We start from the raw sequence: 60,948 nt of genomic DNA, 5'->3' as shown, positions 1-60,948 counted from the left end.
TTTTCTATGTAGTCACGTACTTGACAGCGTAACGGGTATTTGAAAAATCATCAGAAGTGAAGTAAATAGACAATAGTAGTGCATTGACTTGACATATAAACGATACAAGGATTAGGCCCGAAACGGGAAAAAAGCTCTGCTATAAAAAAATAAATATTTTCAATTATTGTTATTTTGTTATTGTTATTTATTTTATTTAAATTTTGGGTAACTACCCCTTTTAAAAGGCCTCATATCTGGCGGAGAAATATACGTCACAATGAACATGATGAAATGTACATCACCAGTTGAAACCCATCGATGGTGAACGAATGCGTTTAATATCAACAATAAGCATATAACACACAATGATTTATAGGTTTTAAAGTAAAAATATTAACAAGTGAAATACGTTTTTCCAACAATTGTAAAAGAAATAAGTTTGAGTCGTTCCACGCTTCGTTGTATAGTAAATTAGAACTTTAAGCATTGTCTATAAAATAACTTGATGTAGATTCAATTCATTGTCGTTTAAACTGCCGATTTTTTATTGGTCTAGCCGAGAGGGTGACATTCCAAAAAATTGTCACCCGCTCAGCCATGTGATAGAGTAAATTAACACCTTCGTATTAGGCAATCAAAATATGGCATTTTAACATGATGTATAATAATACTTTAATATTACACTTTTTTATATCAGTTTTCAATATTCATGGCCTAAATTCATTGTTCATGTCAGTGTTTCCGTATATATTATGTTTCATTGCTCATGTGTTGTTTCCGTATATTTTAGTCACTCGTCTTGAGCCTACCCATTTGATCCGATAACACCCCATACAGCAATAAAATTATACTTGTATTGCCATTCATAACTCTTAACAGACCAATTAACAGACCGGGTTTTATACATCCGACCCATTAACAGACCAGGTTTTAAATAAAGATTGATTTATGTCACCAAAATACAGATTTTTGTGTAGATTTTTCACACAATGATATCAATTTGGTTGACAAACATAATGCCTGTCTTTGTTCGATGTTCAAAATATCGCATGCAAGTAAATTCAACCAGCGTGTCTTTTTGTGTACATTTTGTGTGTGTAAAATGTGTATAAATTTATTGATGAGTAACACGCCTTTTCATTTTATAGATCGTACATCGAAGCTAGAAAAATAATAATTACACCACTGGATTCAGTACATTGAATAGTTTTGTTAGACATGAATAATTTTTATGATAAACATATATTTAAAAAGTTATACAATGAAACATGCAGAATTTCCAATGATTTCCTCGATAACACCTGATTAACAGACTTTAGCCAACCCGATTAACAGACCCACCGCCGATATAGCCACATACTCAATATAGATTAACCGACCAATCTCTCGGTTAGCCGAGTGTCGGCCGTGTAGATGGGTGCATTAAAGTCGTTAACTAAGCGTCTTTTTGAAATAAGTCACTCGCCTATTTTCCAGCCAAAAAGGTTCAATTTTGTCAAATTACGCTAAGAAACATTGATAATTTGTTATTCACTTGCAAGTGAATGAGTCGACCTCTTTAAATTCGTACTCATGTGGACTTCAATTTAACCCCTAGCTAGAGATTGACAACGCATGCATTGTACGTGTACTGGTTATTTAAAGAAAAAGAATGTCAACAATGAAAGTGAAACTACGGTAAATCATTTGATTACTAATTCGATGCACATAAAATCATTCTTATAAGGTTAAAAGCAATAAGAAACACATATTTTTAAGCTATAAAATAAAATTAAACAGACCTATAAAAATCCAATTGCACGTGTTGGTTTAATCTATTCATATCTTTATTTATGTTTATATCGCTTATATGGTCATCTGAGGTCAAATCGATAGTCAATTAGATGGCGTCTAGACTAAAATACACACGAAACGAACCTAAATATTATCTACCCCATGCTCTGTAAACTGTTTATTTTAGACTTTTGATAGTTTGGATAAATGTTTTACATTGTTATAAATCAAATATGAGAATTTGAGTCAAATCGGTGATCATGAATTTGACAGCTAGTGCCCCTTTTATAACTTGTCGCGGCAAGAAACATAATATCTGTCCAATAATTTAATTCGGATATGTAAATATAATAGTTCTGATGCACAATTACTTCAAAAAGATTTATCTAGTTTAGTACAATGGGGAGAGGACTGGCAAATAGAACTTGAAAAACTGCACACGTAAATTGATTTTTAATTTTTAGGGGGGGGGGTAGGATGAAATTTGAAAAAAATAGGCAGGACAGGAGTTTTGAGTAAAAAAAAAAACCAGGATGAGACACTTTGCAAAAAAAAAGGCAGGATGACAATTTAGGTAAAAAAAGGTCAGGATAAACTAATAAAAAAAAGGCAGGACCGAATAGAGTGAGTGAAAACTCGGGGGGGGGGGGGGGGGGGGCACTTGCTATAAAATTAGTGGTAGGGATGAGCCGCTGGAATAGGTCACTTTTTCATGCTGTATGATATATGAAAAGGGTGAGAAATTCAGATTAAATATATCAATAGGTTGATATTATCACTTGCTTGATTATAATTTTTTTATCATATAAAGTATCTGAAACTAATCAGATGTCCGTATTTATTTTTGATGCGGTTAAACCACAATCATAAATGCATGTGAAAAATAAAAAGGCAGGACAGAGATTACAACTAAAAAAATGCAGGACAAAATTTTTCAACCTAGCCCCCATAAAAATCAAATGGTAGCTCCCTAAGGTTAAACGTTCACATCACTGACCTGCCCGTCAAGTCGTCGAATACTCTCCTCCTGTCTGGCATTCATCATTGACAAAAAGCAACACATATCTCAGGTTGAGCAGGTACTGCGTAAGGCAGTCTTATTTGTCTTTGACGATTATAAAGACAGATCACCTGCAGCACCGGTTTCAAACTTAAAAAAATCTTAAGAATGGGGAAGTTTAGGCTATTAAAGAAGAAAAAACGGCTATAGTTAACCGGTATGCTTTAATATTGGAGTTAGTTGAAGTTCCAAAAGACAATTTAACAATATCTGATAGACATACTAGGGGAAAACATAAATTTAGTCAAATAGCAACAAATAAATTTTTCTACAAATGCCACTATAAATCGATCTCTAACTGAAATTCGTGACTAACTGAAGCAATAGCCTAAGGTATGTCTAACACCCTCGGGAATTCTTCATAAGTGGCATATCCACTCTAACATGTGAAGGACCACAACATGCACAACGACCTATTGAACTATCATTATATTTAAGTTTGAGAAAACGTTCTTTTTTAATGACCGAGTTAGTGGTCCTTCCTTAGTTGTGGGACGAGATTGTACAGGTACGTATGTACGCTTTGTTGTTTATGGTTAAGAGTTATCTTTCGGTACTTGGATCTATATTTTAAATCCATTCGGAAATTTGTTGTCAAAAAATGAAAATTCGGAAGATTTATTGTAGCTGACGTGCAGATGATTTGCAATCAATCAAACCTTTTCATACAACGTTGAAAAGCAATGACGACAATATGTTTGTTTTCCTTTGGATTTTACTCACTTTAAAATGTACAATATGTTTAGGAGACGAAGGACTTTATAAATCCAGCGATAATGTCGTTATTTTAACTAACGACTCATTCTACCCGGCGGTGCTTGGTTCAGAAAACGCATGGATAATTGAATTTTACAACAGCTGGTGTGGCCATTGTATAAATTTTGCTCCTAAGTGGAAAGAATTTGCCACTAATACAAAAGGTTTGATTACCATTGTCTACTGATGTTAAGATTGAGCGTAATTTTTTTTCATTATCAACTAAGAAAAAGGGACCCATTTTGGGTATCGTGTCTGTTTGCCCTGATTAATTTTCTTCTGGGCTTCTTGGTCTGTCCACCCAATGTTCATTCGCCCATCATATCCAACTATTGTGGTCGACACATGACTTTTTACAATATACCTTATCGCTATTCCCAGCTGACCAGGCCACTTGAACTTTGACGTCATACAATAATCACTTTTCCAATGTGGCATCAGATATTTAGTTTTATGATGTCAAAAATTTTTCGGGAACCTGTGTGATTTCCAGTAATGGTGGACAAATAGCGATAAGGTGTATTCAATTGTTTAAATGTATATTATAAATTGCCTCTTGCAATAAACAAAATTTACGTTCTTGGTGTTTAGCTATACATACATGTCAAGTGACACGATATTCGCGTGTAATACACGCTTTTTCAACGGTTTACACGAGAGGATTTTGTTACATGGCATGTACACGCTTTTCACCACTTTACACGCAATTACACGCTTTTCCGTTCTTTTCATTTTTTGGTCGTTAGTGATATCGCTATTCTCAGGTTTTTTCCTTATTCGGCGATAAAGATCGAAAATTCGAAGTAATTGTTTGGCTGCCACATTGTTTATTTTTCTATATGGACAAACAGTAAAAGGTAAGTAGTTTGTGATTAGTTTTAACGATTTTGTGACTTTCTTTCAAATTCACTTTAATGGGGAAATGTGCACAGAAAGAGGTCACTTTCAGGGCCTGTACCGTCGTCTAAAGTGCCAATTGTTAAGCCAAAACGATGTGTACGGCAAGATTCAAGATTTATAAATTATATTTTGGAGTTCGAGTTTAAATGATTGAGTGACAAGTAACGCATAATTTGTACATTATATGTTGCAATGATAAAAAACAATACATGTAAGTGGAGAAATACAATGTAGCTATTTGAATAAGCATTTAACATGTTTATCTAATGGAAATCAAATTTAGAAAACATTTTTCTTTTTCAATTTCAGTTTCAAATCTAGCCAACACAGCAACAGATTTCTACAGGCAATGGGGATACAAATATCACAGAACTGTTGGATCAGCTCTCATAGTTCCAGCTTTCTTCTGATGAATTACCCAGTTTTAACCAGGCAATAGCAATGGGAGCAATGACATTTTTCAATTGCCAAAAAAACCAACATTATGACATTCTTTCAAATCTTGATGAAGCTAATTCAGTCAAATATCAAATCCTACTGTGGGAGAGCCTTTTCAATTAGAAAGAAATTGACACTGAATTCTGATCAGAACTTGACTATGTTACATTTGTATTGTGTACTGTTATCAAATAAATGTAAATTTAACTAAACTTGAAACTGGCAGTTGTTTTGAATATATGCCTATAGTGGTGGTGCTTTAAAAGCAACATAACAGACCACTGTTTAATACAATAAAAGTACACAGTAGAATATATATTGTTTTTTTATATTCACAAATGTGTATGAAATTATGAACATTACCACATTCATATTAACAAGTCCGCACCTATGTCACGCGTTTTCACACGCTTATTGACATATCATGTCATGTCATGACATGATTTCCCATTGTCAGAGGTTGACATGTATGTAGCTATATTTTGCCTCTGAATGACCTTAGATCTACTCCAATCACCTTTTCAGGTCAAGCAACAATCACTTTTTAAATGTGACCTCAAATGTTTTGAATTATGATGTCAACGTTCACGCAAACCTGTGTGATTTTACGTAATTTGCAAGTGTAAATACGTCCATTGATGATCAATGGAAATAGGCGTGCTACATTTTTTACATGTATGTAGTCTGTCGTTTTGTTTATTTTCTTTGGTTACATCTTCTGACATCAGACTCACCCTTCTCTTGAACTGAATTTTAATGTGCGTATTGTTATGCGTTTACTTTTCTACATTGGTTAGAAGTATAGGGGGAGGGTTGAGATCTCACAAACATGTTTAACCCCGCCGCATTTTTGCGCCTGTCCCAAGTCAGGAGCCTCTGGCCTTTGTTAGTCTTGTATTATTTTAATTTTAGTTTCTTGTGTACAATTTGGAAATTAGTATGGCGTTCATTATCACTGGACTAGTATATATATGTTTAGGGGCCAGCTGAAGGACGCCTGCGGGTGCGGGAATTTCTCGCTACGTTGAAGACCTGTTGGTGACCCTCTGCTGTTGTTTTTTATTTGGTCGGGTTGTTGTCTCTTTGACACATTCCCCATTTCCATTCTCAATTTTACATCTGTAATAAAGCAAATAAAACAATTGGATTCCTTATTAAAAAGAAATCCAAATATAGAATCAACCACAGTCATGACAGTAAATTTAAACAATGGTAAAGGGGAATGCATACAAAACGCTAGTCACATGGTAGTACGACCAATTGTGGGATACACCAGCCCAGTATGGAATTCATGATACCTTAAAACAGAAATCAAATTAACAGAATTGAGATGGTTAAAAGAAGAGGAGCTGGTTATGTATCAAACAAACACCATAACCACCCCAGTGTTATAGCATATCATGATCACTGTCATTGATGCACCAACACCTGAAATGGACATCTCTAGAACATAGAAGGAAAGAAGCAAGACTCACTATGCTCTATAAAATAGAAAACAACAAATTTAAGTGGCCATATTAAAGGAAGATCTTCTATTACCACTGTCTAGAAACATGAATGCCAAATGCTTCCAACTGCAAATGTACTATTGACCTCCAGACTCATTCTTCAGAAGAACCATCCCAGATTGGAACGCTTTCCCTCCCGGGTTGTATTAGCATTGTCAGTTGAGGCTTTTAAAGCTTTGACGACAAAGATGATTTAAAGGGGGTGGTTCTGTATGGGCACCAAACCATGGCAGTTTAATCAGTTTGTTGATTGTGACCATTATCTGGCAGAAGCAGAAGTACAATGTAGATAAATTAAAAGGTATTAGGTCCATTAACCCTAATTATATCTTTGTCCTGGCCTTCTCACTGATTGTTGTAATCATCGTAATACTTGTCTTTGATGGATTAATAATAAAAACAACACATGTTATAGTAGTCTAAGTTACAATATATATACTACATGTACATAAATTGCCTGAAAAGAATTAGTTTGTTACCAAATATCAATAAAGATAAATACATTGTATTCCACTATATATATATATATATATATTCTACTATCATGACTATGCAAATGGAAGAGAATATATATTACAAAATGTAGTTGCGGCAATACAAATACCAGAGACCACCTAGGCCTGTGGCTGTCAACTGTCATTGACCGTTAAAATTTTGATTTCGAAGGAAAGAATTTGGTATGAATAAGTTAAAAGATTGTTGAAAGATTTGTGGCCAAAGGGTGGCACCCCTCAATAAGTAAAAAAACCTAACAAATACCATCCTGACAATGTAAGCCAATTAATATGCAAAGAAAAATGGTCTAAACAATTTTCACCTTTATTTATTTTGTTCCAAATACCTAATCATACTAATGATGCAGTTTGAGTTTCTCACTGGAAACCTTGAACAGGGTGCTCACTAGGAATTTTTCATAGTGAGTCCTGGGACTCATCACTTTATAAATGGTGAGTCCAGAATGCATGTATTTGTTTGTGTCTAAATATAATGAAAGAAATAAAACAAAAACGATTCATGTTGGATTGGTAGATTTTGGCTGCCTTTTAATTTAGTTTAATGACAGTACAGAAGTACATGTACATGCACAATGGATTTCACAAACATGTAAATCATGAATCAATAATCATAATTTTTATTGTTGAAAAAAGATGCAGTCAGCTTAATTAAAACAATGATTAACATGATTAATATGCAAATAATGTAGTAACACATTTTTCTTTGTGTATGTAATTTAGAGTACGGAAGTAAAATTATGCAAATATATGCAAATGCATACATGATACATGTACATGTACATGTATGTTCATGATATTTAACATTTTTGAATGGCTAAAATTCATACTACTGCATACCAGTTGAAATTATTATAACATGTACAAATGTACATGTATATGTACAAAACTGGATATGTTTTATGGGTGTAACAATAATTTTACGGATGGCAAACTATTTTTATGCAGTTAAGCTGCATTATGCGAGCACTCTAGATTTGTGTTCTACCCAATAAATCCTGAAATACTTGCCATTGTTATTATCTAGCTTGTTACTATGTTATATATAACTAATTGAACACTTTTTTAATACTTTTTATTCTGGATTACAAAAAAAATGACCAGAAAAACCTTAAATGATCGTCGATTTATCCAAAAGTTTTAAAGTTACACATAGGAAGTAGTGCTTATTAAAAATCCTTGTGTAGTTCATTATGACTTGTGCTTTTAGCTAAGATGTCAAAGAACAATTGTATGAAATATTTAATCGCCGAAAATCTCTGAAGACAAGCAGTTTAGATTTCCCAAATGACAAAAGTCGTAGGAATATTGTTTGTCATCAATACGTAGTACAACTACGTCAGTAGTCTTATATAATTCAACTGTTCATGCTGTTGGCGGCAATTTCAAATTAGAAAAAGAAATTTTCGTAGCTTTTCAATTTGGAGGCAGGTGTACAAATTAGCGGTGATCCGAGACCTTCCACTTTTGCAAGCGGAATTTCGACTAGGATAGTTGGTTTCTAGCTACGCCCGACGTAGTCGCCTTACATTTGAAAGAAAATAAGAAATTACTTTGCAAACCTTTTCACCATGTTCACCAAAGTCTCCAATTAAACGAGCTAAAAACTTATTTTTATCATTATTATTCATGACGGCGATGTTCATTTTGTTCAACCGCTAGCTTTATACAGAAAATCGCCGACAAATATTGTATAAATTCGAGTAAAATCGTATCTGATTGACAAAAACAACATTGTAAACACATAACAATGGCGGCCGTGAAGACAAAATTTTACTAAATCGGATCCGATTCCGGAAGCGGATAAGGGTAATTCCGGGTTTGACGATCATTTACAAAATAAATCCAAGCAGGTGAAAAAATACATCTATGCATGGTAAATGAATATAAACACTAGTATTGTAAACCAAAAGATATATGTAAAAGAAAGAAAAAGCAGAAAAAATATTTTATTCAGAAACTAAAAATTACTTTTTGATAAATTTTAATTTAAAAATCCAATACAACATGACAGCTGGGAACAGTATATCTAACCTAACAATATACATGTTCATGGTCACAGTCTAAATTTTCTTTATAAATGATAAATGATGATAATGCATGTGAGATGCTTTTAAAGTGTAAACATATTACTGCAATTTCGAGGGGTTATTTGTTTTTTCTCAATTTTGAAGGGTCAATTAAAGTAGCTGAAAGTTTCATTCTTTATTTTCACAAATAATGCAACTATATTATATATACCTTAATGTAAGTAAATCATATGATATATAGGTGGCATTCTTTGGGCCACTCTACCCCCTCCTGTTTGATAACTTGGAAACGGTCGAGCTCCCCACCCCTAAACCATATGAGGTGCAGATCCAGGATTTTAGGTTAGGAGGGGCGCAAACTTAAATTTTCGCCGAGCAGAGCGAGGCTAAAAAAAAATTGAGGTAAAATTATGGTAATTTTCTTTATTAAGCTGAGAACAACCCATGCTTTGCAAATTTAAGGGGGTGCAAGCCCGCAACCCTCCCCCGTCTGAATCCGCCCCTACATATATTCAAGTATAGGACAATATAATAAATAAAAAATGAAATATAGGGGAGTCCCTGGAGTTACCCCACCCCTTCCTGTTTGAGAACTTGGAAACGGTCGAGATCCACACCCCTTAACCATATATATTCATGTTTGTGACAATATATATGAAAAATCAAATGAAATATAGGAAGAGTCGCTAGGGGTCACCCCACCCCTCCTGTTTTAGAATTTAAATGGTTGAGATCCCCATCCCTAAACCATATATATTCATGTATGGGACAATATAACAAATCGGATGAAAGATAGGGGAGTCCCTGAGGTCACTGTTCACCCTCCTGTTTGAGAACTTGGAAATGGTCAAGATCCTTACCCCTAAACCATATATACTCGTGTATGGGACAATATAACAAATCAAATGAAATATAAGGGAAGTCCCTGTGGTCATCCCAACCCTCCTGTTTGAGAACTTGGAAACGGTCGAGATCCCCACACCAAAACAATATATATTCATGTATGGATCAATATAACTAATTAAATGAAATATAGGGGGAGTCCCTTGGGTCACCCTACCCTTCCTGTTTGAGAACTTGGAAACCAATGAGATCCCCCACCCTAAACCATATATATTCATGTATGGGACAATATAACAAATAAAATGAAATGTAGGGGAAGTCCCTAGGGTCACCTTACCCCCAGTGGCGGATCCAGAAATTTTCATAAGTGGGGCCCACTGACTGACCTAAGAGGGGCCCGCTCCAGTGATTCCCTATATAAGCAACCAAATTTTTTCTCAAAAAGGGGGGCCGGGCCCCCTGCCCCCTAAATCCTCTGCCTACCCCTACCTGTTTGAGAACTTGAAAACCGTTGAGATCCCCACCCCTAAATTATATATATTCATATGAATGGGACAAAATAACAAATCATTTACATTTACTATGGGCAAGTCAGTCAGACCTCATCTTTGATCCCTGTTGTAGTGAACATTTGTCTGATTCGTGTCTCATAACTTTTGTACTATAGAACACAAACTCAGTTTTCTTTCCAGGGAAACCAGTCCATTCATACTATAACATATTCATACTACGTCAAATTGAACTTCTAGCAGTCAAATAAAACCAAGGTTAACTACCAAGTAGAACAACTGCAATCATTGGGAACTTGTACCACTGCAGACTCACCATAAAAAATATAAATTGATATATGCATTGCTTTTGAAACCTTGATAACATATAAATTATTTGCCTTAATAAATAAATCATTAGATAAACATGAATGTACTATATATGAATGTTTAATGTTGAGGCAACATTGCCACAGTTTTCATAATTACGGTTGCCTTGGTTTTTGGTTAACTGCCTTCAGCGCTTACAGCGCTTTGATTTTTATCATGTGTATACATACATGACATGTACAAAATAATGTATATATATCATGTATATATGTATTTGAAAAAAATATTTTAAAGATATATTTTTTTCTTTTATTCATTATTAAATACATACTGTAAATTCAAAATAATTGCAATATTTGAAGGATGGAAATAAATGTGAGATTGATTATATCAATTTCAGTAAAAACTGTATGTCTGAAACTAAAACGGAAAATCTTAGTACTGGGATCATCACCCAGCCACATAACATGTATCTTTATTTAAATATATGCAAATAATAAAAACCTCACAATAGTCAACTCATGTTTTATTCTGAATTCACAATATTATAATGGATCAGTATAAAGAATACAATATTGTCAATCATTATTTATTTATGCATGAACCATGATCTTTTTATAGAAATAAGGTTAACTGTTGGACAACATGTTTTGTTGTACTACTTTCTCATACTTTTCCCTTGACATTTGCTTGATGTCTAATGAGAATGATAGTCATATAAAGTACAAACATAAAACTTCTCATATATATATATATACAATCATATGTAACACTCTAAACACATTATGTTATTGGCACTCATTGCTTATATACGCAGACATGTAGATAAAAGAAGGTGTGGTATGAGTGCCAATGAGACAACTCTCAATCAATGTCATTATTTGTGAAAGTAAACTTCAATAGGTCAAATGACTGTTTTCAACACAAAACCTTGGCTCACACTGAACAACCTGAAGCTATAACTGGCTCCCAAAATGACTAGTGTACATGTAAAACCATTCACACAGGAAAACCAATAGTCTAATTACCTATACATGTACAAATGTATCTATATACAAAAAGCATGAAACAAGAAACACTTATATAATTATGAACAACATCGAAAATGACAACCACCAAACAACAGGTTCCTGACTTTCATGTACATGTACAAAATGTAGGACAGGTGCTAACATGTAGGGTATATACCTTGAAAAAGAGTTGCTATGTCCCTTTAAAGAGGGGACATGGATCGACATGACACCAAAATGATGTGAATTTCCTGCATTCATCATCATGACAGGAAATAGGAAGAAAATTATTCAATGCTAGTTTGAAATTTAAGCCTATAACAGTTTCATGGTAATGCAGTTATCATGGCTATTGTGTTGTGGTAACACATGTAACAGCTTGAATATTATGAAAATAAGACCTGTAAAAGCTAAACATTGGTAATTTTTCTTCCATCAAGAATTTTATTCACCCTATAAAAATGGTATATATTAATTTCAGGATGGCAGAAAGTGATTTCAATTGGAGCAGTTGATTGTTCACAGAACAATAACATACCACTATGTAGAAATTATGACATACAAGGTTACCCAGCAATAATTGTAAGTACATTATGACATAAAAGGTTACCCAGCAATCATTGTAAGTACATTATGACATACAAGGTTACCCAGCAATAATTGTAAGTACATTATGACATACAAGGTTACCCAGCAATAATTGTATGTACACATTATGACATACCAGGTTACCCAGCAATCATTGTAAGTACATTATGACATACAAGGTTACCCAGCAATAATTGTAAGTACATTATGACATACAAGGTTACCCAGCAATAATTGTAAGTACATTATGACATACAAGGTTACCCAGCAATAATTGTAAGTACATTATGACATACAAGGTTACCCAACAATAATTGTAAGTACATTATGACATACAAGGTTACCCAGGAATAATTGTAAGTACAATATGACATATAAGGTTACCAGCAATAATTGTAAGTACATTATGACATACAAGGTTACCCAGCAATAATTGTAAGTACATTATGACATACAAAGTTACCCAGCAATAATTGTAAGTACATTATGACATACAAGGTTACCCAGCAATAATTGTAAGTACATGTATTTATGTTGTCCTGTAAAACTTATGACATACAAATGACTTTATCAATTTCTTGGAATAAAAGAAAACATGAAGAAATGACATAGGACAACCCCTAACATTGTTCCTGTCTCGGGTCAGTCACCTGAAAAGTGTACATTTTGTTTTAACATACATGTATCAAATACTGATAGTGAAAGATTTGTAGCATACATGTGGGATGGATATGGCTGTTGTATGAACTGTTACTAGTGTAAGTTTTTATCTAACTTTTTTTTTAATGAACGAGTGTGAGGTCATGGAGTATCCAATGATCAATCACCTGTCATTATTACCTGTTGACTAGCCAAATTTTAATTGATGGAAATGTATGCAAATCAATTAAAACTTGGTACGTGATAAAAAAAAATTGCAACATCTGTTCTTTGTGTTCAGTTGTTGTACTTGTCATGAAGTTAGAAATATGAATTACTTATCGAATATTCTGGCCAAAAATAAATGTATATTGTATACTGTTAATAAAAAGTGGAAAACATAAAAAGCATACATTGGGTTGTTGTCTCTTTGGCACATTCCCCATTTCCATTCTCAATTTTATGTAGTAAATTTATAACACATTGCACACTGATTGAGTATGTTCTGATAACTTTACTTTAAAAAAAAATATGATTAATACTAACATTGTAAAGGGCTTTGATTTTGAAAATGTTCTGTCTCATTCCAGAGTGATTAAGTATTAACCTTCAGTGTTTAGAATTATGTTTTAACTATGATGGAAATTTCAAACTATAAGTGGCTTTGGTAAAAGAATGAACATTTTCAATTTGATAGAAATCTTTACAATCTGGCATTCTGGACCCAAAGACACTTAAATTATAGACTGTCAGTCTATTTTTCACATAGTGTCAATAAGCTGTGGATCGATTTACTTCCAGCTTTATTTTGTTTGTCATGGTTGTTGGGATTTATAAATTTTAAGTATGATCATGATGGTCCCTTTTAATTTTGTAGTTTTTGTCATACAATGTACATGATATAGCACTTTAACTGTCAAAATAAGTCAGACAGGACAGTATAGTATAGTATAGTATACATGTAAGGCTATTCATCTGTCTCATCGATGAACATGATGAGAGAAAGCTCAATTTAAATTTTATTCAATATTTAGAATGGTGCTCCAGGTTTTTCTGTTAGACAATTTTTAAAAGGTCTTGATTTTTGGTCTGTTCCAGTTTTTTTTTATAATTTTCACCAATCTCCATGAAAACTTCATACCTCTGACAGATGAATAGGCCAACATAAATTTATAAAAAGATTGATACGATTTTATATAATTTTATATTATTTTCTTGTTCTTGAAATCAGCTCTTATATATAGAAATCAATACAGAACTAAGTAAAGAATGTCAATGATACCATTGTTTACTTTCTGATTCTACAAAATCAATGTCAACACTTGGATTTTAAAGGCTTTTGTTTCATGCTAAACCTTTTGGAATGTTATTCTTGAAATTGACCTGTGATTTTATAATTTTTTTGGAAATTATAAATTCTGAAATAAATTTGATATTATTTAGGCTTTCTTATTTATTAATGGGTTGTTACTATTATGGCAATAAGGATGAACAAGGGAATGTGTGGAAGTTAATATTTATTTGTAACAGTACAACTCAACAATACAAAACAAAAACAAAAGATACAGATAACAAAAAATCTGAAATCCATACAACCTTTTTTTTAAATGTTGAATATATACAGGTACTGTAAATTAAGTAATTTTGCAATATTTTATTATTACTAAGATTGTGTTAGCATATATCATGTATATAGGTGTAAAATTAGAAAGTTGCATTTAAAAAATTTTGATAGCATCTGCAGGTACACATACACTATGATAAGTCTTGCATTTATAAGTCTTAATTGTTCAACAAAAGCAAAAATAAATAAACCCAAACATGATAACTCAATTTACAGTACCGGATATACAAGGAACAGTTTTATTTTCTATGATTTCTGTGTAAGCCCTTAAAACTGCTGTCATTCTTTTTATCATTATTACAATTAACATTGTTGTAGTTTGACATCAGTCACAAATGGCAATGTCTAGATTCTCTTTGTGAAAAAGAAACACAGAGATATTTTTAAAAAGAACTTCTCTAAGCAAAACCATTGACAAAATATTGATGCTATTCAATTTGTATTGTTTCAGTTTTTTCCACCGCATGCTGATGAAGCATACAGAGGAGAGCCAATCCACGATCAGGATACTGATTCCATTGGTAGGAGGGTTATAAACTATATAGGTCAGTTTGTAGGGGACAGTAAACCTCAGTCATGGCCAGCATTACAGCCTCTCAGGTAAGAGAGTCAACTAAAAAAAGACAAAAGATACCAAGGGGTCATGGAAAATTTGTAATTCAAGAAACAACCCATGGCAAAAAGCAAAAGACAATGAAAAAAACATACACTAACAATAACCAGAAAATTAGACAACCACACTAAAAACTGGCAATTATATCACATGATCTTAAAGAGTTGACAAATCCTGCTCCATGAGTGACAACACTTGTGATTCTTCTATGAAGTAGGTGTTGATCATGATACTTAAATGGGAATAAATAAATTTCAGTAGTTCATAAATATTCTTTGCATTCTTTCTTTGTTTCAAGAATATATGTGCACTTTATTATTGGTTTTTTTTCTGCACAATTTCAGTTGATTTACAGAGAAACTATTAAACAAGTAAGATGTTTGCTGCCATTAAACCTGGTTTTATCCCAACATACTACCTGAGATACAAATCTATTCCATATCTTTCTTCTCTGTTTTAAAACCCTCATACAAGTACAATAAACATTGATAAACACATACCAATACAATAAACATTGATAAATACATACCAATACAATAAACATTGATAAATACATACTAATACACTGCAGTAGAATGCAATGGAATTCCAATATCTACAGTTATCAATTTTCCTCGTTAATCATAAGACAGAAGTAAAACAATATGAGTTTAATGAAATAGGCATTTAAAATTTAGGGACTGGATGTAAAGCAAATAACAATCAATCTTTGTATCACCATATATTATTTATAAGTTTAGTGTATGTAATCTTAAAACTTTTAAAAGGATTTAAAAAAAAGGCTGCATATAGCTTTACATGATTTTCTTACTTATTGTAATTTGTTCTTTATATCCATGATATGAACAAAAAAATAAAGCATTGATTGTTTTTCCAAAAGAGGTTGCATTAGATTTTAGTACATGTATGTCATTTTGAGGGCATGTATGGATCCTGAGTTTACATTTCTCTATAATAAGGATAATCTGTTATTTTCTATTTATGGAAATGTCTGAGAAAACTTGAAAGAAATAGCCCATGATATAAATTAAATATTTTTCAGTGCTGTAGAGCAGATTTGGGAAGAATCCAAAGATATACATAAACATGTCATTCTACTGTTTGAACATGAAGAGTCTTATATTGGCAGACAGGTAACAATTCTAAAGCTTTAAGGTATCAAAGCATACAACTTTATCTTTTTTTTTAATCTTATACACAATGCTTATTACATGTACCATAAAACACAGATCAATTTTCAATTTTGGTGGCATCACTTTTATAGTCATCTAGTTATGTCCCTTCATAAAGTTATATGCAGGTGTATCTGTACCATGGACACATTCTCTATTTATTTTCTTATAATAAAAGAAATATTTCTTAATAGGAAGTAAGAGTCATGTTTAAAAAACAATGATATCATTTGTTGTAGCACACATTTTTTAAAGGAGTTGTTGCTTAAAATGGATTAAATTTGTTATCTTTTCATTTGGACAACTTCATGCCAGTTAGATTTTATAGTCAAAAACCACATTTAAGCATACTGTTTCTGCTGTTTAATTAGGACTGTTCAATGTTTACCAGTTTTACCCAGAATAACCGTACTAATCTTACTAACATGACTTATGCTTATCCAAGAAAGGGAATACAATTTGTTTAAATTACATTGTTTACAGGTGATACTAGATTTATGCCAGTATAAACATTTGTTGATAAGGACGGTAACCAATCAAAACATAGTAAAGTTTGGAGTGACACATTTACCCTCCTTATTCTTACTCCATGGTGATGGAAGGTTTGAACATATAGCCAAGTAAGTCAATAATGATAACAGTGCCAACAGCCCAGTTATGATGCTATTAGTATTCTTCAACTAAAATGTGTATAGACTATAGACCCAGTTCTAGTTCAAAGTTCAATCAGTTTAAATGATGTCATTAAACACTTGCCTCTTACTGTGACACAATAACATATTAGAATTAATTGTGACATCGGAACTGTGCAGGAAAAGGAACAATGTAAGAGTCATTAATTCACCAATTTTTAAAAGATTTAATGGTTAATGAGCATAATGAGTATGTGAATTTCAATACCAAAACAAAATGCATATAATCTGTTGATTTATACTGTGCAAAGGAAAAAAAACATGCACAATTATCTTTGTTTCCAAAAAGAACAAAACTTGAATCTACCAAACTATATATGGAAGTGGCATATCATTGAAAGTCTGTCCACCTGGTAAAAGGAACTTTAATACTATTATATTGTTATTTATTTTCACACATGCGAAACAAAATATGTATTATATATAAACTGTTATTTTTCTCTGTAGCTATGTACTAGTTTATGAGAATAAAATCATTCATTCATTTATTCATTGAATATTTTAAGTAAACATTAGAAAATACAGCTAACCTTAATCTTTTATTTGTTAACAGCTAATTTTAAAATAAAAAGAAAGGTAATGAAAACCTTAAAGTTAATATCAAAACAACTTTTCAAATTGATTGATTTATTTAAAATTTGCATTCATGGATATCTGTTCTAGAACTGATCAATCAAAGCATGCATGTACATATATGTAGATATAGACCAGGCTAAGACTTGCCTAAACATTGTAATTGGTAAGTTCTCAATAATGTGAGGCAGTTGCAAGATCTGATACATAAATGAGAATCTACAGTTTTGATATAAAGATATTTTTCTATTTTAACAGAGGAGTTGATGACCGTGAAACCATTGTAGCTATTATTAAAAAGCTTATAGGTGCTGATCAGGATAATAATGAAGAGAAACTAGAAGGTCCTAAGATGGCAGAACAAACTGTTAAGAATAAGATGCACACAAAGGCTATCACTAATGGGTAAGACTTCACTTATGAATACCATTCCACAATACTGGTTATTCTAATTTTGCCTACATTTATGATTGTGATTGTTGAACAATGGAGTAAAAAATAAAAGATTTATTATTGCAGTTTCAGCTGTATGCATACAAGTAATTGATGATGCAATTTGAAATGTGAGCTTTAATTTTGTGAAACCTTTCCCACCTTGCAAAAATTTATGATTTTACAAAAGTTGTTAACTATTGATTGCCACTTTGTGTGGGTTTTTCCCCCAGCTCCATTTGGATTGGAAAATAAGCTGGAATGACAAATTCCAATTATTCTCTTTATCCTGGCATTTGACAGTGTTGAAAAAGGAAATGACCATTTCAGATTACATTATTTATAGTTTCTTTAACAGCACTCACAATTAAAATTAGAAATGATTATTTTAGATTACATCACACATAATAGCAAGCACAATTTGTTTTTGTAATAAAAGACTTGTTAGGTGGAAGTCAATGAGACAACATCTTAAATACCGGGTATATATTGTTAAAAATCAATGTGATAGTAAAATATACCTCAATATCTTTTTCTTTTCTACAGTAAATTTTCAAATAGAATACTGCAATAATAAACAATATCAAGAACTTAAAATTATATCATTTTTACAGACATCTTTATTTGTGTATGACACAAATTGCCTTTTTCAACAGTTGTGAATTTTAAGATAAAAAAATGTTGAAGAAATATGTTATTTATATTTTAGGACAGTTGTATACATGTCAGATTTAGAGTCAGCTTTATCCTACAGCTTCAGACAAGAAATAGCTATACAGAAATCTATTGACGGAAAAGCTTTACAGGCCCTTAAAGATTTCATTAGAGTTCTTACAAAGGTATTCTTAATTGTATAGAAATTATCTGAGTTTGTTAGATAAATGGAAAAGATATTATAAAATACCAACTATATCTAAACAAGTAGTTCTTTTGCAGTATACAACTTTTTAAGCCCCTGCCAAGTAGCACAGACATTAAAGTTGCTGTATGTCCTAAAATTGGTTTCTGTTCTCTAACTTTAGTTTACCTGAACCAAATGTCAACAATCACAAATAAATTGTAATTTGGGTGGTGTCACTTTTATTACGAGTTATGTCCCTTTATGAATTGAAAATGTAGGAAATTTGTTGACTCTACACTCTAACTTTACATTGCCACAGCCAAACGAACTGAAACTTATACATAATGCTTATTACTACCAAACACAAATCAATACAAATTTGGATGACATTACTTTTTTTCGGTTCTTGAGTGATGTCTCTTTATAAATGAAAAAATGGTGAATTTTCCGTTTCCACATTGTAACTTAACTTTGCATAAACCAATGATATGAAACTTATAGGCAATGCTTATTACCACCAATCACAGATCGATATTAACATAACTGTTTGTTATTGAACAGTAAGAGTACTCAAACACCCAATATCTATTGACAACATGCATATTACAAGAGGGGGGCATCTAAGTCTCATGGAAACATTCCTCATTTATTTTAAATTTAAATTTCTTTCAAATTTACTTGTAATCTATTTACTTTTCTGTATCAGTAAACTGTATATGTTGTATTTTTATAGTATTTCCCAGGTGAAGATTATCTAAAGAAATTTTTACTGAGAATAAAGACATGGATTGATACTGTATCGTCAGGACTTACAGGAGAAGTCTGGGTGTATTATATAGACAGTTTACAGGTAGATAGAAGTTTGATTTTATTCATTGCTATATGATCACTGCTGAAAAGTGTTTAATTCAAAACTTGTAAATTGGATTGAAACTTTATAATTCTGTGAGACAACACTTCAAATTTTTGTTATCCCTACTGAAAACATGGAATGTTTAGTCAAGTTTAAAAAAGAAGGGGATTTACTTTGCCCGATATGCATGCAATTTCTTGATACATATTTACCAAACTAAAACAGTGGTGTAGGCTGTAAGGGGAGAAAACTACTGACTGTTTTATTTATTTGTAGTCTGTAAGAGGAGATAATTATTGATTGTTTATTTATTTGTAGTCTGTAGATACCTATGTATCAGGAAAAATCAGCAAGATTGGATGTAAGGGGAGAAAACTACTGATCATTTTGTTTATTTGTAGTCTGTAAGTTGAGATTATTACTGATTGTTTATAAATTTGTAGTCTGTAAGGGGAGATAACTACTGACTGTTTTATTTATTTGCAGTCATAGGGGAGATAATTACTGATTGTTTATTTTGTAGTCTGTAGATACATATTTACCAGAAAAGATCAGCTGGATTGGCTGTAAAGGGAGTGAATCTAGATACAGAGGTTACCCTTGTTCAATGTGGACATTGTTTCATACACTGACAGCTAATGCTTACATCATTGGGAAAAACAGTAAGTTAGTTGTGTTACTATAAAATTTGAATTCTTTTCACTAATTAAAATAAGTTTAATTGTATTTAGATTTGGTACATGGTTGAAATTACAAACATGATGCTCTCTTATAAGCTGTATGAAGTTAACATTGTGCAGAAGAAATTTTTCTCTTTTCGAAAATTAAGCTCTTCAAAATGTCTGTCTGTTGTAGGTAAACTTTTTTACCTCCAAATATAATGATTTAGGGGGAAACTGGCTATTTATTATCCATAACTCTTATATAATGCATGGTTTTATACTTAACACATCATCAACCTTAAGAGTTTCTGGGGTCTGGGGAGGTGGGAGGATTTTCTCTATGCTAGATATTTAAGATCATTTCTCTGTATTCAAACAGCAATAATATATTGTAATTGAAAGATAATATCTTCAATACTTCTGATTTTAATCCTGTATGATATATATCAATTATGTTCGCCCTATTCTTCCACTAAGACGGTCAGTTAATTTGACATCCCAAAGTGAACCATTAATTTAAGAACTTATACAACTATTCTTGCAGGGGCCTCTGACTTTTTATTAACACTGTAAAGAATTAACATCTATTTATTGTTAACCTATAACAATGTACAATAAAACTATACATTATCTTTTTAAAACCTTCACAAATCATTTAAATAAGCATTATCAAACTTTTATTTTTATAATAATGAACTGCTATATTTTAATTTTTTAGGTCCAAAATTTCTCTATGCAGAAGTTATCAATGCAATTACAGATTATATGAAATATTTCTTTGGCTGCAAAGAATGTGTCAACAATTTTCTTAAAATGGCAGATAAAAGACAGATTTCCTCAGCTTCTGACCAAGTCTTGTGGCTGTGGAACGCTCATAACAAAGCAAATAAAAGACTCCATGGTGACCAATCAGAGGATCCGTTACATCCAAAGATTATGTTTCCATCGGAAAGAGTTTGTCCCAAGTGCAGAAAAGGGATTGAAAAAGATGACAGTAATCGAGAGTGGGATAAAAATGAAGTTTTAAAATTTATAGTTAAAATGTACGATAAAGAAAACATTGTGAAAAATTCTTCTGCTTTCAACACCAAGAGTGATGTAAAAAAATCTCGAGTTGATTTAGATTGGTGGGAAAGGATGCAGAGAAGTAAAGACTTAGAAAAAATCAAAGATATACGACAGATGAAAAGACAGAAGCTGGAAGACAAAATTAAGATGTCTGGCAATCATTTACCTGTCTCTAAAAAATTAGCAAATAGTAAATATCAGGTGGAGGAGAAACTGAAATATCCATCGGGTTTAAGTAGAGGTGATATGAACATGTGTGTAATGTTTTATGGCTTGTGTATTGCTATTATAGGTGTGTTGTATTACCATTTTGTAAGAAGGAGGAAAATGAATCCATGTAATGGCTGCTCTAATCCTTAACCTTGTGTTCAATTAGAAAAAAATAATTTGTTTAAATTTAAGTATTTAGGGGAAAAGTGTGTCCCAGTGTTCCCCAAAAAAGTGAGAGAAAGTTAAGGAGGAAAAGGGGTGGGATGTCATAACATTGTTTTCCAAACAACAAGCATTATAATTTGTGTTTTTTTTTTTTATTTTGGCAATCAGCACTAAGAAAACCAGAGGAAGCTATTGCTTAAACAGATTTGAAAGTTTTTATGAATACAATGTAAAAGCTTTAAAACCCTTTTTATATGTTAAATGTTTTCTGTTTCTTCAACAAAAAAAATATTGGGACACACAGCAAGAATAAGTTAAAGTGCTAGATTATGATTTAAAATAATTTATTAATTATGTTAATTGATACCTTAAGATAAAGTCTTATTAAGTATAATTTTTTATTGGATTATTAATCTTAAGATGGAGTGAAAAAACATATTATGCATTTGAGAATAGTTTGGGGTGTTTTTTATTGGCTGGGGAGAGGCTTTGATTTTGTAATAGGATTAGCGCTGATAATTGTTTAAAAAAAATGAAAAGAAATGAGTGTATACTGCTGATTCATATATTATATATGCTTTCATGAATTAAGGAAAAAAATCGATTTTATGGAAGATGATTTGGTTTTTTAAAATTTTGTGTACAGACCCTATAGTAAATTTGTCCTTTGTTAAACACATAATTTTGAAGTTAGCCTTTTACCCAAAAAATTCTAAAAAAGTATTCCCTCTGGAAAAATATTGAATCTACTGTCACTCCAGGATTAAGTGCAATATATTTATTGATTTTAATGGTACCTCTAAGAAGAAATTATGTTTGACTGTGGATTCCATTATTTTTCATGAGGAACAGTTTTTCATGGATTAAAAAAATAAATTTTGCAGGTGTTTGAAATTTTATGGTTTTTCCAATGTTAGCTAACAAACTTATTGAAAGTTTGTACAGTCGATTCCACTTAATTGCATACCGCTTAATAGCATAATTCGGTTAATTGCATAGTTTTCTCCTGCACAAAACCATTTCCCATTCATCTAATGTTAAATTGTCCGGTTATATGCATAGCTCTACAAGTGGCCTTTCGGTTTATTGCATAGAAAATTATTGCCGTCTAGATATGCTTAGTTAAACTGACGAGATTTTTGACCGGAAACGGTCATTTGGTAAGTATATTTTTCTTGAATGCATCCTTATTTTCGTTATTATTTCATATTTACTTTTGTGTTATTGAAATAAAGTTTTAAAACAATTTCTTTTGTGTTTATATTATGGAATTTGATTTAAAAATAAACCTCGATGTCTACACAGGTAAAGTTTCCCATGTTCTATTTTAAGCCTCGAGGTCATAAAAATGTCAAACAGATAATTGTTGTAAAAACACTGACCATTCTACTTCAAAGGGTGTTAATAATTGATTGGATTTAAACAATTGTCCATAGATTACATTTGGGGTTAATTTTTAAAACAAAAACTCCTGCTAATTATCGATCATAACCAATGTGAACTCTATTGGGCTTGGGGTGATCTGTATTAATGTTAATATTATAGGGCATTTACATATGGTTAAAGAATTTTATACATCAATCATTTGTTTTTAATATTTTATGAAAAGAGCATTTACTTTTAATTATTATATTTTCTCACTTTCAACACTTGTGTCAAGCAATTAACCCGTACAGGGCCCCACCATTACTGCTTTGCATATACGAAACTAACAAGTTGTTACTTCAGTGCCCAACTGCATATCAACAGCAATTCATTACACATCTATTGTTAAAATAATTATAAACTGTGAAGTATTGTTTAAAAGTTTATTTTAATCAAAGCCTAACAATGTACATTGTACATATGGGTCATAGAAACAAATCTATTTTTAGAACAGTTTATTTTCGTATCCCAGGTAAAGGAAAGTCTGAATGCAAATAAACTAAAAATAAATGTGTTTATAATTTTTATTTAAAGAAACAAAATAAAATAACACATATGACACTAGAGTAGACATAAAAAATTTATTAGAATAAATCAACATTCAGTATATTGTATGTGGATTACAGACGTTCATCTTTCTTCAGGGATTTCTTTTACTGATCTGTTCTATCGATGTTATTTGACTCTGTCATTTGGCATTTCGGATATAAGCATACTCCGCTTTATTGCATAATTTTGTCTGACAAATAGGCTATGCAAATAACCGGAATCTACTGTACTTCTTTGGACATTAATATTTTCAGTTTATCTATTTACAAGAAATCCATGAAAATTGGCATGTATACCCCATAAATAATATAGAATCAACAGTATCCCATTTTGAAAATTAAAGGACCACATCTGAGGGGGGGCGGGGGGGTGTAAGTCAAAAATTACTTGGAAAAATAAGTTTTTTTACATGGCTTTAATCAGTATAACATTCCAAAAACTTCAGTATTTCCATTTGAATGTTTGATTTTTATAAGAATAGATGACTTTTGAATGAAGATTGAATCTTTTACAATTTGTCTTAATTTATTTAAGGCCTATTTTACATTCAAATTTTAATGTTTAAAAATAGACTGACTTTGCATACAGACAGTAGTCAATAAATATTCATAAAATGAAGGAATTTATTAAAAGATATCATTATGAAACATTTTAGTGTAAATTTTTATCCTGTTTTCAGTAAATTTACATCATAAATTTAAGTACATGTATTATTTTTTGGTGTGTTAAAATGATCCTCTTTTATTGATGAATGCATATACTGTATATTTGTTTTTATGAATGGGGCAAGCAGGATTGCTGATTCAACATGTTCAATAAAAGTCTACATGAAATTATTTTGAAATTTAGATGTTTTTTCTGAAATTTTAATGTTTGAATGAAAAGTAAAGATTATGAATATTTATAAGGTACTGTGTTTACATCAACCGAAAACCTACTCGATAAAATGATATGTATATAGTTCTTTTAGTGCTTTAACGTTAACTTGCCATAGTGAGAAAAAAATGACTGTTTTGAGTCCCAACATTCAGAAAATGTCCAAATTATATACCATTATCTTCAAATCTGTATTTTTAAGGTATCTGTCAATTTCATATCTTAGAAAATAAATCAGCCTGAGAAATAATTTGAAATGCATAATTTAAAACCATTGTGATTGGTTGAATACATCTTAATCCAAAGATATTCAACCAATGGCATGATGCTGTTTAATGTCCATGTTAGTGTAAACTGTGTTCCATTAAACCAATATTGTGTATGCCATACATGTAAATATGATTTTTATGCCCCATTTATGGGCATTATGTTTTCTGGTCTGTGCGTCCGTTCGTCCGTCGGTCCGTTCGTTCGTCCGTCTGTCCCACTTCAGGTTAAAGCTTTTGGTCGATCAACTTGAAACTAAGTACACATGTTCCCTATAATATGATCTTTCTAATTTTAATGCCAAATTAGAGTTGTTACTCCATTTTCACGGTCCACTAAACATAGAAAATGATAATGCGGATGGGGCATCCGTGTACTGGGGACACATCCTTGTTTTTGTCAATTTTGCCAAAATAACACAATTGTAATAATGATCAGCAAAGAAACAAAATTTATCAAAACGATTTGCTCCAGTTCACCAAGAAATCTATTTCCGTAAAACAAATTGTTTTATGAAGAGAACTAAATTGGCTTTCAAAAGAGTCTCAAACACAAAATATTAATATATTACTTATACAGAAAAGCTTATTTATTAGTAAACAACATCGCAAGGATGCTTGTTATTTTTTCATCTATGATAGGACTTTTAACAAATGTGTTAATTAAAACCTTAACAATAATCGTTGCCAAAAAATCTACTACAAATAGAAACCTATGCCTTGTATAATTGTTTGAGTTGTAATTGAACCAATATTGTGTATGTCTATGCCATGTTGGTATGAATATTTTTGTCATGTGTAAATTTGTTGTAAATGTCTAAAATGCTCACTAGAAATGTTCATTTAATTGAGAATACATTTTTTTAATTTTTAATTTAAATTGAATGTGCAACATTGAAATTAACATTGAAAGGATTTATTAGGTACTTATATGTTATATAAGTTATGTTTATACATAATTTGATTTTAATTACTCAATAGTCATTATTTTAGGATTTTCCCAGGATGTGTATTTTCTTTGCTGTTGAGATGAAACAGATTTATTATCATATGTCAATCAGTTAGATATGAAGTTTATCACATGTTCTTAGCAGGAGGTCTAATTTCATCAGTTCCAATACAAATATACATGTCTTGTTAATTAGTGACCACTTGTGGCATTTGGCTTCCTTTGTCCTTTGTTTCTTGATACATTAATCTGGGTGCAGTTTTAACTCCTCCCACTTAGGAGTATCCCATTAAGAAGTTGTGTATTAAAAACCTGTGTATGCTGCCTTGAGTATTCATTTATCTAAATGCAGATTAAGCAGTTATAGAATAATCTTGGCTAATAGTGCTAATAGTGTTTTAGCTAAAAACTTGAACTTTCAGTGTTTGGATTACTTTACAAAAGCTATATGACAGTTTTTAAACAACTAAATATAATTCAAACTATATAACCTGAAACAATAAACATTATTTTGGATTAACTGACAACAAAATGTCTGGCAGAGGAAAAGGTGTTCGAAGGAAAACTAGGAGTTCTCCGTATGAGACCCAATGGGATTTTAATAACCCTTCTAATTGGACAATAAACAAACTAAAAGAAGAACTTAACAAAAAGGGGATAAGAACACCTTCTGGTATGTCAAAACAAGTGTTAAAACAACTTTATTTAGAGAATTGTTTTGATGGAGTAACATCTTTAGAGACACAACAGACAGACACCGTTAGTGATGAGATTAACACAGATTCCTCACCAGAGAGCACTCTTCCAATTACCTTAGCAGAATCAGTGCATCAACACAGAAGCAGTGTTTCAAATGGTGGAACAGACAGGAACATAGCTCAGTGTTTTGAAGGACTTCAAGAGACCTTTAAACAGCTAATTTACAGAGACAATTGTACTCATGACACAGGTAGAGATCGCGAATTCAACCTTCAACAGTGGTACAACCATGCAGGGATTGGGAATAGGAGTGAAATTTCTAACAGAGGAAATAATACTGTTTTACATGGAAATACACAAGAGCATGCATCTTTCATCTCAGGACCACAAGTTGGAAATGTTTCATGTGGAGTGCGTTCGGATGAATATTCTAATGTGGACATTATATCTCCTTCTATTCAAAAGCAAATCATTGACGGTAAGGATGTTAATTTGGCATCTATGCTTATCCCAAACTATGAAACTCCCCAAATTCACTCTGTTGCAGCTAATGGGTTAGAGTTAAATATTTCTGGGAAGCCAGATCCCCGTCTTAATAGAAAACTCACAATTCAAGAATTCATTAAGGCATTTGGCAAGTTTAAGAGGGTCATGTCATCAGTTTACCCTGACCATAGAGCAGAGCTAGATGCTTATGAAGATGAGATTATAGATATTAGTAATTTTTATGGTGACAGATTTTATGATTACCATAAATTGTTTTCTGCAAAATCAGCAGCTCTTTTAAGGGAGAGAAGGATTAAGGTTGACTGGAGCAAAAGAGATAGGGATCTTCTTTCATTAATAGTTGCTGGTGGGAATGTAAATGTTTGCAAAATTTGTAATTTGGTTGATCACACTACTGCTTTTTGTCCTATGCAAACCTCCATGGCGTATCAAGACTACCCAGATAAAGTATCAAGGCAGGTAGACACTACTGATAAGTTAGGTAGAAAGGAAATTTATCATTCTGGGCGGGAGGTGTGCAATAATTTTAATACCAGTAGGGGTTGTACCAGGAGTTTTTGTCATTTTTCACATATCTGTAGCAGATGTAAAGTCGCTGGTCATACCCTATTATCTTGTCAAAAAGTTTTCCCCTCTCAAGGTAGGACTGAAGTACAATCTAAGCCACATACAGTAAACTCTTCACAAAAGTTTGAGAAAATAACAACAAATAAGCAAGGTCAATGACTACATGATTTCCCATATCTGGCTACTACTCCAATTAATGTTATTATACTTGCAAAAGAATTAATTTCTCATCCTGACAAAAAATTTGTTAACTATTTATGCAATGGCTTAGAGAAAGGATTTGATACTATGGTATCTACAACAGATTTACCTACAAAAGAATGTAGGAATAGTTTATCTGCTAGGACACAACCAGATGTGGTTTCTGATTTGATAGAGAAAGAAGTTTTTAAAGGTTTCTTGTATGGGCCTTTTAAGGATCCCCCTTTTCAAAATTATAGGGTAAGCCCAATTGGTATTGCAGAAGGGAAATATTCTGGTAAAAAGCGTTTAATATTGGACTTATCTTCACCACATAATGATGATAAACATCTAAGTATTAATGATCTTATTGACAAACAGGATTGCTCAATGTCTTATGTTAGAATAGATGACGCCATTGATGTTATTTTGAAATTTGGAAGAAATTCCTGGCTTTGCAAGTTCGACATATCCGACGCGTTCAAAAATTGTCCAATTGTACCAAGTCAGTGGCCTCTTTTCTGCATAAAATGGGAAAAAATGTATTATTTTTATGTCCGTTTAACTTTTGGATGTCGTTCAGGCATCCAAATTTTTGACCATTTATCCCAAGCTTTGTGTCATATTGCAGAAAACAATTACAAAGTTAATAGCATTTTGCATTTATTGGATGATTTCCTAACCATAGATCCACCAGATGCTGATGGTGAGAGGACTATGGCTATAATGATGATGATTTTCAAAAAACTGAACATTCCTATAGCAAAACATAAGACAATAGGTCCTGTAAAATGTTTAGAATATTTGGGTATTATTCTAGATTCTGAAAAAATGGAAGCTCGACTACCTCTTAATAAAGTTGATCGCATTTGTGAATTCATCAACAAATTATGCAGGAAAAAATCTTGTACAAAAAGGGAATTGTTGCAGCTTTTGGGTCACTTAAACTTTGCTTCACGTGTCATTTTACCTGGTAGATCCTTTGTTTCATACCTCATAGGGCTGTCCACTACTGTCAATGATTTGCATCATTATGTTAAATTAGATAAGGAATGCCGTGTTGACCTAGAATTTTGGTTACTTTTTCTGAGCAGCTGGAATGGTGTGAACATGTTTTACAGTAGACAATTTTACTCAAGTTATGATATGGAACTTTTTACTGATGCCTCATCAACAAAAGGATTTGGTGGATATTTCAAGGGAGAATGGTTTTATTCATCATGGCCATCAAACATTGCTTATCCTGACAAAACATTTTCAATGGCTTTTCTTGAATTATACCCCATTGTAGTATCCGCAATACTGTGGGGCTCACAGTGGACAACAAAACGCATTCTTTTCTGGTGTGACAATGAAGCTACAGTGGCTATAGTAAAAAAGGGCCGTTCAAAGTGTTTACAAATAATGAAATTAATGAGGAAACTTACATGGTGTGCTTGTAAATACAACTTTCATTTTAGTGCCAAACATGTTCCAGGATATCAGAATGATATAAGTGATGCTCTATCTCGTTTACAGATAGACAGATTCCGCAAACTAGCTCCCAGTGCAGCACAACATCCAATGAAGTGCCCAAGCAGCTCAGATGTAATGTGGTCCTAAATCAAGCAGTGAATGAACTTTGGAACAGTGCTATTGCTAATACTACAAGAACTGTTTATGATACTGGGTTCAGAAAATTTGAGACTTTTATGTTATTGAATGGTTTTCAATTTTCTAATTTACCTCCTATTTCTGAGGATATTTTAATTTATTTCATAGCCCACTGCTTTAAAATTCTGAGTTTACAATACTCTACCATTAAATTATATTTATGTGGAATTAGGTATAAATATGTACAGGGTAATCAAAATGATCCCTTACAATCTGCTCATAATACACCTTTAATCAGACTTGATTATGTTTTAAATTCTGTAAAAAGACTGCAAAAAACAAAAAATCACATAAGATTACCAATAACTTTCGAAATTTTGGAAAAAATTGTAAATTGTTTGAGAAAAGGTTTTTGTTCCAAGTTTACTGATTTAATGTTAAGAACTGCATGCATTGTCGCATTTTATGGATTTTTGAGATGTGGCGAGTTTACAGTGTCAAAGGCCTCACAGTTTGATCCACATATTAATTTATGTATTAAAGATGTTGTATTTCACTCAGACTTAGTAGTTTTGAAATTAAAACAATCAAAAACAGATCCTTTTAGAAAAGGCATAAATATACAGCTACATAAATTAGGTCAGCTTATCTGCCCTTACGCAATTTTGTTAGAATATATACAAATAAGGAAAGAATTTTCTCCTACAAACAAACTGATCCACTTTTCATAACCATTGATAAGAAACCTTTGGAGAGACAATATTTCATCACTTGTATCAAAAAAGTACTGGATATATGTGGTTTCAACTCAAGTCATTATAATGGTCATAGTTTTAGAATTGGGGCAGCTACAAGTGCTGGTAAGGCAAAAATAGAAGATCACTTGATAAAAACATTAGGGCGCTGGACTTCAGATAGTTACATCAGATACATTAGGGTAACGCCAGCATCTATTAAAACAGCTCAAAGTAGGTTAGGTAGAATTTAAGGGCATGCTCATTTTCAAATATTCCATACGCATGTTTTTTACAGAGATTCTAGATGATATTGTTTTTGTTTGACAATTGATTTTGATATTGTGTATTATTATGTGATAACATTTATTATTTTTATTATTTTTTTATTTTTTTTTTTTTCATGGCTTTATTGAAGGTACCCCCTCCCTAACCTCACAAATCCTTGGGGACACTCAGCTGTTACCATCTGTGTTATGGCCATTTATGAAATTTTATCACTGGTTGTTTCAAAAATTTCACTCATCCCCCAAGAATTTCTGGGGATAAACTGTCAAATTTCATACAAATTCATTCCAACACCAATTCAACATCAACACTACTAGGCTTCCTCATAGCCTCCTTACAGGCTTCCTCATTGTCTCATTATAGGCTTCCTCATAGCCTCATAGGCATGATAGCCTCTAGGAATGATAGCCTCATAGGCTTCCTGATAGCCTCATGCATTTATTTTGAACCATCGTTCCAATTGGATTGGTGTGATGTCAAGCCAGGGGTCTATACTTTGCTACTTTTCAGTATGCACATAGCTAGGCTCTTGGTTTAGGCATGGAGCAAAAAATTAAATTTTTTAGCTGAGTAGTTTCCCCAAGGGCCAAATTATAATCGTGATGTATATATATAAAATAAAAGTTGCAATTAAATTATGATTTATGTTTAATTCAAACATGAATACCAATGGCATTGCTACACAGTATTTCCCAGGAGTTTATTTACAAGATAGGTGATAGCAGGGAAAATTAGGTTGATAATAATGTGAGCACTAAATCCTTAATTTTACATATCATGAGTTCAAACAGTGTGTTCTGAAAGAAATCAGGGGTAATTAAATTATTTAAATTACTATGAAATTAATATGAACTCATTATGTGTGACTTTGAGGATTTTGTTCACTGACACATTTATTAGCAAAATTAAAATATAGGGCCGAAAGTTAGATCAGGATGGTTTAATTGTCAGGTCAAAGAATTTGCAAGAAGATATGAGGTTGGATGTTTGCTCAGGTGTTAACACACATTTCCCTATTACATAACAGATTACCACAGAAAAGATACAGTATAAACAAAAGACAATTAAAATAAGATTAGAACAGCATCACATCAAACAGAAATAAATTTACCCTAAAAAATATTTACAAAGAATCAGAACACATTGCAAACATGGAACAAATGACAATTAAACATATTCAGGATCATTTCTGAGAATTTTGTATAAATAGGTACTTATATGTTATATAAGTTATGTTTATACATAATTTGATTTTAATTACTCAATAGTCATTATTTTAGGATTTTCCCAGGATGTGTATTTTCTTTGCTGTTGAGATGAAACAGATTTATTATCATATGTCAATCAGTTAGATATGAAGTTTATCACATGTTCTTAGCAGGAGGTCTAATTTCATCAGTTCCAATACAAATATACATGTCTTGTTAATTAGTGACCACTTGTGGCATTTGGCTTCCTTTGTCCTTTGTTTCTTGATACATTAATCTGGGTGCAGTTTTAACTCCTCCCACTTAGGAGTATCCCATTAAGAAGTTGTGTATTAAAAACCTGTGTATGCTGCCTTGAGTATTCATTTATCTAAATGCAGATTAAGCAGTTATAGAATAATCTTGGCTAATAGTGCTAATAGTGTTTTAGCTAAAAACTTGCCTCCCACCGACCCCTCCTTTCACCTTCAATATTGCCATGACAGGGGAAGCAATCTCAGCATTATGTTTATTGGTAAGCAAAATGGCAATGCTTCATCTTACTGACCAAAACAACAATCAGACCATTAATATATGTGTTAAGGGGAAAGCATTACCCGTTAACCTGAAAACTTGTTTAATTCAATTTTTTGTAGTCAGTATTTAGTCAATGCTAAATGATGTTTTGTGGTCATTTTGGCACAAAATATGATTTCAAATATATGATCTAAATTGGAAAAATTGTCTGACCTGCAGCATTATTGACCAATTTGTCTGACAGTCTGGCAAAATAATAAGAAGTCAGCGATCATTAGTATCATTCAGGTATGCAATATTCCTCTGAAAGAAGAAGTTTTTAAAGAGGAAGCTTTAATAACAAATCTGAAAAAATATTTTATTGAGAATTTATAACCAAAATATTTGTTTAGTGGGAGAACTTCATTTGGATGACTGCCTTCTATAATTATGTCATATTTAAAATATTTATTTGGAGTTTTGTTGAGGAACATATTTTTTGCACTAGTTAAAATTCACCCGTCAGAATGCCTGCAGAATGGATTTATGAATATGACAGGGATTGTGTATTAATATTTTTTTAATAGATTTTTAAAACATTTGCTGGTTGACTCCCACTGAATTTTATGTATACTATGTTACTACTTAATTGGTTAAAAGATCAATTCTAATTGTATTTTATCATCAAGCAATAAGTTTGATTAACATCAAAATAAATAATGGCAGTCTATCAGATGTGTAGTGCTAAGTATTTCTTTAATTTTTGTCTTGTTAAAAAAACCAACATAAAATGGTCATCTGTTTAAAGATGCATGTCAGGGATATTTTAAAGGAATATGTATTAATCAAAATCAAATCCATAAATATATGGCTTCTGAATAAATAATTTTGAAAGGTAAACATTTTTGTTAAAGCACGTTGTTCTTCATACATTCTTTTGAAAAAAATCTTTTTGTAAAGAAGTACAGAAAGTTAAAATATTTCACTGAATGAGTTTTAGATAGATTCTATAATATTATTTGAAAAACTTGAAAACTTCATTGAAAATTTTGAAAAAAAAAAATTTCAGTTTGATGTGTTGAATTACAAAGGCATTGAGTACGGTGTGTTCAGGAACTGATCATCATTCTTGAGAATGATTTATAGTTTACACTATAAAAACATGGCAGTAAATTAAACACTGTGCAGTTACACAAAATTCATTATTTATAGATATTGTCCATCTGATTGCTGTTGCTTACATGTTACATCTACAATCTTTACATATTTAATTGAATGTTAAGTTCATGTTTTTTGTTATAGTATTTTATCAGCAATAATCAAATGCATTGTACACATATCACCTCCTTGTTATTTATTTTTGGGAAAGGGTTTTTAGTCATAGTAGCTCTTTCACTATCACCTGGTGTTTGTCATTCAATAACTTATTAGTTAGTCTTCATCTGGAGATTTTTGAGTTAATCAACGAGTCTAACATTTTGAAAATTGGTACACAATGTAGTAAAGTATGATAAGTCAATTTATGGGTTAATTTAAATTTCTGAAAATATGAGCCTTGAAGTGTGTATTTAATTTGGTTGAAGGGTCCAACTCTGTCTAAAGTTTGTTCCTGGAAATCTCTTATGTGTTACTTTATACACCAAGCCCTTATATTTGAAGAACATATTTCTACAAAATAAGAAATGGTTTAATTAATAATTTTTTATCGACTTTAGGTTACATTTTTTATATCCTCAAGAAGTAAGGTTTCGGTGGTCCTTTTTTACCCAAACACTATCTTCTACACATTATGTGAACTTATCTGATAAGACACATTTCAGAACTAGTACTTACAGAAAAGCATTAATAGCTATGTCTAATATTACATCAGTTGTTAAGCATCTTTATGATGCCCCCTTCTCTCAGCCATGCTCTATGTACTCCAAAAGTTAAATGTAAAGTTTTCTGATTACTTTTGTTTAGGAAGATGTATTCATAAAGTATCATTGCAGTATGGCTGTTGTATTAGAAATGTGAATTAGTCTTATCATCTGCTGATTTAGAAAGGCAGATCCAAAATATCTCTGTATTTAGAGCTTTATTTGTTAATGTACACATGTATATAAAAAATAGTATGTCATTTTATTTGACATATTTTTTGCAGGATTGTAAGCAAATAGAAATAAGTCTTGGCTGGAGTAGCTCTGGCTTACTAGAAACAAATTTAGCTTTTTATATTATGAAAATGTTTTAAATTATTTCACTGTTCTTTTATTTTACACAATTATTTCACTGTTACAGAACTTTTATACAATGTTTTTTTTTAACAGATTGGAGTTGTGAAATGCTCTTTTTTTTCACTAATATATCTTTTAGCATTACTACATGCACCAGCATTAATGCAGGTATCAATTTGAAAAAATTGTCAAGAAAAGGTATTGAAGAATAACAGATGTTCATTTTCTTCAGCATCTATCTTGTGGACCATTCTTATTTTGAAAAAAACAAATATTTTGTCAATTTATACCTGCCTGATATAAACCTAAAGTTTGTTTTTTTTGCACAAATATGTTTTTATTGGTACAAAAGCAGCGGATATATACTATTTTTTTTTGAAATTGGCCAGAGAAGATACACATCTATTTTATATGTCTTCAAACATAAAATGTCAAAATTTAGGACAAGAGAATTACGTACCTAGAAACAAAAACAAAGTACAAATCCATGTGTAAAAACCTTTTTTATTTTGTAATTGTTAGTAATAAGTTATCATTGAAATATACTTGTTGATCTGTTACTTGTTTATTGTTTTATTAAATATTACATCATGTGGAAGACTTAGTTAAAGGTTCACCAGGAAACCAAACAAAAGAAAAGAAAACACAGCATAAGCAAGGTACAGAATAAGATTGAGAAAAGAAATGGGGAATGTGTCAAAGAGACAACAACCCGACCATAGAGCAGAAAACAGCTGAAAGCCACCAATGGGACTTCAACATATCAAGAACATCACACACCCACAGGTGGTTCTCAGCTTTCCCCTCAATAATCATGTGTACTAGTTCAGTGAAAATCGACCTCATACTAATCTCCAAAACATATAAATGAACTAAAAAAAATTTAAAAGTATGAAACTCACAGAGGCTAATTCTGGTTAATAGATAATGAAAGCTGTCTTAAGTCACAAAGAAATCTGATTATTGTAACTTCAAAATTAAAAAGGAAAAAAACAACAAACATTGCAGTGCTGACATTTTATGAAAAATAAAGATATTGAGGTCACTGTACCAACCTCAAAAATGAGCAAATCTGATACAGTATAGTATGATGAAGAGATGCTTAGAATGACAATATATACAATCTTCTAAAGGGAGAACCAACATCCTGATTTAGTATTCCTTGTATTAAGATTTGTATGCCCGCACTGTAGCAGAAGGGGCATTAAGTTTTACCCTTCGTAAGTTTTACCATTGTAAGATTTACGGTTGCCATTATGAGTTGGTTTACAGTAATGGATTATCTTTTTCACAGATGACAATGGATATGTCCCTAGTGTCGTAACTACAACCCTGGCCCCTTTTCTAAATGTGACCTACCTCATATGACGTATACTTGAGTTAGTACTAGCTAACACGTGACACGACGGGTGCCACATGTGGAGCAGGAACTGCTTACCTTTTTTAACCAACTGAGATCACCTCCAATTTTGGCCGAGTTCGTGTTTCTCAGTCTTTACTTTTCTATGTTTAGTTTTGTGTACTTCAGTTTTCTATGTTTAGTTTTGTGTACTTTAGTTTGTTGGTATTTTTTTCATTTTATGGCCCATTTATGGGCATTATGTTTTCTGGTCTGTGCGTCTGTTCATCCGTCCGTTCGTCTGTCCCGCTTCAGGTTCAAGTTTTTGGTCGAGGTAGTTTTTGGAAGAAGGAAAAATCGCCCCACTGGCAAATCGCCCCACACCTTATCGCCCCACTTTTTCACCAACTCGACCCACCTTTGAAAAAAATGGCCCCGTTATAAATGGGTTAAATCACGTTATATTACTCCTGCCAACTCGCCCCACTTAATGAAAAACGGTAATATCTAGATTAATATTTTCTTGTCTGCCAACTGGCCCCACTTAGGGTGCTATAAACAGTTTCGTATAAAAAACTAGGGGTTATTCCCCAACTAAAAATAGACATGGAGGGAAGTCCCTTTTTATCAACATAATTGGTGAAAAAGTATCATGTTTTTTGTATTTGGTTGTAAAGATATGTTAATTAACTTCAATTAAAACAGGTTAGATGATTAAAATAATTTAAAAAATTAGATTAAATATTCATGTTTTGAGGGGAGACAACACTGTAAACAGTCTGTTTTTTTTTTTTTTGCAGTGAAAATTCAAAACTTATTTGCAGCCACTGTAGCTCTTTTTCGGAGCAGGCGAACGTACACTGAAGCATGAATTTTTTGAAAGACCAGGTAAAAATCTATGAAATTCATACAACTTTGATAATGAAAAATGTGCAGGTATCATGTCTTCAGGGGTGTGCACATGACCTGATTTCAGGTTTTTTAAGCTTAAATTAGGCAATGTTTTCCCCAGTTTCTCTGGATAAAACTTTTTTATACTATTAAAAGTACACTTTTTTTATTCCATTATAAACTAGAGAACATTCTGATTCCAGTGATATCTAGTTTTATACAGGTATCTTTATTAATCAGTCCACCACTAAGGGTCACTTATACATGGTCCCTCAAAATATGACGTCATAGAAAAAAAACTGTTGATTGCACCCTTAAATGAAAACGGTAATATCTAGATTAATATTTAATTTTCTTGTCTGCCAACTCGCCCCACTTTATGAAAAACAGTAATTTCTAGATTAATATTTCCCTTTCTTGTCTGCCAACTCGCCCCACTTAATGAAAAACGGTAATATATAGATTAATATTTAATTTTCTTGTCTGCCAACTCGCCCCACTTAAATGAAAACTAAGTGGGGCGATTTTTAAAAAAGTGGGGCGATTAGGTGAACCTGTTTGGGTTGGGTTTTTTTTTTTTTTTATAAAGTGGGTCGAGTTGGTGAAAAAGTGAGGCAATTTGTAATGGTTTCGTAGTTTTTGATGAAGTTGAAGTCCAATCAAATTGAAACTTAGTAAACATGTTCCCTATGATATGATCTTTCTAATTTTAATGCCAAATTAGAGATTTTATTCCAATTTCACGGTGCACTGAACATAGAAAATGATAGTGCGCATGGGGCATTCGTGTACTTGGAACATATTCTTGTTTAGCCATGGCGTAGTCAGTTCATTTTCGACGTATAAGTTTTATTGTCCTTCTGGTATCTTTTGCTTCTCTTTAACAAAGGAAGATAATCATTTAAGGACATGCCAGCTCCGACTTCAATCATGCTGATATATAGGTTATTTCTTCATCATGTGACAATCAAATAAAATCACTTTGAGAGAGGATTAGTATCAATAAACTCATCATAGATACCAGGACTAAATTTAGTATATACGCCAGACGCGCGTTGCGTCCACAAAAGTCTCATCAGTGACGCTCGAATCCAAAAAAGTTTAAAAGGCTAAATAAAGTACGAAGTTGAAGAGCATTGAGGACCAAAATTCCTTAAAGTTTTGCCAAATACAGCTAAGGTAATCTATGCCTGAGGTAGAAAAGCCTTAGTATTTCAAAAAATTCCAAAATTTGTAAACAGTAAATTTATAAATATAACCATATCAATGACAATTCAATCAAGCCCAGTAGTCAGCACTTTTTGTACTGACATGAATAATTCATGTCAGCACAAAAAGTGCTGACTACTGGGCTTGTGATACCCTCGGGGAAATAAATCTCCAACAGCAGTGGCATCGACCCAGTGGTTGTAAATAAACTCATCATAGATACCAGGACTAAATTTAGTATATACGCCAGACGCGCGTTTCGTCTACAAAAGACATATCAGTGACGCTCGAATCCAAAAAAGTTAAAAAGGCCAAATAAAGTACGAAGTTGAAGAGCATTGAGGACCAAAATTCCTAAAATTTTTGCCAAATACAGCTAAGGTAATCTATGCCTGAGGTAGAAAAGCCTTAGTATTTCAAAAAATTCTAAAATTTGTTAACAGTGAATTCAAGCCCTCATAAATCATACGAGAAGAAATTTACCTGTATAATGCAAACAACTGGTTTTAAAAAAAGACCCTATAAGTGAATCAATTTCATTTTTTTTCTTATTTGACAACTGTATCGTTCCTATATTCCGTGTGAATACTCCTGATGAAAAGTTTCATTGGCTCTTAGGGTGAAAGACAATATTTTTTAATTTGAATAGAATATTACCATAACAGTTTGGATGTAAAATATATGAACGACAAAGATACATGCGCATGTGTTTATTTTTACGAATTTTGTCATTGTAGCTATAATCAAATTGGGTAAATATTAATAATTTTACTAATGAAATTAACTGAAAAAGTCACATAATCCGTGAAATAAAACCCACGTTAGTTTTTTTTTTTTATAGAAATTGCCAATAATTAAAATACATAAAAAAAATGCCAACACTAGTTGACATATATACACATGCAGTTGAATTTAGATACAAAGCCCTTATATCCAAAAATGCATAACTTAGACAACAAAAGACATATGTGTGTGTGTTTTCTAAAGAAATCAGTCTACAACCCTTAGAATTACTAATCTAGACAAAACATTTGATTAGATTTGTTTTATTGTTTTTATTGAACTTTCATTAATACTACCACGATGATTTATCACTTAATTAGACAATGTTTTTAGTTGAGAAAAGGCCTAAGTTACATTAAAGGATGTCTAATAACTAGTAGGTACATTTGTCTGCAATTACAACTTGCATGAAAGGATTGCGATGTTGTCATGTACACATTTTTTTCCGTTTTCAAAAGCTTAATTGACTGTGTATTTTCCCGACAATAGCTTCCATTTTCTTGATTGGAAAAATATTGGTGGTATATTTCGAAGGCAGTTTTGTCACAGTCGATTTCTGATATACCATGTAGGTTTACATTCGTAAAACATTCAAAGGGACCAAGTTACCCATATTAAGATAACCCTATTTCAATAGTTTTCTCTACGAAGGAAATCTTGAATACACATACAAAATCTTGTTTATATTGTTCTATTACAGTAAAGTTCTCAACCGATTCTTATTGTAAATCATATTGTTTTTCTGTTTGTCTTTTTCATTTTTAGCCATGGCGTTGTCAGTTTATTTTGGATTTGTGAGTTTGACTGTCCCTTTGGTATCTTTCGTCCCTCTTTTCTAGATGTGAGATAAACTGAACTATCTAGGCGTCATGCATAAAACTCAATCAATCGCATTTGTAACAGTTGCCCTACTCAGACAGAGCATAGTGCTTTTGATGATGTTGTTTTTAAACCTATCAAATAAATTAACCAAAATGAACTTTTGGTGCATGATAATATTTAGTCCAAATGTACTTGAGCATGCTCCTTCATAAAAGTTGTAAAACATTGGCGTATAGAAAGTTGGTACACCTTAGGTTAAATATTTAAAGATGCTTTAAAAATTGGAAACATTTGATTAGACATTAACATATAAGGACTTTGAATTGTTGGACTGACACTTACATGTATATGTGGTATCCTTTATCTATACAGTTCGTCAGAATGTATGCACTGTTAAAATGGTATTGTCTATAAAGAGTGAGGTTAAAGGATGGCTTTTTAACATTCTTCTTTGGAATTAGTAAACTTAAAATAGGCATACTTAGGAAACAAAGTTGGACTATTTATTCTATCTGTTTTGTCGAGTTTGAATTCACATTGTTATGTGACGTGTTTCTGTATCTTCATAACCAATACTCATGTGTTTGTTATCTTATAGTTCGTTTCTGTGTGTGTTACATTTTAATGTTGTGTTTCTGTTGTGTCGTAGTTCTCCTCTTTTATTTGATGCGTTTCCCTCAGTTTTAGTCTGTAACCCGGATTTGTTTTTTTCTCAATCGATTTATGAATCTCGAACAGCGGTATACTACTGTTGCCTTTATTTATGACATTTCCTTTGATTAGTTGGATAATTGCGCCATGTCTTATCGTTTGTGAATTAGATTCTATTTTGAATTTTCTATAGGTATGTAAAAGTGAAAATATTTAATCAGCAAATGTATGCATAATATTTGTTATACTTATAAATAGTTATCAAAAGTACAAGGATTATAATTTAGTACGCCAGACGCGCGTTTCATCTACATAAGACTCATCAGTGACGCTCATATCAAAATATTAATAAAGCCAAACAAGTACAAAGTTGAAGAGCAATGAGGATCCAAAATTCCAAAAAGTTGTGCCAAATACGGCTATAAAAAAGACCACATTATTGATATTCATGTCAACACCGAAGTGTTGACTACTAGGCTGGTGATACCCTCGGGGACGAAACGTCCACCAGCAGTGGCATCGACCTAGTGGTGTAAATAGTTATCAAAAGTACCAGGATTATAATTTAGTACGCCAGACGCGTGTTTCGTCTACATAAGACTCATCAGTGACGCTCATATCAAAATATTTATAAAGCCAAACAAGTACAAAGTTGAAGAGCATTGAGGATCCAAAATTCCAAAAAGTTGTGCCAAATACGGCTAAGGTAATCTATGCCTGGGATAAGAAAATCCTTAGTTTTACGAATAATTCAAAGTTTTGTAAACAGGAAATTTATAAAAAAGACCACATTATTGATATTCATGTCAACACCGAAGTGTTAACTACTAGGCTGGTGATACCCTCGGGGACGAAACGTCCACCAGCAGTGGCATCGACCTAGTGGTGTAAATAGTTATCAAAAGTATAAACAGTTTTAATTTTGAAGAAAAACCGAAATGGTTAGAAACACAAATAATTACACAATTTTGATATTCTTTTTATGGTTAGAAAATACATAAAATTGCTTAATTATAAACTCAATCCATATTTCATATTCGAAATTTAGAAATTTGCCTGTGATAAAATAAACTATACAAACATACGTCACTTTTTGTGGCGTTGATACTTTTGTGTGGCGCACATATAAAATTCTTAAGTGGTATCCGTTATTATTCTGTGGTTTAAATGGTATGATGTACTATCATATTATCATTTATGCATTTCTCTGTTCTTTATGTTCGTGTTCGTGCGTTTATTTGTACTGTATGCCTGTCACGGTATGTTGTCATTTAAGCGATATTTTCAACATTGTCATATAAGCGAAAGGTTTGGCTAGCCATAAAACAAGATTCAATCCACTATTATTTTTTTTAATTTTGTTATTCTTAATTTTTGTTTTACTACTTTCCCGTCAAGTAGTGTTGTTATTTTAGTGGTTATTTTATCCTTGCCATAAAAACTACAGATGAAAATTACTGCAAATGTCTTCGGTGACAGATAAATACAAGAATAGGATGGGAACTACTATTTCCAGTGACTGATGGTTCATGATGTATGAAGGTTTGAAAAGAGTGTAATATGTTGAGCAGGATTCGAGAACCATTACCTGTAATTATTCCTGATTATCGATATGTTACGTGGTTTTTATGTAATGTTTTGTAAAATTTTGTATGTCTCTTCGTCGTTTAAAGTGTGTTCGCCATGACTTTGCTGGTCTCCTTACGAATTGTGAATGATGATTCTCAAATTGGTATATTCTGCCTCTTTTATCTAATCTATTAAAATTTTCACCTGATAAAAATTTGGTAAACCTTTTCAGTGTTGATAAATAGATTATACAGTTAGCAAGTAATAGTGATTATTTTCAAAACACGTCGGAGCTATATATTATACATTGGTCAACCAACTCTTGAACAGTATGGTATCAACAGATACACATTAATGACTTACAGATGCAATGTTCAGCATTCAGAAGTACTGATGACTTAATATATTGTTTTAAGGAAAGGTTTTGATCATCCCGACATCCGTACTACAGTTATTTTGAAAATATAAGTCAGCAACATATGTCTTTACCAATAAAAATCATTTATTTTCACAATTCTTTTATTCTGTTGCTCTAATAAGATAGAACATTCAATAGTAGCACAATAATTTTAATATTATGAATATAGAATTTTTATCTTCAAAATTATTGTATTATCACAATGAATCAGGTCGCATATGCTTAAATATACAAAATTGAATAATTTTTAATTTCAAGACACAGACGACCTATCAATGTTTATTATTTTTCATGTAGAACATTTAAAGTTACATAAACCAGATATGGAATACATATAAGCGATAAACAAGAGAATCCCTTTATGGAAATCGGTTTGGAAGCCCAGGAAGTCCGGGTAGACCATCAAGTTGGATATCGCCAAGAATTCGCCTTCTGGCACCATAAAAACCATGACCATTAAAAAGGTCAACTTTCCTAATGAAAGGTCTTGCTTCAGTCGGCCCACCATGCAAATTAACTCTAACAAAAGAATCATCTGTACCGATAAGTGATCTGGGTCGGTCTCTGTCGGTTTGTCCTCTTGAAGATTGACTGCCTTGTGCACTTTGAGTTCGACGACCATCATTACCAGTTGTATCTGGTGCGACACTAGGATTGCCATTTCCGGAACCTCCGGGTGCGCCTGGTCCATTAGCTGGAGCACCAGGTCTTCCATCATTTCTAAGAATATCCTGTCGAGGCTCATCTGACATAGGACCATTTCTTCGCCCACCACCATTTTCATCCATTCTTGCGTCGTTTCCATTTGCACCATCCTGAATAGGTCTACCGTTATTTCCTGCTATTCTGACACCGTTTAAATCTACTACCGGTGCTCTACTACCAGGTTGACCAGATATTTCCACAGTAAGTCTGCCTCCGTTCAGATTGCGTCTGATGCTGGTAATTGACCGGTCCTCTGGTTCTCCAGGCCGTCTAATGGGCAATCTTGATCGGTCCTCTGATTCCACAGGAAGCCTTACAACTTCATTATCAGATCGTCTATCACCATTCAGTCTTATTGATGCACTGAGACTGTTCAATTGTTGTCTTCGGCGGCGTTCTAAGGAATCTCTCCAACTGACTCTCTGTTGTCGTCGGAAGCCCTGTGGGTCAAAGAAGTCGGATCTGGCTACGACAACACTTCTGCCTCCTCTATTTGCAGTCCTAGTATCGACAGCTCCATTGTTTCCAACAGGATTCCCATTTGTGTTTCCATCATTCCCTGCAACGTTGTTTGTGTTTCCAGAAGCTCCATTGGCGCCATTATTCATAAGAGCTGATTCTGTAACTGCTTGGACAACAACTGGAGTTGATGGTGGGTTGGCATTTCCACCTGAACCAGAAAATGGCGGCATATGGCAGTAACTTTTTGCATAACTATGACAGCATACCATAGGTTCTCGACAGCCTCCATCGTCAAAACATTCTACAGTATATGGAGGGCCTGCATTTGTAAATGGATCGGGGCATACTCTGTTCCTTGGAAAGGGGATTTGTAAACACGTGGCCCTCTGTCCGCAGTCTCCAAAAGGGGTACAGACTACTTGTAAATCACATGTCTCCTCAAAGTTACAGGTCACACTCTGAAACAGAATACATGAGGTTAATAAATTATTTTTTAATTTGAACTCTTGACCATGAAATACGTTTTTTCATCAACATGATTTCTGTCTTGTATCAATTCCTTTTCGGTAATATTTTGTTTGAATATTGCACTCACTACATTCATAACATTCACATTTGTCATAACTGATCATAACCTTAATGAAGAGTAATAGATGTTCTTGAATTTAGCAATCAACAGTTTGGAAAAAATACAGTGGCAGATATATTTTATAATATATCAAGGTTTTCTCATGGCATTATGGCTTCATCCATCAATAATACTGACCACCAGATAAAGACAATAGTGCTGACAGTGATGTTAAGTACAAAAATCAATCAAGGACACAATTTTAAAAAGATTTGTTTCTATTTTGCGAAATTGTAAATAATCTAGTTACCCTACATGCAATCTGTCGAACCAGTTCTACCCATGGATTTCTGTACCTTGTCGTTTGTTGTGAGAAGGTAGCTTTCCAGACAGACAGAAGCTGAAAATTAAATAAGGTATGTTTTTGTCAGGATATGTATAATTATACTATATTCAGCCCGATGAAATCAAACACATCAACATATGGAACTTATCCCTTGAGACAACAGATATTAGTTTATCCGACAATCTTTTTCTTAACATTCCATTTCATGTGTTTCTTTTGGCGTTAATCTTTCCTTATTAACTACAAAATGTTCAAATTTTGTTTCGAGCACAACCGACGAGTATAATAAATTTTCGAAACAAACATATGGTAATAAAATATAAACCAATAGCTCGTTTATTGTTATTATTTCATAATACTTATTATTTGTTATATTGTACCGCCTGTATTTCAAATGTTGCTATGTTCAATCTTGATCAAAGTACGTATACGGATATCCCTTCTTGTCCTATGAATTTTATGTCACTTCCTTTTCTGTATTCTATAAAATGATATCGAGTTTCAAGCTTATCCTTTGTGTGACTATCTCGGGTCTCGTTTTACTCCATGATAATTATACTATAAATGAATCGACATTCTGATTGATATTTACTTCAGACAGAATCGTTAATATGTTCGTCTTCTGGTTGCGATTTGTTTTTTTTTTTGGTAACTGGTATCATTTTGTCTTTTAAATAAAAGAGATGGAAAATCTTTTTAAAACCAAGTTGCAAACTAATATTACCAACTAAAACTGTCCTGTGAACTAAATATTAACCGATACTAACCTTAACTAATATTGATATGTGTTCTTGAATCAAAAATCAGATTCGTTGGCAATTAAAGGTTATGAGGGGGGATTGTAGTGACAGAGATATATTTTTAGACATACACTTGAATATCAAGGGTTCTATCTGTCTTTCCAGCCATAACAAACTGACTGTAACGATATAGCCAATATTGCTGAGTGAACGTGACGTTAAAAACTAACAATCACGCAATAAATAAAGTTAAAATTGAGTGGTGGTCTTAGACCGCGACAGCTTGGAGTAATGTTCTGAATAAAAAATGCTTTTTTGTTTCTTTTTCTTCCAATTTTGCCATCTTTGTAAAGATACTGGTTTAGGATTGTAAATAAAATTTTATATTGCTCACAAGTAAATCATCAAATGAAACAAAAATAGATAAGTATCATACAAAAGTACAATCAGTGAATATGTGATAATTTTCAATAATTGTGTTAATATCAAGCTTTCCTTACCACCAACAGTGTATGCAGTCCCTTCATCTTCACAAGAATGGATTTCAAACATGAATTAGCTTACATCTATAAATTATAATATAAGTTACATCATATAAAAAATGCTTTTTGATTGACAATATAAACATTCACGGTCATGTCATTCTTTGATAATGTGTTGTTATTTTATCTTAATATATAAAATCTTGTAGATTCAATTTTGGGATTTATTGCTAGTCATCGTCATCGGAGGTGTCATTAAGGATACTTCAATAAAAAAATCTTTGGAAATTGGAAAACAGTAATGGACATACTGAAATGAGTAACTGCATCTTTATATTTTATAAAAACAGATTCAAATCAATATGTATTTCTTTACATATATGTTTTAACTTGACAACATTCTACATTTATCTATAATTTATCAATTGGTTGCCCCTCTTGGATGGATTTAAGTATCTTATTTTTCGAAACAAGACATTGTGGTTAGTTTGTTCTCGGAAACACATACTGCAAACTTTTAAAAACCCAGTAATATGTAAAAACGACATCGGTGACATCCAAAAGTCCCCTTATTGATTTAATCATCTGTTTTCTTTTGTGTGGAAACATTTGTCACTAGACGCCGTGTTTCACTTTGATGTATACATCCAATTTAAGAATTCTGTTTTCAGCTGTGTTTCTATTGTATGTTTTTCTTCTTTAATATCTGATTTTGTTACACAGTATGAGAAATAAATCAACAAATAATACGAGATTTTCAGCTATATGACATGAGGAAGCCTGTCCCAAGTCAGGAACGTTTTTACAATTTTGGTTCACATGGATGTTTCGGAGTTAAGCGTGACGTCCATTTATGCTGAACTAGTATACATGATTGTTTATGGGCCAGCTAAAGCCGGCCTCTTAGTGTATCTCAATTGTTAATACATTTTTACAAATTTTGAACCAATTCTGTGACATGTCATTTCCACATGATTTTGATGCTTACAGAGAATGACTCTAAACATCTCACAAATCCAAATACTAGTAGGACTCGTGTAAAAGTTCAAAGTCTGGACTAAGACTGATGTTATAGTCCTAGGTCTGGTTTAGAACTAGTGTTATAGCCCCCATGTCCAGATTAGGACTAGTGTTATAGTCCCCTGATCCAGACTAGGACTATTGTAATAGCCGTGATCCAGACTAGGATTGGTGTAATAAAAAATGTCCAATATTAGGACTTGTTTTTATTATCTAAGGTCTGAACAAGGACTAGCGTAATAGTTCAAGCCTTAAAGGTAAGATCAAGAACTAGTGTTACAGCCCATGATCAAGACTAAGGCTAGTGTAATAGACGATGGGGCAAGTGCAATACACACTGGTCCAGACTCAGACTGGGGTTATATATTCAAGTTCAAACTTAGACTTGTGCAATTCTTAGGTCCAAACTAGAACTAGTGTAATAGTCCAAGGTCTCGACTAAGACTTGTGCAATAGCCTCTTACCTAGACTAGCACTAGTGTAATAGCCCCTTATTCAGACTAAGATTAGTGTAATTAACCCAAATCTGAACTAGAACCAGTGTAATAGTCCGAGGTCTTGATAGGTTTAGTGTATTAGTCCAAGGTTTAGTCTAGGAGTAGTGTAGTAATCCCTGGTCTGGACTATGACTAGTGTAATAACCCCTGATCCAGACTAGGACTAGTGTAATAGCCATGTATTCAGACTAGGACAAGTGTAATTAACACAGATCTGAACTAGAACTAGAATGAGGTCTTGATAGGTCTAGTGTAATAATTCAAGATCTGGTCTAGGACAAGTGTAAAATACCCTAATTCAGACACCGACTAGTTTATCAGACTTAGGCCCAAACTAGGACTAGTGTAATAGTCCAAGATCTGGACTATGACTAGTGCTATAGCTCCTGATTCAGACTAGGACTTGTGTAACAGGCTTATGTCAAAATTAGGACTTGTTTGATAGGCCAGGGTATGGACTAGGACTAGTGTTATAGCTACTGATCCAGACCAGAACAAATGTTATAGCTACTGGTCCAGACTAGGACAAGTCAGTGGCGTAGCCAGGGTTGAAATGAAGTGGATGACTTCGCCGAGCGGAGCAAGGCGAATTTTTTTTTGGACTATTTTATGCAGAATTTTTGTTCCTGTAAGCACATGTACTCCCCTAGAATCCGACACTGGTTAGATTTTTGTTTAATTTCAAAATACCCACCAATTCATATAATTATATTTCAAACAAAATTTTAATGTTTTCTCAAAATTCTCCAAATTGAATGTATTCATAATTTATTTATTTGATGTAAAAGTTTCCCACCAATCTTATACTTGACATCTCATAAACGGCCCCATCACATCGGCACTTCTGTATAAAGGAACTGAAGTAATCCCCTTTCCTAGCATTTCTCAATCAAAGAGCTGAAGAGCTCTGAGGGAAAAGACGGCCATTGTTTCAATTTTAGGGGGGTATCTTTTGATAGTCTACATACAAAGAATGAGCAAAAGAACAGCTAGAACATATAGAAAGGCTAACAATAATGAAACTAATTGTTGTTTATTGTTATTTCATTTCCTTAGTCAAGAATTCATCATAGAGACAATTTGGACCAATGAGATCTGCACCTTCTTAATCAAAACATTTGATTAAAGTTGGGAGTTAATTATCTAAAATTCAATTGAATTTAACAACTACTACAATATATTTTTGAATTTTAATTATGTACAACTGAACGGCAGGCTAAGACCATTCTCATTTTTTTGTGACAGTATTCTCAAGAAAGTGAGGACTGAAAAATCTATTCAGTTTTAATTTTCCATTGATAAAGTTCCCAGTTACAACTCTCATCACAGGGATACATGTACTTATAAAATCAAATATGATTGATATAAGCTGTGTGAAGTTTGTTTCCAGATCCCACATTTTGATATATCTGTAAAATTCATGAATAAATAGCTTTAAACTACAAAAAGCAATATTTAAAAAAAAAATGAAAAAAATAATGACCACTACAATAATTATGTTGGTACCAAAATTATTCTACTTATCATATATATACTAAATGTGACATTTTTAGTGTTCAGATACATTAACTTTCATTTTAGTGGGTAATTACTCATCAATTGAGGTGCTCCTTAATTGGAGAAAGATTCTAAAAACATAACTTTAAAGAAAGAATGAAAACTGCAGTTACTCTCCCCAATCTCAATAGGTATAAACTACAAAAAGCAACATTTAATTTTTTTTATTTTTTTTTTAATCATTTCAATAATTATGTTGGTACACAAATTTTTTTTTAATAGAAGACAACTTATCATATACTAAATGTCACATTTTAAGTGTTCAGAAACATTTACTTTGATTTTAGTGTATAATTACTCATCAATGGAGGTGCTCCTGAATTGGAGGAAGATTCTAAAAACAGAACTTTACAGAAACAATGAAAACTGTCGTTTCTCTCTCCAATCTCATGTATCCCCATTGACATTGTTTACCGCGAAAGTTGACCTACAAATTATCTGATCATAGCCTCAGATTAAAGCATTGCATGTTGGTGTGTGAATGATGCTACACTACAGCAAACATCATTAGGATTACATTAAACAAATACGGATTCAAATTAGTATACAAATACTGTGAATGATTTTTATAATGAATAAAGGATATCCCTGTGAGGCATTCCAACAATGACGTCACTAGGTTAGATATATTTAGAATATTTCGTAATACTGAATTTTCCGGACTGTAAAAGAAACGTATATAGTGGAAGGGAAAGCTCAATATACGATAATTTCACGAGAAACAGAAGGAAAATGTGTAAAAAATGTATTTAAAGTCAATCTGTTCTCCTTGTCATCAATTTCAGTATGACATTTTGAGGGGGTTTCCAAACTATCAAAACAAAATGATTGACGCGAGGGAATGATACTCTGGCCAACCCCATTAGGGAATTGACGGCTTGAAGCCGTCTTTCCCCAAAAAACGGCCCCATCACCGCGGCACTTCGGAATACAGGAACTGAAGTGATTCCATTAACGCGTCGCAGGGGACATCATCGAAATTCCTGGTGTCCGTCAATCCGGTCTTGTTTGCACTCTCATGTGTACAATTCTTGCCAGATTTTTATATCATCAGCAATGACAATTTCGAAAATAAGTCATAAGCTTTGACCTTTTGAAATATAAATCATAACGGAAATCCCATTGCATTTTCTCTGAAGCTTTTATTTCTCCATTAAAAATAAAAGGAAGAAGAAAAACATTATTATTTATTACTTATTGCCCTTGTTCCTTGGTTACATAGAATATGTGCAATACAGGGGACATAGGAACTTTGTTCTTTTATTGAAAATAAAATTAATATGTGGACCTAGATAGAAACTGTAATTTACTGATAAGCCTTGGAATGATCACACTCTATTATAGATTAGTTTTTTTTTTCACGTCGTCTTTGATGTCACAGGAAACGATATCAGGATATGGTGGTTTAATTGTCAGTTATGTTGTTAGTCAGTTGTAGAAGCCATCGCTCCGCTAGGCTCAATTTCAGATGAAACATGTCCGAGGATCTGTTCATCGTCCTCTGCACTTGCCTTAGTCGACGACGTAATATTTTTACGAAAAAAAATCGAGAACACTTTTCTGCGATTTATCCATCTTGTTTTATTACATGAACTAAATTATCCTTAATAAAAGACCAAGCATACTTCATCGGAAATAAATGGATGTTATCCTCATATCCTAACCCTTGTTACATACGGATACCTCCGAGTTTAACTGCTGCGAACATATCTTTATTTATAATTTTTTTCCTGTCAAAATGATGTGGATGCTTGAGCATCTGAGCATACATGCAAGCTACGCCACTGCAAGTGTTATAGCTACTGTAACGTGTTTGGCTTATGAACTATATGTTCGTATCCGTTTTCACAGAATCTGAGACACTCCAATATCAATCTTTTAATTAACTCAAAAACCCAACTACAACTTAGAGGCTTTAATTAAAACTACAAGACCAACTTTGAAACTTAATAAAGAAATAACACTATTTACACAAATAACTTTGTATCAAAAAGTAGTCTGAAAACTAGAACCTCAATTTATCCTTGATCCTTTCACTGACTCCGAGGTCCCAACTGATTTGACAAACAATTATATTAAACTTAAGAATAAGCTTCAAAAATCCTAGGTTCCTAAAACACCTAGTTCTGAGACACCCAGTCTCTGAGACAACTAGTCTCTGAAGCACCTAGTTCCTGAGACAACTAGTTTTGAAGCACCTAGTCCCCGGAGCACCTAAGTCACCAGATTATTACAAGCTATCTGTTCGAGGGACTGCGACCATTCCCGAGAGAAATTACAGTTTCGGAACAACGCGGTAGCTTGCAATAATTGTAAAGACTTAGTCTCCGAAGCACCAAAGTCACCAGACTTTTACAAACCACCTGTTCGAGGGACTGCGACCATTCCCGAGGGAAATTACAGTATCGGAACAACCCGGTAGCTTGCAACAATCGTAAAGACTTCAAAAACCGCTTGCTTCAAAACCACAAGCTTTCAACTCAAACTAGGTTTACAAACTTTCCTTTTAAACTACTTTATTGGCTGGTATTCACTTTCCGATGTTCATCCGTCGACGGCCAATTAATAAATGAGCGACTTGACAAACAAATGGAAGTTTTTAACGACCTTGACTGGCTATACAGCCCTTGCACGGTCGGCCCTGGCTTGCGCCTTTTTGGGCATTAAATAATTTATATTTTTACCATGTGGTAATTTAAATAATTTATATCAAATATTAAATATTTGAGCGACTTGCAATGAATCGGTGTCTTTATATACCAAGAGCGCGGACCTCGAAGAGAGCACCCTAGCAACAATTAACGCGTCTCATAACAACCAAGGATAAAAGTCTGATTTTATATGTATTATTTGTTAACGCATTGTTCAAACGGGTAATTTATTATGGATAACAATTCAACGTTAAATTACAAATATTGTCTTATGCCTAAACTGCATTTTTGTCACACTACTGGTCCAGACTAGGACAAGTGTTATAGCTACTGGTCCAGACTAGGACAAGTGTTATAGCTACTGGTCCAAACTAGGACAAGTGTTATAGCTACTGAATCTTGAGTCAAGTTCTGACAGCACAAAACACTATACAGATTGGTCAACACTAAACCGACCAAATTTTAGGAAAAGAAGTCAGATGTTTCGAAATGGTAAGCATATTCTGAACAACTAGTGTTACCCGGCGTGCTACTCAAGTTAAAGCAAGTTAATGAATGATAAATGATTACCAAACAATTTTAAATAGGGAATTGTTTATACATGTATATGGTTTCATTGTTAGATGGTTATTAATAACATATAAAACTATACTACACTTAACTCAAAAACATACTAATGAAGACAACCCTTCCCGAATATCTCTATTCAATGTGTTATAAGCAAACACACAGCAAAACGCACGGTATAGTTCAGTTCAAAAGAAATCCGAGTTCGGCCGAATGAAGGATAGGTAACAAAAGGAACTAAGCAAAATGAAAACGATAAACATTAATTAACATAGAGCTCCTGGCAGTTACTAACATAACAGATCCCAATTTCAAACGGATTGAAATATTATGTATTCATCATATGAAAATCAATCAAAATTTAAAAAAAAATATCAAGCTATCCTAAATGAAACAAGAAGAATAGAACAAAAAATCATAAAAACAGTTTGTTTTAGAATAAGTATGTTTATTTACTTTACAAACTAAAAAGAGTGAATCGATGTTAAAGTTAGTTCTAAAAAAAGGCCGCGATCTTTAATGTCTTGTCAACAGTATCGTTATGATATTCCTTATGTTAAAGTATGTTTTAAGGTTTGATATTTTTTTTAGTTCAAATACGATATTTTTGTGTGTGTATTGTTTGTTATCCATAGTTTGCTGTGTTTTATCATTTGATTTTGCAATTTGATCAGAGATTTCCGTTTTGAATTTTCCTCGGAGTTCAGTATTTTTGTGACTTAACTTTTTTGTATAGGATATTAACATAAAATTTGGGATGTGAAATACCTGAAGGTATAAGATGTCTGCATATTGATTTATATTCTCAAATAATGTCTTTGTAGCGATGATAGTTTTGGCTAGTTTGTGATATCAAAAACCTTGGTGTAACATATTTTCAGTAATACATACATATTTCGCTTGGCAGTGTCCATTGTTAGTATTAGCTTTATTTGAAGTTAATGCAAGAGGTTAAATCGGTATCATTATGGCCGATGCAACAAGAGCTAAAACAATTGTTTGTTTTATTGCAATTGGGAACATAGATTCTATTGTACAATGTTGTATCTGTCGTTCTGGAAGCCGTCGTTAATAGGATCTCGAGGTATTACAACTTCAAGCAAAATCGTCTTTATCAAACGGGAGCGTACTTTTATTATGTGTGCAGATGCACTGAAGTACAGACGGACAACGATGTATCACAATGCCTTAAAAACGATAGTACTGAAAAATAGGAGACGTCAATAAAATTCCACAGTCAATTACTTTTGTTAATAAAATACACAATTCACGAGTTTTTTATTCTTGTGTTTATGGATATTTCGTAGCACAAAGGCAACAAACATCGTAGGAAACTTGATGAATTTCAATAAATATGCTAAATCCAATGTATAAAATAAATAAAAACTGTCAAAGTTTAGCAAAACTGTCAAAATTTAGCTTTGAAATTATTTCCGGAAGTCTATCCCTCCGATAAGGTCTTGTAAAACACCGAAACACAAATAATCACGTCCGCTCTGATATAACAGATCAAGGGTCAGACTTGACAGGATGTAATTCGTGTAACTCCATCCAATGTTTATTACCTGGACATGCAACATAAAAGTTTACGACACAAGACATAAATTATGTATCAGGTAACTTTTGATCAGTAATTTGAAAGTTTTATAAAGTAAAAATAATATCAATGGTAAAATGTTTGTATTCGGAAAACCAGTAAATATTGTATCTCAAATTGAGATAAACTTTCGAGCATCACTTCTTAATAAAATTAAACAAATATGCTAATACTGATAAAGGAAACATACGCAAGGATTTCTATTGATAACACGTTTCTATTTGGATGTACAGTTGGCAATACCGGAGTAAAAGAAGGCATTGTGTCTAGTACAAACATATATTTAAGTATTTTGAGGTGATTTTAGTAACTGCAATTAAGTTGTCTTTGTTGTGGTTTTAATTGTAATCGTCATTATTTGCTACTAATATACTATTATAGAGATAAGCATTTGCCCTTTAAAACAGATTTCAGTAAGGTTTTGTACCATTAGTACTTGGACACAGGACAATTTTGTTTTTGCCTTCCCCTTTTTTTCGACAAGATCGTTATTTTTTTTAGTTTCCTATTAGTTTCAATTATTTTCATATTTCCCGTATTAAAAATAAAATAACAAAAATACCGAACTCCGAAGAAACTTCAAAACGGAAAGTCCATAATCAAAGGGTAAAAGCAAAAGCTCAAAATTATCAAACGAATAGATAACAACTGTCATATTCTGACTTGGCACGGGCATTTTCTGAAGAAGAAAGTTGTGGATTAGACCAGTTTTATATCAGTGACCGCTGTGAATGGTAAACTTAGAAAACAAAAATGAAAAATAACGGACTTAATGCAATATTTTTCTTGTTTCCAAGTACCTATATACTTTGTACCTCGTTGTTGGAAGATTTGAGTCTACGTTTTCAAATAAGAGTGTAAGCACTGAAATGTCTCGCCTTCTGATCATGATTGGTTTTTATCTTTAATTATTTATGATCGAGGTCTTACTACAGATGTCATATGAACCTTACATTATATATATAAAGGCAATTGTAGCATACCGCTGTTCAATAGTCATCAATCGAAACTGAAAAGAATCCGGGTCACGAAACAAAGGGGAAACAAAGTAAAGCTCAGATGAAAAAAGTGTCGGACGCATTTATTCTATACACCAATTACAGTTGAAACACTATTCATTAAGGAATTTGATAATAGCAGATAATAAGCTGTCGATGATTATTTCAGTCTATATTTGTTCAGAAATGAAGCTAATTCCTTCCAAAAAATTTCCACATTTTATGTTGTTGTGAATCACGCTCAACCATACATATCAATTAACTTTATCAATTGTAATAATTAGTATCTCCCTCCCACAGTACCTACCGCGTAATTGATTTTGCAGGTAAACAAACCATGATTGCGATGCAATCAGTAATTTTTATCGTCAAATTTCTACTAGTCCGGCGGATCACAAGCTGACAAAACCTACTGGTCTGACGCAAATTCAACTGGTCTCTGACCACCATACCAGCGCTAAATTTGACCCCTGTATACCATTTGCCTCATAATTTCTTTTAGAAATACATACCCAATCAAATAGGAAAATAGGAAATAGTGATAGGCATTTAAAAAGTCAGAATGTGAAAATAAATATTCAATTAAAACTCCAGAATGTCATTTTTCAGTAATAACAAACAAAAGAAATATTTCCATTGGGCCTGCCTTATATGAAATCTGTAAAAGAGCTTTTACTAGGTAATAGTTATTTAAGGTATCAGGATTACAATTTAGTACGCAAGACTCGCTTTTCGTTTTTATAAGACTCATCAGTGACAATTATATATAAATAGTTATAAAGCCAAACAAGTACAAAATTGAAGAGCATTGAGGATCAAAGAAATTATAAAAAGTTTTGTCAAAAACGGCTAAGGTAATCTATGCCTTGGATAAGAAAATCCTTAGTTTTTCGAAAAATTCAAAATTTGTAAGCAGGAAATTTATAAAAATGACCACTAATTAATATTCATGTCAACACTGAAGTACTGACTACTGGGCTGGTGATACCTCCGGGGACGAAACGCCCACCAGCAGGAGCATCGATCCAGTGGTGTAAATAGTTATTAAAGGTATCAGGTGTATAATTAATTACGCCAGACGCGCGTTTCGTCTACATAAAGCTCATCAGTGACGCTCATATCAAAATAGTTATAAAGACAAACAAGTACAAAATTGAAGAGCATTGAGGATCCAAAATTCCAAAAAGTTTTGTCAACAACGGCTAAGGTAATCTATGACTGGGATAAGAAAATCTGTAGTTTTTCGAAAACTTCAAAATTTGTAAACAGGAAATTTATAAAAATGACCACATAATTAATATTCATGTCAACACTGAAGTGCTGACTACTGGGCTGGTGATACGCTCGGGGACGAAACGCCAACCAGCATTGGCATCGACCCAGTTGTGTAAATAATTATTAAAGGTACAAGGAATATCACATTTATTTGCTATGGATATTTCGTATATCGCTATGTTATTGGAATTTCATTGAAAACTGACTCTGCTCCATTTATAGCGGACCTGTTTCTGTATTGTTACGTATCACAATTTATGACTAAAATTAGCAAGTCACACATCGAAAAAATATATTTGATTAAAAAATTTAATGCTGATGATAGCTCGGCTCTTAATAATGATTATGTTAGTATATGTGCTTTAAATAAGTTTGGACTGTTGAACTTACTTAAATAATTCTAACTCTAACAATGAACCATACACTCTCCTATACGTTGATAACTACATCTTTAACGGGAGAATTAATATCAAAATTTAAGTTAAAAAATTATTATTTTTCATTTCCCTTTATTTATTAATAGTTTAAAGTTGAGGACTTTCCCTTTTTTAACAATTTATTATATCTTTATTCTCGTAAACCAAAATATTATACACACAATATAGAGACTCCATCGTATGGTGTTTACAATTTTACATGTGTATTACTCAAATCCCTGGCGATTACCAGATCTAAGGGACCGGTCAAAATTTATCGTCACATAGGACCGGTGCAAAAAATAAAAACATTTAATAAAAGTTACAACCCTATCGCTTTCTGACTGAAAAAAAAATGATGTCCTATGCCAACTTAGTAATAAAAAAGTTGGTGTCCTATCCTATTTTCCCAATGTATTGTAAATAAAAGTATACTTAATAGAGGCATTTAACATATGTACATATACACTTTGCATTGGAAATAAACAAATTTTCTAGAACCAGCTGAGGGACCTCGGTTGCAGTTTTTATTGTAATCACTAGCCAGTCAACACTAAGGTTGTGAGTCGAACCCCGCTCGTTGGCCTTATGCTGTTTTATGCTATTTGGTCAAATTGTTGTCATGTTGACATATTATTTTTCAAGATCAAACAACAAAGATATTTTTGTCGTGAACTATATGCTAGTCAACCATGTTGGAATTGGCTATGTAGATGAAGATATACAATGGCCCAGGTGAGAGCAGGCTCTTCAGACATTGTGTAGGTATAATTCAGACAATATACACATTTTGAAATCATTGGTTTTTATAACATAGCAGTCCCTACTATTCTCTTACATATACATAACTAATAGACTCAAACAGTGATTACTGTACACGTTTTGTTCATCAGGTATTTCTATTAATGGTCGATTATCACAGAAACCAGATGATCAATGAGTCAGATGTCAAACCATTATTTTTGAATCATCAATAATTATGTAATATGTACAATATTTGACAGTTTAAAATTTGTTTTAACTTACAAAACGCATGTTCATTCAATATTTGATTTTTAGTTTATTGATAAAACAACTGTTTTTGGGGTGTTTTTATTATTCAATTTTCTATTTTGGATGTTTTCAACCTGCAAACAATTCAGAAAGCACCGGAATAATTATTAGTTAAAGAAGAATATGTCGTTGGACACGAATTTCCCCATGCATACAAGATTTGTAATTTTTCCATTTAAAAAATCATAAGGGTTCCACGGAACCCAGTGTCTCGCCTACTTTTGCTGTTAATCGCAGACTCAACAAAAATGAGGAAAAACATCAATAAAAATTTCCCTCTCGATACTGTCTTTTGACTGAAAGAAGCTTCCAAGTTTGGTAAAAAAATCCAGGATAGTTTATGAATCTAATAAATGTTTTATAAACTTTAACTGCAGACTGTATGTAATGTTAACTGGAAGAAAAACTAAGTCCATTTATAAGTAAAATACGGAAAAAGTGAATTTTTTTTTACAAAATTTACTTCTGAATAATATCTTATGATCAGAAACAAGCTTTTGTCTAAGTTTGGTAGAAATCCAGGATAGTTTAAGAACATTATAAAAATTTCAAAACTTTTAACCACAGAGTGAATGTTTTGTTTCTGGCAAAAAAAATAAGTCCATTTATAAGTAAAATACGGAAAAGTGGAAATTTATTTTTACGAAATTTTCTTCTTGATACTATCTTATGATCATAAACAAGCTTCTGTCCAAGGTTGGTACAAATCAAGGATAGTTTATGAAAGTTATTAAAATTTTAAAAACTTTGACCACAGAGTGAATGTAATGTTTCCTTGCAGAAAAACTAAGTCCATTTATAAGTAAAATACGGAAAAGTGGAAATTTAATTTTACAAAATTTTCTTATTGATACTATCTTATGATCATAAACAAGCTTCTGTCCAAGTTTGGTACAAATCAAGGATAGTTTATGAAAGTTATTAAAATTTTAAATAACCACAGAGTGAATGTAATGTTTCCTCGCAGAAAAACTAAGTCCATTTATAAGTAAAATACGGAAAAAAATGGAATTTTATTTTTACAAAATTTACTTCTGGATAGTTTCTTATGATCATAAACAAGCTTCTGTCCAAGTTTGGTAGAAATTCAGTATAGTTTAAGAAAGTTATTAAAATTTCAAAAACTTTAACCACAGAGTGAATATTTGTGGACGCCACTGCCGCCCACGACGACAACGGAATGTAGGATCGCTTAGTCTTGCTTTTTCGACTAAGGTCAAAGGCTCGACAAAAAGGGGAATAACTCGAGAATAGTTAATGACTCACTGCCAAAATTCGAACTCTGTCCGTATGTTGTGGTTCTCGCCATTGTAAGTGATTTCATATGGGGAAACTTGAAATATTTCAAGTTTTAAAGGGGGATTAATCTAGAAAGGTTCAGGACATACTGCCAAAATATAACCTCTCAGTCTGTTTTTTTTTGGTTCTTAGCATTGTGTATAAGTTTTATAAAATTTGGATGAGGAGAACTTAAGTAAGAGTGCTGAATCAATAATGGGACAAACAGATGGATGAAAGCATCGTAAGATGGAAAGACGGTAATAAGTTATACTTAAAGCTCTTGTTGCCTAGGACGAGGCATAAAATCTTGGATCTGTAAAAATATGGTACTTAGTATAATTATAAACAGACATAAACCCTGCTTTATGGTAATTTCTAGTTACTTTCTTCGCTTGACTTATTCAAGATATAGATGTAGAAAGTCTTTTTCTTTTTAATAAAACAAAAGATTTGGCACGATTTCCAATGACAGAACTATCTATAAGTCAATATATGTGGACATTGATAACATACAGACAGTTTTGGAGGTGTTCAATGGTTTCTCTATTCCATCAGTCATGCTGATTGTCCTTCTACGATAGAATTGACACATAGGAGCACTGTTTGGAGCTTCTTTTAATAAAGCTGGCACTATATAGAAGATAAGCTACGGATTCAATATAAATGAAGCTACTCTGTCTGGGCATACAAAAAATACTAAAAATAAATTAAACAAAACAGTTTATTACTTTTGTGATACCGTTTAACTTTGACTAGCAAATCTTACTAGATATAAAACAGTCATACATATAAATGTGCAGACAGATTACAAGTAAAAGGTTAAATCTGTAATAGTTCATGTTATCATTAATAATACAAAGTAAACTTTATTTAAAACAGTGCAAAATTTGCTTTAGTTTAGGTGTATATTAGGAATGATTTTAGACACTTGAAACTTATAAAATGATGTAAAAATGAAAATAAAGAAAAACTAGTCATTAAAATATAACAATTTTCAGAAAAGATTTATAATACATGTAAAATAAAATATATTTGTTATCACAGATCAATATCATCACAAAAATCAAAATGATTTCTACTGCTATATCTGACTGAAATACAGATATTGTCTCATTCCTTTGTTTATGTTTTAGATCTGACAATAGTCATTTCTACTTTCTATTTGAAGACCTTTTGTATTCCTCGTGTTTTGGTTGTAATGGTTTACCTTCAAAAATGTGGTGGCAGAAATTTCATTGCCTGATTTTATAAATACCAGAAAGTAGAAGAGAGTGTTGTCAGATCCTTGTAAGGGAAGCATGGATATATATAAAGTATCTGTAATTGATTCAGATTATTTCTACACTTATCTAAATATTCTCTCTTCACATAACTTAAATTTCCTTTCTTATGCTTATCACAATATTTCTAACTCTGAAAAATGGAGTGGCTACATGATTATAACTATTTTTTCTATCTCCAAACAATCACAGATAGTTGTATGAGCATCCAAGTCACTAAATCCCATTTCTGTTTAGATGCATTTTAATCTCTATATATATATATATAAATATAAAATGAGCTTTTTGACTTAACATGTAGAAAAATAAATTACGATGTGATGCTGGAGACATTATCCATTCTCTAATTGTGAAGAATAAGAAAGTCATGTTCAATGGCAGATGAAAAATGAACCAGCTTAAGGGGATATCCATCACCTAACTAGGGAGACTGATTTTATACTGGCAAAGTATTTTTTTTTACCTTGATATTTAAAAATTCTATTTGTTGAAAATCGCATTTTTAATTCTTATTTTCTATTTTATTTGCTTTTTCAACATTTACCAAAAACAAATATGAACAAAAAAAAGTATATTAATTAATGTATTTTTACATATATATGTTGACATAGTTTGAGTAGTTATAGATAAACAATACTGAGTACAAAATTTATAAAAATACCCATTAAAACAAACAAAAAGATGTAAATAACAAACAATACATAACAAGTAAACATAGAAATATAATCTTAATCAAATAAACTGAAATACAGAAAACAATCTTCATTTAACACAGTTAATTTTGCATTTAAATTCTTCATTTTAACATAAAAAGTGGGAAAATGTCTGTATTCAGAAAAAGAATCTGTTTCTCTTATGACTTTCAAATAAAGTTTGAATTTAGATAAAAGAATCTATTTATCTTAAGATTTTCAAATAACATTCTGCTAAATATCACCTTTTATTAAGATCAAACAAAAACCTTCTCATTTTGGAATGAAGTAGTTCAGATATAAATATCTTTAAATAATATATTGATTGAATGTTGATTGAGGCATGTTTTTATTCAACAGCAAGTATCACATGTGTATTTAGGATTACAGTAGGAAAGTCAATACAAGAGTGCACACACAGAAATGTCTCGCCTTCTTTACTAATCATTGATATTATGTTGATACTCCTAAATATAAAGCTTTATTACGACTGTCACATAAACTTAACATGAACCATGAAAATGAGGTCAAGGTCAGTTGAACCATATGCCAGGCACACATGTGCAGCTAACAATGCGTCCATACAACAAATATAGTTGACCTATTGCTTATAGTTTAAGAAAAAAAACCAAAAAACAAAAACTTAACACTGAGCAATGAATCTATAAAACCAGGTCAAGGTCAAATAAAACCTGCACGACTAACATATAGATCATAAAATATTTCCACACACCAAATATAGTTGACCTATGACATATAGTATTA

At 32.4% G+C, this 60,948-nt stretch overlaps 2 protein-coding genes and 1 long non-coding RNA gene across 3 annotated transcripts; 2 read left to right on the top strand and 1 right to left on the bottom strand.

The window, feature by feature from the left end:
• The first annotated feature begins 3,400 nt into the window (after positions 1-3,400).
• Positions 3,401-22,699, top strand: LOC143063095 (sulfhydryl oxidase 1-like). The gene is made up of 10 exons (XM_076235054.1): positions 3,401-3,735; positions 12,112-12,212; positions 14,933-15,081; positions 16,137-16,227; positions 16,750-16,886; positions 17,790-17,936; positions 18,673-18,802; positions 19,538-19,654; positions 20,181-20,319; positions 21,038-22,699. The coding sequence occupies exons 1-10, from the start codon at positions 3,510-3,512 to the stop codon at positions 21,745-21,747; spliced, it is 1,947 nt and encodes a 648-aa protein (XP_076091169.1). The 5' UTR covers positions 3,401-3,509; the 3' UTR covers positions 21,748-22,699.
• On the top strand, positions 4,365-5,128 carry LOC143063096 (uncharacterized). Its single transcript, XR_012974937.1, has 2 exons — positions 4,365-4,428; positions 4,781-5,128. It is a non-coding gene; the product is annotated as an uncharacterized LOC143063096 (long non-coding RNA).
• A 19,363-nt stretch (positions 22,700-42,062) lies between the features above and the next one.
• On the bottom strand, positions 42,063-45,437 carry LOC143063094 (uncharacterized). Its single transcript, XM_076235053.1, has 3 exons — positions 45,318-45,437; positions 44,042-44,131; positions 42,063-43,621 (listed from the first exon to the last, which is right to left on the bottom strand). Exons 1-3 carry the CDS (start codon positions 45,342-45,344, stop codon positions 42,356-42,358), a joined length of 1,383 nt encoding a protein of 460 aa, XP_076091168.1. The 5' UTR covers positions 45,345-45,437; the 3' UTR covers positions 42,063-42,355.
• Between the last annotated feature and the right edge of the window lie 15,511 nt (positions 45,438-60,948).

The sequence above is a fragment of the Mytilus galloprovincialis genome, chromosome 2 (genome assembly GCF_965363235.1).
Source record: "Mytilus galloprovincialis chromosome 2, xbMytGall1.hap1.1, whole genome shotgun sequence".
NCBI lineage: Eukaryota > Metazoa > Mollusca > Bivalvia > Mytilida > Mytilidae > Mytilus > Mytilus galloprovincialis.
Note: the sequence above shows the minus strand (reverse complement) of the source record. Positions and strands in the feature narration are given on the sequence as shown.

Bases quoted from the DNA above. Each gene is read 5' to 3' on its own strand.
- LOC143063095 (XM_076235054.1), top strand. From the start codon at position 3,510: ATGTTTGTTTTCCTTTGGATTTTACTCACTTTAAAATGTACAATATGT. The intron at 16,887-17,789 runs GTAAGTCAATAA...CTATTTTAACAG, and splicing joins AGGTTTGAACATATAGCCAA to AGGAGTTGATGACCGTGAAA. The intron at 17,937-18,672 runs GTAAGACTTCAC...TTTATATTTTAG, and splicing joins ACAAAGGCTATCACTAATGG to GACAGTTGTATACATGTCAG.
- LOC143063094 (XM_076235053.1), bottom strand. From the start codon at position 45,344: ATGAAGGGACTGCATACACTGTTGGTG. The intron at 44,132-45,317 runs GTAAGGAAAGCT...TTTAATTTTCAG, and splicing joins GACTGCATACACTGTTGGTG to CTTCTGTCTGTCTGGAAAGC. The intron at 43,622-44,041 runs GTAACTAGATTA...ATTCTGTTTCAG, and splicing joins TTCGACAGATTGCATGTAGG to AGTGTGACCTGTAACTTTGA.